Source organism: Miscanthus floridulus, chromosome 3 (assembly GCF_019320115.1).
Source record: "Miscanthus floridulus cultivar M001 chromosome 3, ASM1932011v1, whole genome shotgun sequence".
NCBI lineage: Eukaryota > Viridiplantae > Streptophyta > Magnoliopsida > Poales > Poaceae > Miscanthus > Miscanthus floridulus.
In genome coordinates, this window is record NC_089582.1 from 50,592,881 (window position 1) to 50,664,969 (window position 72,089).

Here is a 72,089-nt window from a genome sequence, read left to right on the forward strand (position 1 = left end):
TTTGTTTCCCAAAAGTTAATGTTGCATTTCCATCTACAAAACTTGTACTTCAATTTTTATTTAAGTACTAAATACAAGTTATGTTTTATTCTTGTTTATAGAAATTGCTTTTCGTGCCAAATAATTAAAACTACTTTTCCTATTTCCTTGCTAGGTTTTCATTAGCACATTAAAGTAAACTAACCTACTATATTTATAGGTCTACCTCTCAGGCCATAATCTCAATGCTTAGCGAGCTCATAACACCAGAGGTGTTACATTATATAGCCTAGAGGGTCCAACGTGAGCCCTTGGATCAAACCAACTTAAGCAACGGCCTAGATGCATCCTCAAAGGTGGTGGGAGACCGATAAACGAAGCTGGCTGACAGGTGGGCCTAGGGGGGCCAGGTGGCCCCACCTATCAGGGGGTGGCCCTCCGCTTCGGTGACGTGGCTTTTGGACCCTTCTAGAGTTTACCATGTAGGTACCATGGCAGAACTCCGTATTTTCCTTTGACGATTAGGTCCTCCTTGGTGGTTTTTTATTAAACCTTGTTGGAAACATAGATTCACCAAAACTCGTGTAATTTATTAGTTTAAACTCCTAAACCTTCATTGGTGATTATATTTATTCCCTTATGCATGTTTAATTGACGGTTTATATTAGTTGTTAACTACCATCAACACCCATAGATCAAACCAAATAGCATGATGCCCACACATTATATCCTAGTGGCGCTTAACTCCCGACTGACTCCATCTGACTCACACTCGTAGCCAGACACAACTCGCTCACGGGGGCTACACCTGTGGGTACATGCCCATGACCTGTGGCGCAGCACTGCTTGCTATCATCCCAGTGACTGACCCCCTTCCAACTCCTTTCAATCACGTCTCTCATCGTAATGAGCTAGTGACCCACACCTCGATTTCCCACTCGCATGGATCTAAAAGGAAACAGGGAAGTCGCTCGAACGTGGCAAAGAGAATGGAGGGAAAGGGATCTTTTGTTGCTCGGTCACTTTCTTCTCACATCATATCAGATCTGCGATCTACCCTCGATGCTTCATCGCTCCTACGATTGCGCACCTTTTAGCCCTACGGGCTAGCCCCCAGGCTACAACATGCACCCACGAGTGTAGGGCTAGGAGGAACGAAGCACATTCCAATTCAAATGAAAAGAAAAGCAAAAGGGTAGTAAAATGGCAAAACAAATGCGCTGACCAAGCAACACCCACACAGAACCCAAACTTGTTCATTACAGAAAGATCGTACCCAAAATGCTAGACAATCACACTAAAAGACCTTCACGCATCGGGAGCCGTGAACTAGAGACGAACGGTGGCAGCCGGCACCTTGCTCGCAATGGCCTCCGCACCTTGAGCAGTGGCACTGCCTATGGCGAGGATGTCGCTCTTGGATCTCCCTAGCACACATCCTCATCCAATGCCATCAAAGTCGACACCACCATAGTGCGAGCCAACTGACGTCAAGGCGACGTGAGCACCCCGATGAACCCCCTCTGAAATTAGGGAATCCATTGGAGATGAGCTTCGTCAAGGCGAGATGCCAGCTAGGCACACCCCCGGCTGGTGTTGAGCACGACATCATAGAGGATCCATCAAGAAGCGGTCATCGTTGCCAGCTGGTTGTCCATCTCTAGCACCTTTTGGTTCGCAATCACCTTCTCTTCCTTGTCTAAGAGCGCCCTCATGCACAACCCTAAAGAAAGACATACCGGTTCACAACCAGGCACAGCAACAGAATGGAGGCGCAATGTAGAGTCAACGAAGACTCACCACCATAGGAGGAGCGCAACCTCTAGCATTCAGCTTCCAGGCGTTGGTGCCCCTGCTAGGCTGCATCCAGAGTAGCGCCAGCCGAGATGAGCTCTGTCTCTTGGGCAGCCATCATGTCCTTGAGGCCGGCCATTTGGGACATTAGAGCCTCGATCTGGGACTGAGCCTGCGCCTCTCGGCATGCCATTTCCTCCCTCGACCTTAGGGAGGTCTCCAACTCCCCGCGCAAACATTTTGCCTCAGCCTCCACCACGTCCAAATGGTCGTGATCGGCGGTACCTCCCACATGCGCTTGATAGGCCAAGCGCAAGAACTAAGATTTCTCCATTGAAATCTCCATCAACTCCTACAGAAAGGAAGGACAATTAGATGATCACAGCAGAAGCGGAGCAGACACGACAGGGTCAGAAGACTAAGAGACTCACCTGCGCCTGGATCACCACTTCATCATCCATCTGACGTTGGGCCTCCATGCCTAGACAGGCGACCACGGCAATCGCATCGCACATCTCAGCCAAGGTCGCCTTGACCCCCTCACGACCCCGTGAGGCAACTTCCCCTGCGGCTCGCTCAGCCATGTCATCCACCACAAATAGCGCCTCGCCAGAGCACGTGATATGAGGCCGCGTGAAGGAGTCCTTGCCTAGGTCGAGCCCCTCCTCGAGGGGCGAGCATAGGGCCGCAATGGAATGGAGCCCGACCATTGTTCTAGGGGCAGCAATGTCTCCCAACAACTTTGGCCACATAGGAAGCCACGCGCCACCCCCCAAAGGTCTTAGGACTGAGGGCCCTAGAAGGGGCTCTCTACACCATAAAGATCAACGAAGATCAGACAACCTAGTAACATCAACAAGCACGGTAAGAAAGAAATCGAAGAATGACATACCTAGTGGAGCGTTCCACAAAAGGTATGATGATCCACCTTTTCACGAGTGACCTAGCAGAAAGGGCCATGGAAGTAGGCACCGATGCCGACACCGCCGGACCAAAGGCCAGTCTCCTCCACACCGTGACCTCCAGCGGACCCTGCATTCCCAGGCTCAGATATCCCCACACAAAGTGCTAGGGACATAGGGCGCTCGACCCCCACATCAGCAAAAAGGTGTTGGAGAAGGTCTTGGTACACTCCCCTAGGCCTCTCCAGGCAAAGGCACCGAACCTCGCTGTTCGCCCTGGTTGCGGCGTCCACCTCCATCGCGCCCTCACTATCTTCCCCCCAGATAGGAGCCTCCAGCCCCGATAGAGAGGGGGCGACAGGAGCCATGCACGAGACATCCTGGCCGCCATCGGTGGTGGTGCAAGGATGCTCCGGGCTCAGCCCCCTCAGTGGTGATGAAGCCACTCGCTTCCGAGTAGAACCTTCCTCGGTCACAACACTCATCGGGTGATTAGAACCGCTCATCCTGGTGCCATCACTAGACCCGCATGAGGCATCGAGGGTGCTTTGAAGGGCCAGCAGGTCCTCACCCTCCCCCTCAGAGCTCCCCTCATTGTCATCATCATCATCATCATTGTCTGACAATGAACCACCATGATTCAGACACTCTATGTGCTTCAACGTCTTCTCTCGCCTGAGATGTTTCCTCTCCCTAGCGATCACCTGCTCCTGAGTGGCGCACTTGGCGCCTCTAGGGCAAGGGAGATCAAAACAAGAGCTCAATGAAGGCATAGGCTATGGAAGCAAAATAGATTAGCGAACAACCTTCAACAAACGAAGGAAAACGAATCTAGGCAACTTACTAGGTTAGGCCGAAAACTCACCGAGAACGCCTCCACCATGCCTTTAGCTATGACAATGGTCCCAGAAGGGACCAATTTCCCTGACCTGCTTCATGACTTCAGAGACCTCGAGCACCTCCATGGTCTCATGGGTCGGGTCTTCAACTCCTGAGTAGTCACACAAGGTCGCCCACTGCTTCAAGGGTTGAACTCACCGCTCGATCATAGTCCATAGGATCGTGATGTCGTCCAATCTAGCCGACACCTGACCCTCGAGGATCTCTAAGATCTTTGTCACCTTTGACAGCCATGTCTTCTCACACCCCCAACTCCACAAGGCTAGTCTCATCGGTGCGACACCGGAGAAAGGAGGGAGGGGAGTGGTGGCATCATCCTGAATGTAGAACCAGTGTCCATGCTAGCCGGAATTCGAGGACTTTAGCGGCAAGCACGGGTAGCTGCAAGAGACCCCCTAGCGCATCTAAAGATTCATCCCACCCATGGTAGCGAGCGCACCGCCATCAGAACCATGCACCTTGCGAGTTTTCACCTCGAAAACCCTTCGAAATAGGTCCTTGCTGGGTGCTATCCCTAGGAAGGCCTCACAAACGATGACGAAGCTCGCCAGCTGTGACACTGCATTGGGAGGAAGGTGTGGCAGCTGGACTTCATACTCATGAAGGAATCCACGAAGGAAGTCGGACGCTGGAACCGTGAATCCATGCTTGTGGAAGTCAGTGAATGACACCACCTCCCTAGGTTGCGGATGAGGCACCATCTCACCGATAGGGGCCCTCCACCAAGCAACCTCCTTCGGTGAAAGGAGACCCTTCACCACAAGGCGTTATAGCTTTGTCTCCATCATCGACAAAGGTATCCATTCTCCCATCTCATGACACAGGCAAAAGAAAAGGCGGAAGCTATGGAGCAGATGGCAACGACGGTGATCCACATGACCTAGAGGTAAAGCTCATGAACTTGACCCCGTTCCTTCTATCTCTCCTTTAGATTATAGGAACGGCGGTAGAAGGCGAGAATAAGGTAATAGATCAGCTCAGATAAAGGGAGCTATTTATGTGGTGGTGACCAGGGAAGCGAACCGCACCCGCATAGATTATGCCCTAATACAAGCCCCACACGCCCTCAGGAAACAAGCTGGCACACCATAAACGTGCAAGGATGCCATTAAGATGTGGAATCCGGGGAGGTCAACCACCCCTAGGATTCGCATGTAGAGCGCCCCATAGTCATCATGACTACAGAACATGCACGCAATCACACACCAAGTAAACGCCGATAAGCCACGACCATGGCAAGGAGGCCTGAAAGCCCCTGAGCCCATGTGCAAGGTCACCGGTCGTGACCATGACCCGACATCATGCTTAGGAAACCCACTCTTGGGTCAGTCCTTAAAAGGGCTCAAGGGCACAAAGGGATAGGGCAGGGAGCAGATTGGCCCCTATGGCTCTAATCGGTGGTGCGAAGCCATACGATCATCTCTCTCTATGTTTGAGTCGTTCGCTTTGAAGTCTCCTGGGTTGACCCCCTCTGAGGGGGAGGCATCTTGCCCCTTGGCCACTATGGAGGCAGTTGGGGACCGATGGGATTGACGGCCAATGATTTATGGGATGTCTCTCGACGAGGCACAGCCAAATTCCACATCAAGTTGGGAGGATATTAGGTCCCGCTCGAATTACCCATCGACCCCGACGAGGCACACCGCTCTGACCATGTGGTTATGGTGGACATGCCTCTCCCCATGTGGGGCGAAACTGAAATTTGCCTATAGCAAGGCACCATGACCCCTCGGGTCATGAGAGTCATCAAGGAAAGAAGAAAGTGGGCACCAATAGCCCCACTATCAGGACGAGGCCTAGCCTCGACCACTTCCTCCCTGAGCCCTGGGTTCTCTACCTTCGAACGGATAGCAACACATCCACCGAGGATCAAAATCCAGATGGCGCCAAGTCGAGACTCCAACCCCCGGTCAAGGAAGGCGTCTTAGAAACCCTGACGCCACCCAAAAAGCACACCTTAAATTTCCACAAAAACACAGGACGATCCAGGGCCAAAAATCTCGAGAAATAACTTGTGATAGCCTCAAATGGTAGGAAGGTCTCCATTTATAGGCTCAGGACAAACTGAGTAGCCTGAACCCCCCGTGCCATGTGGCACACTGCGGTAGGTCACCACCAACATCAAATGCCCACGTAAGATAAGGAAAATCGAGACTCTAACAAAAGCAGGACCAGTACGACATCGATGAAACTACTCGGCCCTACCTAGGTCACAAGCCCCGATACGCAGCACACTGACACAACAAGGCTCAGTAGTCACATACCACATCATTGGGGCATCCTGATAGGGCAAAGCACAATGGCCACCTACCGCATTGAACGCACTTACCCACAAGGGATCGAGTGACGAAGCTCGAATAAGCCATGACTACGAACCCACGCACAACGCACACGCACCTTAGAGCTTTCACGATCACTTCATGATCATAAAAATACTTAGGGGCTACTATTGAGGTTGTGACCCTAGGGTGTCTCAAGGCACCGATTAGTTAACAGGCCAAGCGGCCCACAACATATCATCTAGCGAAAGCCTAAACGACTAAGGCCCAGCTAAGCCAAGTGAACCAGGATGAACACTAAGACCGGGGTCAGCCATGACCCCTCCTTTGTGCCTTAGCCACACGGTGTTGGGAAGGCGCATGACCTCTCCCCCGTCATGACCCCTAGAAAGAATGGGGAGAGGTTGAGCCTAGCCAAGCATGCCTACTCCGATAAGAACAAGCATGCCGCACTGACCCCACAAGGACCGAGGAGACAGCAGTCACCTCGGTCCGGTCAGACACCATCCCTATGCCACGCTGCATAGACAAGACAACAAGGCGATCAATGACCTGAGGACATCCACCAGCTCCTGTACGATGCCCTAGGAAACCAAGATACGATGACGAAGACCACGACAGAGATCACGTCGCACAAGACGGCTGGTGAACCACCATCGTGCCGATAGTGCCACTACAGCCGGCACAGTAGCACCATGCCACGATGTGGCCACAAGACCATGACAACAGCCACGCCTAGATGTACTCCACGAGATGGCATAGCTTACAAGCCAAGTTAGCTAGGCCCTCCCTCAGGCTCATGACCCTTCGATCAGGAGAACCTATTGCTTTGTATTCGCCCTGGCCCCAAACTCTATATAAGGGTAGCCAGGGCACCTATCTCAAGATCATTCTGCATCCTCTACCATTTCACTCTTTCTCCATAGTAGTAAAGCTCCTAGAGCTTCCCTTCAAGTAGCCCACCACCTATCTTTGGTTCCTCTACCTCTTCCACCATTCTTGCACCCCCATTATAAGAACTTCAGAGCATTCAAGCAAGGAACACGAACTCGATCATCTCTGAGACCGAACATAGGGCTCTAGCCTAAACTAGTATAAATCCTCGTGTCTTTTAGATGCTACCATCATCTTCCGAGAGCAGCGTGGCAATTGTATAAATTTACTAGTCCGGTTTACAAAACACCGACAATGACAATCCAGAGATTGAGAAGGAGGAGGAGGCACCTCCAGTTCACCACCCACAGGGAGGTCAGCCAGCATAGAGCATTCACTTTGGTATGCTTGAGGTACTTCACACTCAGGTGCCCCACTATGTTGCTAGAGTAAACTACAAGGCTAAGGGTATGACTGAGAGAGCCAAAGAGCAAAGGAGGATTGATCCTAGGAGTCAACCAGAGAGTTGCCCATATGATCATAGATTTTGCACCATGTTTCAGCTTGACTACTATCATAGTGTAATACTCCCCAGAAACCTAGTTGGGGCTAAGTCTCAGTAGATTGATTGGACACATGTTAGAGAGTTACAGAAGCCTTCTCTTGATATTGCTATTGCTACATGTCAGCGTACAGGTGTGTACTAGCTCATGGAGTTTCAGCATTCCTGGAACTCCAAAGTTATTGCATAGTTCTACGCCACCTTGTTTGTAGAGGAGTCGAGGCGTATGCACTGGATGTTAGAGGGTCAGTGGTACAGTGTTGATTATATAGTCTTCTTAGGGCATCTGGGCATTTTAGAGGAGGAGCTTTAGAGAGACAGGATTCACACTAAGCAGGTATACCTCCTAAGAGGATGGCTTACATGTATAGAGGTGGCTCAGTTGGAAAGGTGAATGGCCTTCATCCCACCTATAGGTACCTAGATAGGATGTTCAAGAAGTCCATTGACTGCAAGGGAGGTGACAAGGGTATGATTGCATATTACTCTAGGAATCTTCTCCATAGGATGGCACTAGATGTAGAGTCATTCAGTATCTTTGACTTCATCTGGTGTGAGATCTAGAGTGTTGGTGAGAGGCCCATCAAGGGCTATGGTTTCAGTCCATACATCATGTATATGATTGAGAAGGTGACCAGGCACCAATTTGAGTATGACAGGCCTCACAAGGTTCTAAAGATTGTAGCTGATTTGCTAGAGGTTGGAGTCCCCCACCTGGTCAAGGGGAGCAGCAGCAGCAGCAGAGGCAGGTGCACCTGAGTGTGGTGCAACAGTAGCAGGAGGAGGTTCACCTCCACCATGTGCTCCTCCATGTTCTTCTTCATGATGTTGTAGACCTCCATCTCCTATTTGCAAGATTTCTAGTGCCATTTTTGGGATGTGCAAGGACAATGAGGTCCGACAGTGGAAGGAGAGAGAGGCTAGGAGGAAGGACACCTGGAATCTCAAGCAGATTTCTCAGAACTTGGAGCTTAGACCTCCTAGGTCTCCTATCTTAGATGGCAACCCCCCTCCAGTGAGACTAAGACTGAGGATCAGAGACAAGTTAGACACGACAGACTGTTTGCTGAGTTTCTTTAGAGGCATGAGTAGCAAGCACCACAGCAGTAGGCTCAGCAGTAGGAGCAGGCACCGGAGCACCCTGACACCTTGTCACTGTAGGCTCGTGTGCCTACTCATGCTCAGCCACATCCTAGTGCAGCAGATGAGTATGCTTCAGACTAATGGAGTGAGCTCACAGGTGGATACAGCTACTATGGGTATGGTGGCTACGATCCTTCTGGTGAGAGTGGTTCTTGTCCAGCTAGTGCTCCACGTTCTGAGGATGAGGATGATGGTGGACAGGATGATGATGACGATGATGAGTGATCTCAGGTGTCAGATACAGCTTGTAGCCCCTTTGTGCTTGGATTGTCAGTTTTGGACCTTTTGTGGTGATAGATAACAAAGAGGGAGAGAGACTTATTAAAGCTTCAGATGTGTTTCATGTGTTATATTTATACCTGGAGATATGTACTGCAGCTGTAGTTAATCATCATTTGAGCTTCATTGATGTATCTTGAGTTTGAGTTGTACCTTGAGTTTGTGATAGACTGTATCATGTGAGAGATGAGACTTGTGCTTCGTGGATGTATCTTTTGAGACTCATGTGACATGATCCTTATCTTGTAATATAATCTATCTTAGTTGTTTGTGGACTTGAGAAAATTTGTGATCAATGCTATGTGTGTGATATACATGTGTTGTATTTATTTTCATAAGGACCCTACATGTTTAGAGTGGATTTGTTTGGTGTGATGCTTTTATTTATTCCTTCCTTGTGTGATATATACTGTCATATGCATCATGGTTTTATTTGGTAACACACACTTGCACCCCACGGATGTAATGATTTAGGGGGAGTCTCCTATGTGTTTTAATATGTGAAATAGACATTTGAGGTCGTTTTGTGAATTCCATTCATAATCACATATTAAGGGGAGCCTCTCATAAATCATTGAATCCAAAAGCTTTAATATTAATATCTTTTTGTAAGCTTTAATCAAGTTGTAATCAATCACCAAAAAGGGGGAGATTGAAAGTGCATCAAGCCCTTTAGTGGGTTTTGGATGATTGAATGACAACATGATTAAAGGTCTAACTCATTTGCTAAGTGTGGACAGGAAATATGTTATCTCACAGGTATTTAATGAAAGCCAAAATGATTTGTTGTTGTAAACAATCTAGTTCAAATACAAGACAACAATGCAAATGTAGTTCATGCAAGGCTTACTCATTGTGGGATTTCTATGGCTTATATGAAAGCAAGCACGTTGAAGAACTTATTAATGAGACATAAGGGATTGCATATGGAATGGTCTCACATACTAAAGCTTGCTACATTAAAAGACATTTATACAAATGATCTAAATGGATGATTCAACACCAAGTGTGACTTTATGGCTTGAGACGGTGAAGGCAGCAAGGAAAGGCTTCGAGGTACTAAACAAGGGTGAAGGACAAGCGACGGCTTGATGGCCGAGGAACCTAGCTAAGGTGAAGAAGGAAGTACCTGCATTAGTCTAGATACTAATGAAACCGTGACGGTCACATTGAAGTGGAGGATCAAATCCTAGGTGAATAAAGGAGTGACTTGATAAATTTGAAGCCAACTCACATTTATTGAATGAAGTCAAGTCACATGCTCAAGATGGCTATGCTCAAGGAGAAAATCATAGGTGACATGATTGACACCCTCACTCGACGAAGTTTTAAAGTTATGGCATTCGGTTCAAAGGATTTCAACTCAAGCGCTTCAATTCCGTTTTCATTAAAACTTGAGTAAATAGGTATGTCGTACTATTAAGAGGGATACATCATGTTGATAGATGATTATCGATAAGTGCTCAAGCCAACCCATGTGATGTTTGAGTGAAAGAGAGACAAAAGAGCTAACTTGTGTTTGCTGTGCCTGGCCCAGACGTGTCTGGTATTTGCTCAGCCACAGTAACCTTCTTGGTGTTCTCGGTTTGGCTCATTGGGAGTTCCGACAAGAGTCGGGAGTTCCGACGCCTCGCAGCTTTACTAACATTGTGACCATTGGGGCTGTACGGCCAATACCGGACGTGTCCGGTATTCGCCAACGGCTACATAATGGCTACCTTTGGAGGGTGCTGACTTCCAGACATGTTTTTAGCCTTGAGAACACTCTCCAACCCTCTCTTAGTGAGTGATTGATTCAAACTTGCAAAATCCATCTTGTGGGTTGAGTGAGATTCAAAATTGAGAGCAAGCCACCCTTGAGCACTTGTACATATTTGCTGATCTCGTGATTTGCATTTGTTACTCTTGGACTCTTCGGTCCTAGACGGCTAGGTGTCGCCGGCGAGCACCCAAGAGCTTGTGGTGTGCCTCGAGAAGTTTGTACCAGTTCAATTCCACTGCCGCAAGGGAAGGAATCAACTAGTGGAAGGAGGAAAAGGAGTTGGAAAAGACTCCGGCTAGAGTGGCCTTCGTGGTCCTCTAGAGCTAACCTTCGCTGGGTCGCTCGCAGCCCCCTCAACAGAGAGTATGACTCGACGGAATCCGAACTTCGGTAAAACAAATACCGTGTCTCGATCTCTCTTTACATTTGGTATTTGTGATCTTGTTGTTTTGCTTGAGCTTGTGAGCAGGTGACCAGTGAGTACCTGCAGCTTGTGAGCAAGGAGGAATCAAACGGAGCAAGTCGGGCCGCTGTCTGTAGAACCCACATATACCGGACGCGTCCGGTATTTGGGGCCAGTGCGAAATTCATTTGTTCTTTGCTCTAATCTTTGTGTTGCAAGCTTGTGGCTCCTAGACCTATTTAGTACTTGTTAGTTACTCAGTGGTTGACTCGTGAGGGGTTCTTTTCTCTGATTTGGAGTTTCCAATTTCGCATTTTAAAGGGTTGAATTTTAGAAATGTCTATTGAAAGCCCCCCCCCCCCCCCCCCCTCTAGGCGGCATCCTCGGTCCTTTCACTATTTCCATTCTAATTGCTGTCGTCGATGGTTGTGTTGAGACACGTTCAGCGATCTTTACGTTACTAGTATAGTGCCCGTGCTAACGCTACGACAACATTCAAATATGCAAATTGAAACAACCAAAAGACAGTTTGGTCTTTCCTACATAAGACTTAGCATTTACAACTTAGTTGGTTACCATTTAGCACTCAACAAGCACGATGCAAATTAACATATGATAAGAAATTCCTTTTTAGTGAAATTGACTTAAATCTCTTCGATGACAAAAAAAATATTTGTTGCACCCGAAACTCTGTCTCCATATCAAATGATTTATCTTCATGAAACAAAGGTTTTTGGCAGGTAGCACAAGTTAGCATGACCCATTTACACAAAACGGAGGCTATTCCATACAGAGTTGATACTGACTATTAGGAACTTTATGCATGCTGATGTTCATTAATGCAAGACTCTTGCACAAAGAAAGATCACAGGCCAGTGTTGTTTATATAAACTAAACAAAGGAAGAAAGCATTAACCATATGCATTAGGCTCATGGATTACAAGATCTTCACTGCTTTCAGAAATAAAAAAAATAAAAAATATATTAAAAGGGCCAAGTGCATGAGAAAATGAAATAAAAAAGATACAACAATCACTTGCCTATACGCGTGGGTTCTGGACATCATCCACTGCTGAAGCTAGTGCAGGTAGCTCAACATGGCCCAACCAACTGTTCCAGATTCTTAATCATCACCTTAGCAGAGCCCTCTGCGATCTGAGAACCTCAGCTGCCATGGATAGAATTGTATTACTGGCGACAAGCGTGACAACAAACTCGATGGCAAGGTGGCGGGTGCCGTCCTCTGGTCCTGGGGCCTCGGCAATCTGCAGCATGGAGGCGACCACGTCGGGCAGCTGGCAGCGCAAGAACGGCTCTGTGCCAGCGAGGTCTATCATCATCTCCAAAGCCTAATTTCATTGAGCAAACTTTTACATTCACAAATTATTTTCTCAGTCGCCTACTGACAAGTAGATAGCTTTTAATTAACTGAGAACGGCCCAAAAAGAATATCTGAACTTGCTGGTTCTAAAATGTCCAAGAAAGGCAAGCTCATTATACGATGACAACACCATCCGTTGCAAGATAAGCACATTTTAGATAAATCAGTTCAAGAAAAAGCAGAAAATAAAGGAACAAGGAGCTAGAGCTAGCGTAATCAACAGCCAAATGTAGTATCATCAACTAATATTCTCATCAGTGCAATTTGTAGGACGATTCAAAGATTCCAAATATAATATTAGCATCTGTAATTCTATATACTGGAAGCCACTAAGAACAGAAATCTCACAGCCTTTGGTCATGCATCAGCAGAAGCAATGATTGAATGGAATCAGCAGAAGTAATGCCTCTAGGCTCCAGCAGAAGTCATGCATCAGGGGCAGTTTTTTTTTGTGTGTGCATATGGTTAAAAGAATTTGATCAAATTAACAACTATCTAAACCCACAATAATGCAAACTAAAGTCGATGGATCATTGTTGCATACAATATACATCAAGGTCTCTCAAGCGTGGCACGTTCTGCGGCTAAAATTGATGACAAGCACACTCTTTAGAGACTAATGCAGAGTTGTTCTTTGGTCCACTCGCTTGCTCTCACGATAATGGATAATCTGAACTGCGAACACAAAGATAATTTTTTTATTCACTAATCTTGCTTTCTTTGCGGGCTGACTGGTAAACTGGTAGAAGGAATAGGGGACAGTGGCTAGTGGGGCATAAACACAAATACCTAACGTGCAGGCCGGGCATGGTGGATCACCTTGCGCCTTGGCCTAGAGGCAGCTGCAGAGCTGCTCGCCTGCACTCCTAGATCGTGACCACACAGTGTATATAAGGGATCGAATCGAAATATCGAATAGTACAGCCGTCTCGTTTCTTGTCTTCACGCACGCGGCACACCAAGCCACCTCGACGGCTAGACGTACCTCCGAGCATGTCCGGCGGCGGTGGCGGCCGCGCCCGCATCTATGGGCCGACGAAACTTGAGAACGACTTCTACACTTTGAAAAAGAAAGAAGAGATCGAGCCAGTTCTTGCCAAGATCGAGACGATCTGCCGCCGGGCGAAGCATGACCGTGAATAGTACAGACAGAACAAACTTCTTGGTTGCTTTTCATGTAGAAGAAGAATGGTGCGTGGCTCATGAAACCCCCATGATCTAAAGCTCGTGGGGAAACAGTTGAAGGAAATCATCATCTCTGCTCCAGGATCCATCCAACGATCCATGCTATGTACTACAGTGCACTAGTACAGTATATTGCATTGCTACCGGCCTTCGAGGTGCGTGATGGTTAGCTCGCTGTTGCCGCAGGTGATCTCTCGCGCGTCCACGGCGAGAGCCGCGGCGGCGGCCGCCGGCCAAATGTTTGGGGCCGCCGCGTGGGCGTGGCTCATGGGCGTGCACACCACGGGCCTTTGCGGCTGCGATGGCGCTACCTGCTGCGACAGCATGGGGATGACGTTCGCCATGGGCGGCCGCTGGGTCGGGCACTCCTGCACGCAGAGCAGCGCGACCTGGACGCACGTCGCCGCCTTCGCCAGCTCGGCTCCCGTGCAGTCGCTGCGAATTGCTGGGTCGATGAGGTCATGGCTCCGCCCTGCTTCCCAGAGCCCCCATGCCTGATGATCGTCGTCACGTCAGAGTAATTCAATCTGAATTGACTGAATATACACTTATATGTCAAGTTTCTGAAATGGATGATCGATGCTTACATATGCTATGAGATTGAAACTTCGGTGGTTCTTGCTGCCGCTGACGATCTCCAGCAGCAGGACGCCGAAGCTGTACACGTCCTGCATGAAGGACACCGTGCCGTCCATGGCGTATTCCGGTGCCATGTACCCACTGTTGTGTCATCGTCGCGCCAAAGCATGCAAACGCACGGTGGTCAGTAGTTTCTCACGGTGGAAATTCTGCCAACACCCAGTGCAGTGAGCGAGAGAGAGAGAGAGAGAGTCCATCGTCTCTTCTTACTATGTGCCGATGATTGTCCTGGTGATGGTTTCTTGGCGATCGGCGCTGCCGCTGAAGAGCCTGGCGATGCCGAAGTCGGAGATCTTTGCGACCATGTCGGCGTCGAGGAGCACGTTCGCGGCCTTGAGGTCCCGGTGGATGATGTTGAGCCATGAGTCCTGGTGAAGGTAGAGGACTCCCCTGGCGATGCCGAGGATGATGTCCAGCCTCGTCTTCCACCGCAGCGACGCACGCCGCCTCTCATCTGCACGTACGCAATGCAAGGCCGCCGTTCACCGGGTTCAGTTACTGCTCCTATTTGGCACACACAAGTACAGCAATGCAGTTAAATATATATAGGATCGGAGTACCAAAAATGAAGGCGTCCAAGCTCTTGTTGCTCATGTACTCGTAGACTAGCATCCTCTCTCGGCAGTGGACGCAGCAGCCCAGAAGGCGGACCAGGTTGCGGTGCTGCAGCTTGGAGATCAGGACCACCTCGTTTATGAACTCATTCAGGCCTTGCACGCTGTTCGTGTTCTCCGCTGACAGCTTCTTCACAGCAACCTGTTGGCCGTCCGGCAATTGGCCCTGAATCATATATAGTCCAAGAGGGAATTCCTTCTGAGCCATTATAAAATATTACAATTCCACTACCGGAAACGGTAGGATTGCCGAGTGCCTTACGGTTTGCCGAGTGTATTCCATCAGGCACTCAGCAAACGCAACGTTTACCGTGTGTTTTTAATAAAACACTCGGCAAACATATATCACTCGGCAAACTAAAACTTTGCCGTGTGCCTAATGTAAAACACTCGGTAAAATACACATTTGCCGTGTGCCAAATATAAAACACTCGGCAAACTATAAAAAACTCTCGGCAACAATGGACACTCGGCAACCTGGAGTCACGTGCGCTGGGCGTGCAGCGACCATCTGACGGCCGTCGGGTGCGCCGTCCTATAGTTAGAACTTTACCGAGTGTCCGTTAGAGACACTCGGCAAAGGCAAACTATGCCGTGTGTTTTTTATTGACACTCGGCAAACTAATTAGTTTGCCGTGTGTTTTTTGTTGACACTCGGCAAACTAATAAGTTTGCCGAGTGTTTTTTGTTTACACTCGGCAAACACAAACTATGCCGTGTGTTTTTTTTGTTTACACTCGGCAAACTAATTTGTTTGCCCCAAAATGAATAATTTTTTTTTCTCTCCAAACTTTTTCTACTCTCCACATACATCATTTGGTACTACATGTTAAAATTTGATATATTTCTCCATCTATTTGCTATATTTAATTAATTTATTGCAGTTAGAGGAATTTTTTGGTTTAAGTCAAATTTGAACTGAAAGTTATACAAATAATGGAATAAATTCAGTGGAGAAATCATATTCATGTTATTGAATTCATTTTGGGGCCTTACTAGGGAAATGAAAAGAATTTTCGAACATTTTATTCAGGAAACACGCCCACGAATGTGTGGTCGGATGGTTTTTAAATTCTAAAAAAAAGCAAACGAAGTCTGAAAATGACGAGATTTGTCAAGATCTCCTGGTATCATACGTGGAGACTATGAAAACAAATTGAGAAGGTTTCACACAATTTGTCACGTAAGACCTTTACAAACAGAAGCATCTCCGTATAATAATCGTAGCGTTTCGAAGGATCCGATAAGATTTGGAGTCAAAATGACGGTCAAATCGGGGTTTGACTTCAAAACTTTTTGTATGGGCAATAGACAACATAGGTTCGTTCATGTCAAATTTTAGTAATTTTTCAGATCAGTTTGATAATTTTAATTTATTAACTGCAATTATAGAATTTTAATTATATATATTGAATTTGAGCTATAACTGCATAAAATAATGGATTAATATTCGTAGAAAAATCAAATATGCATTGTTGAGTGAATTTGACAAGGTATTTTTAAATTACATCGTAACAAATTTAGTAGAACACGCTATGAAGATGGAGGACGGTGGAGCATGAAATACCGATTTATTTCGCCGAGTGTTTTGTACCTGACACTCGGTGAAAAGAACAGTTGCCGAGTGTCATATAAGGGACACTCGGCAACTTTGTCGACCGGCCCCACTGCACAGCATCGGGAATATTAAAAAAAATAATGCCGAGTGCCCTAGATCTGGGCACACGACAAAATATAGATTTATTTTGCCGAGTGTTGTGTACCTGACACTCGGTGAAAAGAAGAGTTGCCGAGTGTCATATAAAGGACACTCGGTAACTTCGTCGACCGGCCCCACTGCACAGTATCGGCCCGTAATGAAACATTAAAAAAAATAATGCCGAGTGCTCCAGATCTTGGCACTCGGCATATGCGTTCATATACCCCCGCCCCACCGCGCCTGACCCTTCACACACACGCCGCACCGCACACCGCCACCCGCCGCCGCCTCCCCACCCCACCGCGCCCCGCCCCCGGCGCTTGTCGCCCCCAGCGCCGCCCGCCCTCGGTGCCCCGCGCCGCCACCGGCGGCGCCCGCCCCCGGAGCGTCCCACCCCCAGCGCCGCCCGCCCTCGGCGCCCCGCCCTGCCCCGCCCACGGCGGCGTCCGCCCCCGGTGCTTGTCGCCCCCAGCGCTGCCCGCCCTCGGTGCCCCGCCCCGCCACCGGCGCCTCCCGCCCCCGGAGCCCCGCCCCTCCCCCGGGGCGTCCCGCCACCGGCACCGCCCGCCCCGGTAAGATTTTCTAAATGCGCCACCAAGGATTTAACAATATTTAGTTTAGCTTTGGATTGATAACTGCATTCCTTCGCTTCCATAACTATTTGGAGATTAGGGATAGAACAGAGACGAACATTTTTCTGTGACGAACATTTTTCTAGTTTAAGCATCTTGATGAACATTTTTCTGTGACTTTGTGTCTGTTCTTTTGTTACTATAAGTAGGGTTACCCTGCATCACTGTAGATCCCTAGTTTGAGCCCTTTCCCATGCACATAGTCTGCCAAGGCCGTTACTCCTGATGGGAATGTTGACGCATTTGCAGCCAGGTTGCTCTGTAGAAATGTAGAAAGCTAGATTACTACTAGTTCTTTTGGTACTCTGCATATATGATTGTACCGCCATTTACTCACCTGGGAATCCCTGTCATAGGCTGCCCAGTAATCATCTGCAGTTTCACAAATGTTGAGTTCTCTGGAAGTTTCAACTGGGCAAAAGAACAGCAGGGTCATTAGGAAATTACATTTTGTTGAGTGTTTGGTAACTAGAGAACGATGAAAAATTACTTTGATCAATGGTGCACATGTACGGTGTTTTCCTTTCCCATCTTTCTCATGCTGCTGGGGGTTGTCTGAATAGTTTTTTTGTTAAAAAAAATTAATGTACTCAATCCATCCCAAATTGTAAGACGTTTGACTTTTTTTGACACCAAGTTTGACCACTCGTCTTATAATTTGGGATGGAGGGAGTAGCTAGTACGGCACAACAAGAAGGGTGGTTTAGTTTTTTTACTGTGCTGATTGCTTAAGGTAGAAACATCTTGAAACTTGCCGGTGGGGAGGGCCGAGGGCGAGGGCCACATTGTTCTTTGTTCACCCATACTGTATGCTTCTGATGGTCCTAGCTAGCTATATGACCATGACTTATGAATTTTCCCTTTCCAACATACACAAAGCACACGATGAGAGAGAGAGATTGGGCCTCAATTTGACCCAGGAGGAATCTGATATAGCCAATGGTCTCTTGGAGTACAGACGCCGTGTCAGTCTGTAAAAAAGAGGCACGTGTGTCAGGGAAATGCTTTAGTTGGACACAACCCCTCGAGTGAAAGCAGGAGCAAAACAAGTTAAAGTAGATGCTTGGCAACAACTATAGACAACTGCAACACAGCATGCATCGTCACCTGTATGTATATATTACCCATCTATCTACTGTGGACCGGATCGGAGCGAGGAAACACATGCACTCAGATCCGCGACGACTGATCTACCGTATCTTTCTTTTTCTAGCCTGCCCTAATACTAGTCACAAGCTGCTGCTGGCTCTGTACATATATAATCAATCGATCCATGTTATGTTGTGCATATTTTTTTGTTCTAACCTTGCCAAACGGGGAAACAATCTGGTGAAGAGCAGTTATTCTATCACCCAATCTCTCCTTCCTCACCTGCAACAAACCATAAGTGGTCACAGTCATAAGTAAGTTAATAAGTGAATAGGATGCATGTAATTATTCCTAACAATGGTATAAGCTATCACTATTATATCATATGTCATGAAAAGAAGAATAGTACTATTGCCTTCAGTTTGTTTCAGTTAATGGAAGATAGAATGCACCCTCACCAAGAGATCTTATTGACAGCATAGCCCCGCCCCATTGAAGAGGTTATACGCACCAAAGCAGCCAACCACTTTTTCTTTTCTTCTAGTATCTACTAACCTTAGTTTCATTTCTCACCACTGACCAAGGTGGATAGATTCATGAACCGGACCATCCTGCTTCATTTCACAAATGAATGAGATACTGTATGGGAGAACAAAAAAAGAAAACATGCAACGTGAAAGACGCAGAGTGTCTGATGGTTCAAACTAAAAAGAAAACAGAACCCTGGGATGAACTGGGGAGAAAAAAAAGGAAGGAAGAGGGTAAAAGAAGCAAAGGTAAAGTTAAAAAGGGCACTGATATAGCAGAAGCCGATTCTGGAGTGGGCAGTGGAGTGTGTACTGCTGCTCAGCTGCAGCAGGTGAGGCATGCAGTGCAGTGCAGCCGTGCAGGTGAGGAAAGGAAACGAAAAAGAAATTCCCCGCGAATCGCGCGGGCTTCTGCGCAGGATGGACGGACACCTTCAACAGCTATTGTTTCTTTCTTCCCTGCTACTGGATGTTGGGTTTGGAAAACCGTTATTGGGTGTCTGATTTGTTAATGTTGAATTTGACAGATTTATCTATGTATTGTCTGTGTCTCATAACGTCTCATAATTTGGAGACTTTCCATGCCAATGATTGCCATTCTTTTAATGATCTCGCTATATACTTATTGACCCGATGCATTTGGCTCTCTATTATCTTCAACTTGCAGGTTTTTGCCGCCGCTCCCTGCCCCACCCTGCCGTCTGGTTCCACCTTGCCCTCCCGCCACCTCACAACTTGCCGTCGTTTTGCAAGGTATAAGATGTGTATGTGGTTGTCGGCCATCGTGCCGTTTGTTGCCGAGTGTATGTGGTTGTCGGCCATCGTGCCGTTTTATTTGTTGTAGGTTTTGAAAACCTCCACGTGCAGGGGAGGTGCTGCCAAAATTTAGATTTGACACTATTATGTTCCTTTTATTGCAGGAGAGGCTATTGCAACGTCCTCGATTCGTCACTTTGCAGGACAGCAAGGTGAGGCATAAAAGACCATTCTTTCCGTATCATGTTCGTATATTACGTAACCTAGTTAGGCGTCTCCCGTTCAAAAGAGATACGGTTGGAAATATGCAGAACTTTGCATATCTATAACTGTATCTGTTTCGAATTGTCCACGTTTTTTTGGACAGCCCAAGGATGTGTAGATGCTGTTAGTTTTCATGCTCTACTCCGATCCGTGATAGAGTTTCGGCAGCATCTCTCTGTTGTTCTCCGGATACACAATCTCCCTTTCAGGACGTGTATTTGGAGAACAGCCGGGAGGTGCTGCCGAAATTCTGTCTCGGATATGAGTAGAGCATGGAAACTAACCCCATCTATACATCTTCGGGTGGGATTAGGACCTATCTTCACCTATTAGATAGTATAGGAACGTGTAGATGCAACGTGATTTTTTATATTACTCACTGATATGCTAGAGGATGGATGACCGTGAGTGGATGTACACGGGCCGCTATAGTCATAGTTCGTGGACCGAAGAATGGATTGACAAGACCGATGCTTTCTTGGAACGGGCATTTGTAAGGGTTAAAGGAGCTAGTGTCACTTGGTGTCCCTGCAGCAAATGTGCAAACACGCGTCGGCAAACCAAGCTGGTCATGGGTAAACATCTTTGCAAGAATGGATTTACGGCAGGCTATACCAGGTGGATCTACCATGATGAAGCCGGTCATGGAGAGACGAGGTCGTGAGACAACGCATCGAGGAATATGATGGGGATGCCGGGGTAGGAGACATGTTAAATGACTATCATGAAGCACACTTCGATGAAGGACGTAGGGAGGAGGAGCCAGAGGCTACCGCAAAGGCGTATTACGACATGTTGTCTGCGGCACAGCAACCCCTTCACGGGTATTCCAAGGTTTCTCAACTGGATGCCATTGCACGCCTAATGGCCGTGAAGTCCCAGTTTAGCTTGAGTCGAGACGCCTTCGATGTTATGCTCACAGTTATTGGCAGCCTGCTCCCGGATGGTCACATCTTGCCAAAGAGCATGTATGAGGCACAGAAACTCCTTCGTGCACTTAAGATGCCATACGAGCAGATACATGCTTGTCCGAAGGGGTGCATCTTATTTAGGAAAGAGTACGCGAAAGAAAAGTACTGTGTGAAGTGCGAATCGTCTAGGTTCCTGGAGGTAGACTCTGGTGATGGTCAGAAGAGGTAGCTCGCAATCCCCGTGAAGATCCTATGGTACCTTCCTTTCATACCGAGGATCCAACGGCTTTACATGACTGAGGAATCCGCGAAACAGATGACATGGCATAAAAATGGACGTCGATACAATCCTGAGAAGATGGTACACCCATCCGATGGTGAAGCCTGGACAAGGTTTGATGAGATTCATCATGAGAAAGCTGTAGAGGCTCGTAATGTACGTGTTGCGCTGGTAACAGATGTGTTCAATCCTTATGGAATGGTGGCTGCCCCGTACACCTGTTGGCCCATGTTCGTTATCCCCCTCAATCTCCCCCCTGGCGTCCTCTTTCAACGACAGAACATATTTTTGTCGTTGATAATTCCAGAACACTCGGGGAATAATATGAGTGTGTACATGGAGCCTCTGATTGATGATTTGCTCCGTGCTTGGGAGGTAGGGGTATGGACATACGACCGAGCTACAAAGACAAACTTCAAGATGCATGTTTTGTACCAGTACTCCCTGCATGACTTGCCAGCATATGGGATTTTCTGCTGCTGGTGTGTTCACGGGAGGTTCCCATGCCCGGTATGCAAGGCTTCTCTGATGTTCATTTGGTTGATGAAGGGTGGCAAGTATTCTTCGTTCGACAAACATCGACAATTCCTCCCTCCTAACAATCCATTTAGACTAGACATCAAGAACTTTACAAAAGGTGTCGTCGTTAAAGACCCTAAACCGCAGATGATGACAGGAGCCGCGGTTCGTGCTCAGTTAGACGCTCTCGAGGTCAATAAACAAGAAGGTGGTTTTGTGGGATATGGCGAGCAACATGCCTGGACTCAGAAGTCGTGCTTGTGGAACCTCCCCTATTTTGATGATCTTCTTCTTCCACATAACATTGATGTAATGCACACTGAAAAGAATATCGCTGAGGCAATTTTTGGTACAATCATGGACATTCCTGATAAGACAAAGGATAACGTTAAGGCTAGAGTGGATCAAGCGAGGTTATGCGATAGACCAAAGCTGGACATGGCGCCTCCCAAAGCTGGCAAGTCATGGAGAAAGCCTAAGGCCGATTTCATCCTGACGAGGGCCCAAAGGAGGGAGGTACTAGAATGGTTCCAAACATTAATGTTCCCTGATGGGTATGCGGCGAATCTGAAGAGGGGGTGAACTTAGCTACTATGCGAGTCAACGGGCTCAAGAGTCATGATTACCACATATGGCTTGAGCGCCTACTTCCGGTGATGGTTCGAGGCTATGTCCCTGAGCATGTCTGGCAGGTGCTAGTGGAGTTGAGCAATTTCTTCCGCCAGCTTTGTGCCAAGGAGTTATCACGTACAGTGGTTGCAGAAATGGAAAAAATGGCGCATGTGTTGCTCTGTAAGTTGGAGAAGGTTTTTCCACCCGGCTTCTTCAATCCGATGCAGCATATGATTCTACACCTCCCGTATGAAGCACGAATGGGGGGGCCTGTGCAGGGCCGTTGGTGCTATTCAATTGAGAGATGTCAAAAGGTTCTTCGAACTAAATATAAAAACAAATGCAAAATTGAAGCATCCATTGCAGAGGCATACATTATGGAGGAGGTTTCAAACTTCACAACAAAATACTATGCTGACAACCTTCTTAGCGTGCATAATCCACCCCCTCGTTACAATACCGGCGAAGATGAATCGAGCCTTAGCATTTTCCGAGGGCAACTCGGAAGTGCAAGTGGTTCGACCACCAAGATCTTGAAACATGAAGAGTGGCGCGCTATCATGCTGTATGTGTTGATCAACCTATCCAAAGTGGAGCCATACATGCTGTAAGTTCTCAGCAAACTTGTTCTCAAGTAGTCACTATTATGTGTCCAACTCCCATGTTTCTCGTTGGTACAGGGAATTTCATCGTCAATTCTGGCGTGAATCAAGGGAACCTACCCCGCAGGAAGCTGAGACCCTTCTCAGAGAGGGTGCGGGAAATGGAATGCCTGATTTCATTTCTTGGTTCAAACAGAAGGTATAGTCTAATTTAGCTCGTACTTAGTTTGACATTACAAGATGCTTGTACATGCGAATAATATAACGAACCATCCTGCTTGAACTTGCAGGGCCAAACTGATGCGTCTATGAGTGCCGAGTTGAGACAGGTTGCCGATGGCTGTGCCTATAGGGTCAAGTCCTTTACCGGTTATGATGTGAATGGCTATCGCTTTCACACAACAAGCCACGAGCAGAGTCGGCCCAATCGAAGAACCACAAATACCGGAGTTTTTATGCCGGGCATTGATGGGGTCGAGTACTACGGAAGACTTGAAGAAATATACGAACTCACATTTCAGGGTTGCAAACCTCTTAATCCCGTCATATTCAAATGACATTGGTTTGATCCATCAGTAGTGAGACGGACCCCTAATCTTGGGCTAGTCGAAATTCGACAATCATCCGTCTTACCAGGAGATGATGTCTATATTGTGGCTCAACAGGCCACGCAAGTTTATTATCTCTCATACCCATGCCAAACCGACGACCGTCTTAAGGGTTGGGATGTTGTGTACAAGGTATCGCCACATGGTAAACTACCTGTACCAAACAATGAGGATTACAACATAGACCCCAACACATATGACGGAGAGTTCTTCCAAGAAGATGGGCTCGAAGGGAGTTTTGAGATAGACTTAACCGAAGCGATCAGAATGGAAGTAGACAATGAAAGGGTTGCTGATGAGGATGCTGGAGACGAGGTTCAGAATGTGAAGGACTTAGAATTACTTCAGTGATTACATTTAGGCAATGACAGTGATGACGACATTCCCGATCATGATTCTATCGACACGCGTGATAGTGATGATGAGACTTATGATCTAGCTAATCCCGATCATGATGATTATTTCTAATACATGTATGAGCCGTACTAATTTATTTATTATTTGTCATAACTTTCTAAGTATGTTTTGTTTATCTGTGCTGATTGGTTTACTCTTTTTAATTGCAGGTGATTGAACAATGGTGGGCGGTACGAGGAAGATCGCGGCGCTTTACGGAAAGAGCGGAGCTTCAGGGTCAGCTTCAGGGAGGGGTCGAGGCAAGGGTGGAGGGCAGGGTAAAGGGAGGGGTAAAGGGAAGGGTAAAGGGGCGAGGCCCCTGTCGCCTACAGCTCCCTCGTCGTCGTCTGAGGAGCTACCTTCTGCACATGCCTCTGCTGACGAGGAGGAGCTACCTTCCGCGCACGCCTCTGCTGACGAGGAGGAGGTACAGGAGGAGCAGGAGCAGGTGGAGGAGGCACTGGGTTCCGAGGTCTAGTTGCGAGGTCCCTCGACCCTCCCGAGGCGACCGATACCTCTTGAGAGACGCCCGATGGTTCGACCCTCTGGGAAAAAGTAAGTAACTTTAGATGTTCTCAATAATTTTTCATTTCATATGTTGAAAATTACAATGGAAACTAATAATTTATCTTAATCAATTGGGCAGGGGTTGCATTAAGGTCAGTGGGGGTGATCACAACCGCAAGGTCAACGGCATCCTTGGCCTTTTGTGCAGGCAAAACTTTCCTGGCTTAGTGCAGTTCCGCGAAGAGCTGCAGTCGGCCTACACGTGGGACCACTACGTCGCCGCCCTCGACGCCGCTGATCGTGACGGCAGGGTATTCCCCAACAAGGCGGAGCGGGTGAAGGGCGAGCTGTGGGTAAGTATTCCTCACGCTACATTGCTCAATACATTACATTCACTTGACATTCTTGAAGTAATGACTGTATACATCGCGTCTATATGCAGGACTTCTACAGATGCCAGGAGGGGTACGAGGCCAAGGCGGCCTCCATCTGTGAAGAAGCCGCCAAGAAGCTCATGAAGGACATGCACTACGAGGCGCGCGTTCAGGCCATCATCGACTACTATGCTCATTACAGACGGATGAAGGTTAAAAAAGAAGAGGCAAGAACAATGAACCTAACCAAGGAACAATTCTTGCAGGTACATATAGAACATTAATACCTACTTTTTATGAGATTAATTACGCTTAATTTCATTTTTTTCATATGTCATACACTTGATCACGTAGGTGCCTCCGTACTGGTGCGCCCAGCATGCCCAGTGCTGGGAATACATGGTGGACAAGTGGGTGGAGCCCGGGTGGGTGGAGACGCACAATGCTTGCCGGGACCGGCGTTTGCTGATGCCACGTGCATCACACCATCAAGGCAGCCTGAGCCTCGACGAATACAGGGAAAAATGGGTACGCGAATTCATTTCTTTATTCTAACGCTCAATTCTGCATAATTTCTAATCATTTTGCATTTTTGCCGCATTCGTCGTCACATGAGGGCTAGCCTTGCTCCCAGTTCAAGGCATGGGTTCTGTCCAAAAAGGGCAAGGCAACGGAAAACATCGACTTCAACCCGGAGGACCCGCCCGAGGCGTACAACGATCCCAGCATCCACAGCCGCTTCAGTGACTACACGACGATGGTAAGGCTAGTTCATGGGCCACAGTTCGATCCGAGCACCGAGGATCTTGATGGAGAAATCGTGATGAGGGTGGGAGGAGGCAAGAAGCATGGCCGGTACTGGATTGGCGACAGTACACTCGACACGGCCTCTACTCCCACTCTCTCCCAGATCCGAGCAAGGAGCACGAGCTCGAGCCCGGCGATACGCCCACGGCCAACCACTACGCAGTTTCAGATGTAGACTCTCCAGGTTATTTCTTATTTATTCATCGTTCGTTGATTGTTACGTACTTCAGCTTTGTATTGTAACATTGTGATGAAATGTTATAGGCCTGGGTGGAAGCAGAAATGAAGCAACGGGAGAAGATGGAAGCGAGGATGGCGGAGATGGAGGCGAAGATGGCGGCCGAGCGGCAGACGATGCAGAGGATGGAGGAAGAAAATCGGTTGAGGATGGACCAAATGTTCCAATACATGCAGAATTTTGCATCGAGTATGGGTCAAGCTTTGCCACTGCCACCGGTGCTATTCCCTCCACCTCAGCCACCCACAACTACTCCTGTGAGTCACTTGACACCTTATGTTAGATCTATTTATTATTATTTTTTTATACCAAGATATTAGATGGATCTGAAATTTACCATGCTGCACATCAAAATCGTACGATGTATGCCACTATTAAAATTAATTTGCCTATTTAATTTGATGCTATATGATCAATGGTTATAACGAAGCTATACATGGACATAGATTACTAAAATAGCAAACAGGCATGAATTTTAGCTTAATAGCTAACAGCTAGCAAGCAACCACTGGGGAAGTTTAAGTACTGGGACCAATTTAAAGAACTGTACGTCAACTGTGTGGAGAGAATCAGAGAATTGTGACTGTGAGATTCAGATAAAAAAAAAACTCTTCCAGAGCTCAACTGGGGAAGTTTAAGTACTGGGACTACATGTCTTTTGTCCCTGCTCAATACTAGGGATCCTAGTTGCTAGGTTACATGCATATGCATGTAAGTCCAGGGTCAACAAAACTGGGACTACTTGTCTTTTATTATTATTCACCATGCTGCACATCAAAATTTCAAATGCACGAGCAGAAATTTATATATCACAACCAACAAAATTGGTGGAAAAAAAATACTGTGCTTCAACTAGAACTAGAATGTATAATGCAGTCTTGGGCCATAAAGTGGGTTAGAGGCCTAAATGATGCAATGAATCTTCTTGGGTGAAGAAAGCAGAGGCAAGTGGTGAAAGGAAGTGTTTGTTGCTTGCTTACTCTTCTTGTCGGCTTATGACCTATGATCAGGAGGTCCCTGCTCTAACCTTGCTACATAACACTAGTTAATTAGGAGTAGTCACCATTAACAGTGCCTTGTCAGACACTCACACTAGTACCTGGAATCCTGCACACGCCAGCTATGAAAATATATACTGCCAACTGTACTCCATGCAAGAGGTCCCTGATGGTTTATTGTGATAAACCATCATCCTATAAATTCATAGCTGATGTCCTGGTTGTGTGGCTCAATTTGTGCCACTGTAGTCATGGTGATATGCCACTGTACTCATGGCCTCAACTCAAGGTGTCAAATGCTTGCAGTGGTCCATATAAATTCATAATATCTGTTTGCTGATGTCCTGGTTGTGTGGCTTACTGTGGGGCAGATGGTACTGCTGTGTACTTCCAGGTGAACTTTCTAGTTGGTATACATCATGGACATCATTTCTTGTGGTTCTGAGTTGCAGTGCTCTAAACAACTACTCAACTTGCTGTAGCTTAATTCGAGATTCTGGGATAAGTAGCCCGGGTGTAACCGTGTTCCTTATTTCCTCTCTGGATCATTATAAGAGGAAGGAGAAAATTATTAAGATTGGCAGCAGGCTGCAATTAAACGTCTCCATTACCAAATGTTCCTGTGGTGACAAAAAACAAAAAGTGTTCAAAACCATGCCAAAATCTAGTTCAGGCACTCGCTACAAGCGATGTCACTGGGCTGCTGACATTTTCAGCTCAACTCCCCCACAGGAAACAGTGACGCTGTAAATCTAGAACTTTGTGATGATCAAGATGATGGATGCAGCGAAGGCGATCAACGAGGTTGTTTGTGGGCTTGTGGCTAGGACTTGCAGTTCGGATCTGTCGGAGCCGCGCGCCGCCAGATTTAGTGGACAAGCCCAGTAGTGGCCCAGTATTTTAAAATGTCATCTACGCACAAAATAAAAATGTCCGAAATGTCCAAAACTCCAGGGCTGTCAGTCTGGATGTCCAGTACTAGTACAGTACGTGTATTTATTTCATTGACCATTCTGAATGCTCGCCGTCGTCAGCCGGTTACAGCGAGCAGTTTTGCTTTGACGGTCACTCGGCCCTGCAGCCCTGGAGTTTGCTGCTGTTGCTCGTATCATTAAATTAAAAATTTTAACCCGTGCTCACCTCCTGTGTTAATCTATTATCATTTTCCTACAACTTAAAAAGGAAGCTAACACTATTTCAAATACTTCTCTTTTGTGCAGAATTAATCAGCGGCATCAAATAATCAGTCTCAAGACCCGGATTTGTCGCAAAGGTTCCACGGGCCATCCGCAGTGATTATATTTCCATTTGTGGCTTATTGTGACTTAGTTGTGACTTGTGAAATATAATTGTGACTTTGTCGCAGAGGTTCCATGGTTTATTGTAAATTGTGATGATGGTTGATTGTGACTTGTGATGATGGTTTATTGTGAATTATGATGATGGTTTATTATGCGTGTGACATATAATTGTGCATGTGATGATGTGTTTATTTTGAATTGTGATGGTTTATTGTGAATTGAGAGGGGTCCGTTACACATGACAGATTAGAAAAAAAGTGGGGGTCTTAGTCGCTTTGCCGAGTGTAACACTCGGCAAACAGAAGAGTTGCTGAGTGTCAAGGCAAAACACTCGGCGAAGAGACCATTTTCTATCATTCTGGGAACCCTTTATGCCGAGTGTTTTGGATTTGACGAGTGTATTCCAATGGACACTCGGCAAAGTGACCATAAAATATGACCGTTGCTCGCTTGTTTGCCGAGTGTTTTTATCGTGGCACTCGGCAAAGTTTACTCACTTTGCCGAGTGTTTTATTCCTGACACTCGGTAACCGTGAAGAACTTTGCCGAGTGTTTTATTCGTGGCACTCGGCAATCTTGAGAAAGTTTGCCGAGTGTTTTCTTCGTGACACTCGGCAAACTTGAGAAACTTTGCCGAGTGTTTTTTTCGTCGGGCACTCGGCGAAATCGACGTCGCCGTTCCATCCCGTCAAAATTTTTTTGCCGAGAGTTTATTTTTGCCGAGTGTGGATAAACACTCAGCAAACTGTTTGTCGAGTGCCCGACAGAAAACACTCGGCAAACCACTGTTTACCGACAAATCAATGCCGTGTGCTGGATGCCGAGTGTAACACTCGGCAAACTATTTGCCGAGTGTTTTTAGGCCTTTACCGAGTGCCTCTGGCACTCGGCAAATATACTGTGTCCCGCAGTGTTCCTTGTAAGTCATTGAAAAAGTTTAGCGAACTTTAGCGCCACCGTTCTATTTTTTTTTCCTCCATGACACTGCCGTCAGATTAGGCTCTAACGGTGTCAAACTGTACGTGTGAAAAGTCAAAAATACCTTTATATCTAAATATGTCATTAATTTTTTTAGCATCTTAACGACTTCAAATGAAAAAACTCAAAACTAAAAAGTTGTATATCTCATCGAGATCTATAATTTTCATATAAAAATTATGTTCATTTAATACCACAAAAAAATATGATTTTTCTAAGATATATTAATCATATCAAATCATATTTTTTACGGAATTAAATGAAGATAATTTTTATATGAAAATTATAGATCTCAACGAGATCTACAACTTTCTAGTTTTGAGTTTTTCCATTTAAAGTCGTTAAGATACTAAAAAAATTAATGACATATTTAGACCTAAGGGTATTTTTCGACTTTTCACACCTGCAATTTGACACGGTTATAACCCAATCTGACGGCAGTGGCATAGAGGGCAGAAAAAAAGTTGGAGCAGTAACGCTGAAGTCTGCCGAACTTTTTCAGTAAGTCACAGAAAATTACGATCTTTTTAATGGCTCACAAGGAATTCCCTCATAATCCAATCAGACATTTGGGCATATACAGCCTGTTCGTTTGTTGGTTTCAGTCAGGGCTTATCAGCCAACTAATAGTGTTTTTCTCTTACAACAAACCAACATCAGTCGAGCTTATCAGTCCAGAAACCAACCAGCGAACAGGCCGATAGTATATACGTACAAACAACAAACATATTCTGGCGTTGTCTTCAAACCTCAATATGTGATTTCTACTCCGATCCTATATAGTACCTTGTAAACTACGCCGAATCCGCCTCGCCCAATCACATTCAGCCTGTTCGGCTGGGATTATTCCCTCGTAAATGATTGTAAATTTCTAGTCGAAACAATATTTTTCTCTCATACCAAACCAACCAGCAGTACTTCTCCAGGATCCAACAACTGCAGAACCCGTTGGTGGCTGTTCGAATGGTCCCCAGAGGGTACGTGGGGCATTCACTGCTGCTCATCATAAGCTCGATTGCCTCATCAACCATGGTAACTGCAAATAAATAAATGGAGAGTTCGTTTACGAGGAAGCAACGAAGCATATATGCTTGCTCTTTGTCATCAGCAAATAAATAAATGGAGAGTTCGTTTATGAGGAAGCAACGAAGCATATATGCTTGCTCTTGGAGAGTTCGTTTATGAGGAAGCAACGAAGCATACATGCTTGCTCTTTGTCATCAGCAAATAAATAAATGGAGAGTTCGTTTATGAGGAAGCAACGAAGCATATATGCTTGCTCTTTGTCATCAGACAAGATGCTTGTTGCTTAGAATAAATCACAAAATAAGTAAAACTAACCTTTCTTACTGCTGCGCTGCATTTTTCTCCAAATGACAAAGGCAAGAGATAGAAGCAGCAACGCGAAGCCGACGATCACCAGCGTGATGACAGCCGCAAACTTCTTCCGGGTGTTCTTGGTAGCGTCTGAAGGCACATATGCGGTGCGGGGTGCATTGTACGTCAGAGAGACAGTGAGGTGACTGACTGCTTCAGTCTAGCAATTTCTTAGAGTTCAAGGTACTCAGCCAGCTACGACGACGGAATGAGGGCGATGGACTGATCACCGATGGCATTGTTCAGACTTTTCAGTCATCAGTCACGCGTGCATATATTCGATCAATCTATATTTCTATGACGACGGAAGACCGAAGACTTAATTAATGCGATTAGAGAGAGTGAACAAAACACAGAGCATCCATCCTCTCGTCGCAGCTGGCGAAGAATGACTTGGACTTGAATTGAAGGTCTAGGCAGTGCCTGAAAACGTCTTGCAATTGCAACGACAATGTTCTACAAGGAAATTGAGTGAGTATTTGACCAACGAAAATTCGAATGTCCCTGAACCAAATGGGAGATGCCGTACGACTGTATCTCCTTCATTCCCTAGAATCATACGTATTATATATGCGACCAACAGATTGTTCATGATTATGTTTTTTTTAGATATAAAGAGTTCATGATTATGTATTATATACATATATACTATTGAGTAGAGTAGATGAACTACCAACCTGATCCTGAGCGACACTATGTATAGGGCGTATAGTAGGAGTGTATTTTGTTAGGACGATCTCCACCGGTTGGCCCAACGGTCAATTGGGCTCTTGATTCGCACACTGATCGGGAGCATTCAGCCGTTTCTAACTAACTGATGGGCCCCTGTCGCGCAGCGCAATAAATAGGAGGTGGGGGCTGGGGCTCAAGACATGAGGTTCACCGTAGCCGCCAGCGTCCCACCATGTCCAAACCCTAGTCTGATCGTGAGGGTGCGCTGTAAGCGACAGGAAGCTCAATCGCCTTCGCCGCCCCCAATGGACCGCGCCACCACTACGATGTTACCTCTACTCCGACACTAGAGGCGCATTCACTATAACACAACATACTTTTGCCGACACTTTCTATTGTAGGCAAAGGGCACCTTTGCCGACAGATAACCTCCCGTGAAAAGTTTTGCCGACAGTTTAGAAACAGTCGCGCTAGAAGCCGTCGGCGAAACTTTTGCCAACAGTTAACAGAATCCCCGACACTTTATGTGTAGGCAAACGGTCTACCTACGCCGACAGTTGAAACCTTTGCCGACAGTTAACCCTTTGTCGACAGTTAAGACCTACGCCGACAGTTAAGACCTTTCCCGACAGTTTGTATGTTGGCCAAACCATTTCCAAGGTATTTTACAAACCATACCCTGCAAAAAAAAACTATCGGCAAAACTGCATAGATATAATTACAATTAAAATAATTTGACAAATCCACTTTTGCTCATATAGAAGGCATCACATTGAACAAATTCATTTGATTTTTGTATAAATAATATATTAGATCTTCGATACATACACCAACTTGATATATATATATATATATATATATATATATATATATATATATATATATATATATATATATATATATATATATATATTAATTGGTTATGACTAAAGCTAAGAGATCAATAGATCAGGACTTGGGCACAAAAGTGGCATTCAACAGTTCCATGTCTTTGTCCTACACGATAGTAGGTGCAAATAAAAGAACAAAATTATAATTCATGTCGTCCTGCAATAATTCTCGGACACTTGTTGCCACTCCAAAATACTTGAACAACAGCTTCGTGCACATATGGTTGCTGCCACTCCAAAATACTTGAACACCAGCTTCATGCACATATGGTTGTTGTCACTTTATAGAACATGTAACAGCTTTTTGATCGAACCTCAAAAGGTTGCCAATCCAAAATACTTGAACACCACATAGTACCTAACATGAAAAAAAATATGAAATATCAGTGTAATGTGCTCTGTACATTAACTCTTGCAACATTGATCTATTTCAGCCAATCATAGAACATCATTTTTCATTTATATTGGAGACGCAAATACACGAGGTCTTGTGGGGCAGCTTGTTTTCTGAAAGAACGCCAAAACTGAAATGCAGCATCTATGCATGAGTTCCCTTGATTATTTTATGTTCAACTATACGATACAGAAACAAATGAGGCTCTTCACTCCATCCCTTGCTATTTTCAGCATTCCTGAGGAATAACCCAACACCATTTTCTCCTAATATGAAATGCACAGTATGCAAAATTCCAAAATAATTAGAATATTTAGAACCAGAGGAAACTGAGAACCATCTACAAATTGCAAAGCTTCGTTCCGAAAGCTTATCTTCCTCTGAAATATTTTATATGTTGTGTGTAAACTTAAGTATATTAAGCCAGCATGCATCTCCTATGAACCAAGTAATCTGATGCGATATTTTAACTTGAAGTAAAGCATTCGTCGTGATCTACCCAAAAGCACACATGATAAGGACTGCATGTTCTATGGAAGACTAAAATATGGTAGAGTGAAATTTTATGTTAATCCACCCACATGATATGATCTCCAGGGAATAGGTTTCATCAATCATTAATATGGGATTGGAGACTAGAGCACTAGGAGATTTTCTCACACATCATCTATTTAGACTGAAAATGTATGAGACTTCCCTGGAACCCTGAAACTTGGCTAAGTTTTGCCAAAGCTATATTGCTAAAGAAGGTTATGTACTCTTGTCACACAACAAGTGGCTCTGGTGTGCAAACCTTGAACTACCAATTGTTTGGCGGTAGGATTTGTATAATCTTTTGAATGGCTACAGATTAAGAATAACCTCTGAATCCGCAGCTAGAAAAAAAAAATTCAGCAGTAGAGCTACCACTAGAAATTCAACGATAACAAAGCAAGCAACGTGCAGGCCCAAACTTGCATTCTGAAAGTCTGGGTACTCACGAAATCTAGGCATAGCATTTAAGAGTACAAGACACAGATTTTCATTACCATAAGGCTTGCTAACCATGCTCTAGGTGAGTAGGTGACATACACCGCAAAACTATAGAAGTGTTAGATGTTGACATGAAGAAGGATGCAACCAAATTATCAGTTAGCTGATAGGACACAGGAGAGTATCAAAGAAAAGAAGATAACTCTCTTCAGAGATTTACAACAATGATAATTTATATTTAGAACTAAATACTAGCCAATATGCATGCCCCATGCTTTGTGGTAAACTATCTGTAGGGCACATTTTCTGTAGAATAATAGAAGATGTGGCAAAAAGAGAAACACAAACATCCATGCAACATATATTTCAGATCAGCATTTGAGTTGTAAAGATAAATGCATGGTTCATAAATTCATACAGGCGATTACATGTATAATTACAAGCACCAGTTATCATTTAACCAAAGAAATTAAAAAGCTAAGAGATGCTTCAACACAGACGATAATCTAGGTTACACTAAATATTGAATTACAAGCATCTTTCATCACCTGGTAATCCAGATTTTTGAAGACATAGCTACATGGCTTTGTTGATATACAGTGTACTTCCTGATGGATTTAGAAAGCCTGCTGAAACCTAAAAAACATGATGTGAGCATTCAGTTCCAATAACACTAATAAGAAATAAACATACCAATTCTCTAAGTTCATTACCTAGCAATCAGAAATGATCACAGTGCAAGTAGCTAATAACATAACAAAGGTCAATAAGAGCAGCTTGTATAGTTAAGCTTGCTATCTCCTTAAGCTCAGTATGCCGAAATATTGACAACACTTGTTTAAACACCACTAACAAGTGAGCAGCTGAATGATACAGTATGACAAATAATCAGGAAAATATGTATTCTAGTGCACATAATTAGAACTGTATGATACTTGTATCTAAAACTGTATGATAAATAATCAGGAAAATAATCTAGATGGCTCAAAGGAACAGCATATCTGCATGACCAAGACATATTTCATGGAGTGAGAAAAACTGTAAAGTGAAACTAGTTGTTTGGTCATCTTCATCTCTATATAGAACAAGACAAGGTTGCAGTAAGGGCCAACCACTCTAGTACTCTACAAAGGTATATCAACAGCTTCTGAAATCAACATTGCCAAACAGCCAACCACTCTGCAATAAGTTAAAAATTAACAGATCCTGTGCACAGAAATTAACACACACACATTTTGATTTGAGTATAGATGTTCCTCCTAACACACACATCGTTAGTGTTCATAAAAAGATAATAATTAGTCACCAATTCCCTATTGCCCAGACGTATACACAGAAGACTCAAATTCACCACAATTAAACATGAATAGTTTCTTGAATCTTGATAGTCAAAGCAAATATGAATAGTTTCTGCTCATCACAAAATTGAATTTAAACATTAGTAACTTCTAGAAAATGAGTATGTTGAACATTAGTATAGTTGAGCAAGATGGAGAAGAAATATACATGCATATGAATTGAGTATAGATGTTCCTCCTAACCTTCAAAGATTTTTCTAATTCTGGTTTTCTACCCAGACTTTTTAGTAGTTTATACATATAAAATCTTAGATACAAATTGAAGTAGAAATCAGTTAATAATTAGATACAAATGAAAACAGAAATTAAAAAGAATGGAATCTAACCTTCTTTCTCTATTTTCTTTGAATGGGATCTCCGTGTTCTTGTTGTTTTCCGTGGCAATGATTGTGGCCACATCACTGCTGAAACTGGCGTCTGACTTCCTACCTCCTGTCCAGTGTGTCCATGCATGAGCAAGGTAGAGAAGTCAATCCAATTGGATTAACAACAAAAGCATGTCCAGTAGAGCAAACTAATTCTTCAATTCCCTCTGCTTATATACTTCAATTGCAAGAAAATAAGAACGCTATAGACAGTAGGGTAGCATCATGAACGGGAGGAGTACTGAAGGGGAACCGTGACGCCTAAGAGGGGGTGAATTAGGCAACTTAAAATTCTAACTCCTAAACTATGGCCTCTTTTTCTAACTTTAGCAAAACCTATGTAAAAGATAAACTATCTAAATGTGCAACTACGGTTTTGCTAGTGTGTTGCTATCTCTACCGCAAAAGGAGTAAAGCAATCAATGTAAATGCAGAAGCAAAAGAGCAAGGTAGAGATATGCAAACTCTCGTCGACGACTCCGGTATTTTTACCGAGGTATCGAGAAGCGCGCAAGCTTCCCCCTAGTCCTCGTTGGAGCCCCTCGCAAGGGCCAAGCTCCCGGTCAGGTAACTCCATGGATAGCCTCGGACCTTCCCCACGTGCAAGTGGGTCTCCGATGTGCCTTCCGACAAGCCTGTCCTGGATGCTCCCCGCCGTCTTCACTATCAAGCTTTTGGCCAAAACGCCGCGGGCCTTGTTCCCTTTGGTACATGATGGCGGCCATACCACAAATACGGTTGGTGTGATCTCGCAAGACTACAAGCCCCTCCGATGTACAACAATGGTGCGCGCAAGCACCGAGTGGTAAGAGGTATGCTAACCTCACTAAACACTAGGCCTAAACCTAGAGCAAGTGCATAAGCGGTGGTCTAATCAACCTAAGCACTTCGCAAAGCACCTACGCTAATCACCTAATTAAACACTAAGCACTATACAAGTGGAGAGCACTAAAGTGGTGCATCAACACCCTTGGTATGTTTCCTCAGCTCCACTATTGCCAAATGGCCGGTTGGGGTTGTATTTATAAGCCCCACTGAGAAAGTAGCCGTTGGGGACGAAATACCGCTTTTCTGCTACTGACCAGATGCTGGAGTCGTCCTGATCGGACGCGTCCGGTCGTCTCGACCGTTGAAACTGTGAACAACTAATCAGACGCTGCCAGCGTCCGGTCACATACCATTGGACGCATCCAGTCGTAAGTTCGCCGCTCTAGAACCTCTTTGTACTCGATCAGACACTGCTGTCCTACGTCCGGTCGGTTTGCCGCTAGCGTCTGGTCCAGCGTTTGGTCACTTCAGCTGTTGCCGAGCCAATGATCGGAGCGTCCGGTCGCTTTTCATCAGTGTCCGGTCCAGCGTCCGGTCACTTCTGTGAGCTCGTTTCTTCGCGATCTTGCGTGCGGCTTGGTTTCTAACTTCGTGCTTTTACTTTGCTTGATATCTTGGGTCTTCTCTTGTGCTCCTAAGGTCTTGCTTGTGGTGTTGATCATCGAATCATCACGTCGCCTTTGTTCAAGTCACGTCTTGCATCCTATTGAACTAGAAAACAATCACTTACAAATTCATTAGTCCAATTTAGTTGTGTTGGTCATCAAACATCAAAATCCAAAGTAAATTGGCCTAGGGTCTATTTTCCTTACAATCTCCCACTTTTTGGTGATTGATGACAACACGACCAAAGCAAGCAAATAATAAAATTTTGAAATTTAAAAACTACCTACTTGCTAGGATGCAATGCAAGGGGCAAGATTATATGATGCTAAAAGATACTACTTGTAAGTCTACATAAAAACTCATCTTGCCCTTGCAAATGTCCCCATGTGGTATTATGGATTTAAGCCTTGCTTCCTACAAATTCTCCCCATTACATAGGCTAATCCATAATCCACTATCCTCCCTTTCTCGGACCATTACTACAAATTAATGCTTGCTTTTGGTCCTCTAAATTCTCCTCCTTTGGAATCAAACACCAAAAAGGAAGACATTAGTAGCACAAGGGAGGGTCAAACTTTGTGATCCTTTGTGAGAGTCATTTTCGGAGGTGATATCTAGGAGAGATTATCTACAATTTGAACTTTGGCACATATTAGATGAACAATTGTAAGACAAGCTATGTGCCATGCTCCTAAACAATTTTAAACCATGTAGGTTTGCTCCAAGGGTTAAGAATGAAACCGAGCAAGCCTACCATATAAAATACCTAGTGTATGCATGACCAAATATAAGAGAATGCAAATGCAAACCTAGGCATGAGGAGTAACTAGATGCTAAAAGATTCCAATTGTAGGAAAATTTAAATCTAATACCAATTGAAGTAAATTGAATCTAGTTACCTAACATGGGAAGGAGAATTTGGGTTCATAGTATTCACTAACCCACTTGGCAAGTATTTTGTCCATCATGATGCACCCCATGAAATGCACCCATACTTTATCAAGTCTCCAAATTCCCCGAAGTCCATTGGACTTCACACTTCTCTTTCGGGATCCAAACCTTCTTGGTGCTCTTCATGTTGGAAATGATTTCCTTTGGTACCCAAAAGCGTTTAACCCCATTATTCGCTTGCTTGTTCACCTTGATTGCCACCACCTTGTCATTTTTCTTTTTCTTTAACAAGTATGGTGTGGAGGCCTTCTTGTCCACCTTGTTGGTGTAGGTGTTGGAGAGCTTGCTTGTTTGCTTCTTCTCTTTCTTCTTTGCTCCTCCCCTATTTTTTACCTTGCACTCATAGGACTTGTGAACTTCCTTGTGGCACATGTAACAAACCATGGTTTGTCCTTCATCAAGCTTCTTCACTCCCTTGACGGTGTTATCTTGATGAAGTTGGGCTTGCTTCACCTTGCCTTTCACTTGAGTCGTCCTTGGTGAGGCGAGCTACTTCTTGCTTGAGTTGTTCATTCTCCTTTGCAACCTCTTGTGTGCATGTATCTACAACAACTTTCTCAACACAAACTTGGTTGCACAAAGGTGAGTCTAAACATAAATCATTACAAAAAGTAGAGGCATCCTTTTTAGATATGTTAAAGATAGAACTTTTCTTTTTAGATGCCTTGGTGGGGGTTGTAATAACGGCTTCAAGCTTAGCAACTTTATTAGTTAGCTCATCACAATGTTTGCACATGGTTTCCATTTTAGCAAGCAAACTTTTATAAGCATCTTGTGAGCTAGCTAATTTTTCTTTTAATTTTTCATTTTTCTTTACAAGTTGTTCATCGTTGATTGTGCATGCATTAGTTGTTGCACTAGCCTTAAGTTGCTCAATTTTAGTAGATAGTTCAACATTGAGGTTAGCAAAGTTCTCATATTGTTCAAGCAAAGTTTTGTATGCTTCTTGTGAACTACCTAGCTTTTCTTTTAATTTTTTGAGCTTCTTTTGTTGACTAGTGCAAACTTTAGCATAATTAAGAATTTATTGCACAATTTCATCATAAGAAGGCATTTCATCATCACTGTCACTCTCACTAGAGGATGAGCTTTCGTTACCTTGTGCCATAAGGCACATAAGAGAAGAGCTTGATGATGAGTGCTTGCGCCCTCGCCTCTTGTGATGATGTTCTTCTTCACTTGAAGAATCATCCCATGACCTTATTGATGTGAGGGCTTGGTTCTTGAATGCCTTCTTCTTTGTCTTGGGTGTGGGCTTGTTTGGACAAACTTCCACAGAGTACCCCAACTCGCCACATCCATAGCATCCTCTCTTTCTTTGCTCATTCATTAATTGGTAAATATGAGATCTTGGATTTGAATGGGCACACCCTTGACATTGAGCCGTTGGATCATCTTCTCCACCTTGTTGATTAGTTTGATTGATTCTTCATCAAGGTCGGAGGTGGAGGAGGAAGATTGATCATCTTCACTTGAATCTTCATTATCATCATCGTCCTCATCTTCTTCTTCATCTTCACTTGAGGAGCTTGAGCTTGAGCTTGTCTCAACTTGCTTGCCCTTCATCTTCTTTTTCTCGCTACATGCGAGAGCTTTGCCTTTCCTCGATGAAGAGGCTTCGTCTTGACCCATCTTAAGTGACATTTCAAATGCCACTATCTTGCCAATGACTATGCCTGGGGTCATGGTGCTCAAGTTCTCCATGTTGTGAAGGATGGTGATGATACTTGCATATTTCTTTTGTGGTAGCATGGAGATGATCTTCCTTACGATGTCCGCATCATCTAGCTTTGTTAATCCTATTGAATGGAGCTCATTGATAATTAGATTCAAACGAGAATACACATCATGAACAAGCTCATCATCATTCATTGTAAAGGAATCACAATTTTGTTTAGCTAGATAATGTTTTTGCTCACGGACATTAGATGTGCCGTCATGGAGCTCTTGGAGTTTTAACCAAATTTCATGTGCCGTATTTAAAGTGAACACTTGGTTAAACACATCCATGCTAAAAGATTCAAACAAGTAATTCTTAGCTCTAGCATTGAAATGTATTTCCTTTTCTTCACTATTTGTGGGTTTATCGGGATTCTTAATGGGTTTCATCCCATCATGAGTGACTCTCCAAACTCCTAAATCAACTGCCTCAAGATAGCAAGCCATTCTAGCTTTATAATAGGGAAAGTTAGTGCCGTCAAAGTGTGGAGGCCTAGAGGTATCCATCCCAACCACTCTAAATGGCGTCGGCTCAACGGCGGTTAAGCCAAAGGTCCAAATTGAGCCAACTGGCTCTGATACCAATTGAAGGGGAACCATGACGCCTAAGAGGGGGGTGAATTAGGCAACTTAAAATTCTAACTCCTAAACTATGGCCTCTTTTTCTAACCTTAGCAAAACCTATGTAAAAGATAAACTATCTAAATGTGCAACTATGGTTTTGCAAGTGTGTTGCTATCAGCAATCAATGTAAATGCGGAAGCCAAAGAGCAAGATAGAGATATGCAAACTCCCGTCGACGACTCTGGTACTTTTACCGAGGTATCGAGAAGCGCGCAAGCTTCCCCCTAGTCCTCGTTGGAGCCCCTCGCAAGGGCCAAGCTCCCGGTCGGGTAACTCTGTGGATAGCCTTAGGCCTTCCCCACGTGCAAGTGGGTCTTCGACGTGCCTTCCGGCAAGGCTCTCCTGGATGCTCCCTGCCGTCTTCACTATCAAGCTTCTGGTCGAAACGTCGCGGGCCTTGTTCCCTCCGGTACATGGTGGCGGCCACACCACAAACGCGGTTGGTGTAATCTCGCAAGACTACAAGCCCCTCTGATGTACAACAATGGTGCATGCAAGCACCAAGTGGTAAGAGGTATGCTAACCTCACTAAACACTACACCTAAACCTAGAGCAAGTGCATAAGCGGTGGTCTAATCAACCTAAGCACTTTGCAAAGCACCTATCTAATCACCTAATTAAACACTAAGCACTATGCAAGTGGAGATCACTAAAATGGTGTATCAACACCCTTGGTATGTTTCCTCAGCTCCACTATTGCCAAATGGCTGGTTGGGGGTTGTGTTTATAAGCCCCACTGAGAAAGTAGTCATTGGGGACGAAATACCGCTTTTCTGCTACTGACCGGACGCTGGAGTCATCCTGATTGGACACGTCCGGTCGTCCCGACCATTGACTCTGTGAACAACTGATCAAACATTGCCAGCGTTCGATCACATGCCACCGGACGCGTCCGGTCGCAAGTTCACCGCTCTGGAACCTCTCTGTACTCGATCGGACGCTACTGTCCTACGTTCGGTCGGTTCACCACCAGCGTCCGGTCCAGCGACCGGTCACTTTTGCTATTGCCGAGCCTTTAATCGAAGCATCCAGTTGCTTTTCGTCAGCGTCCGGTCGCTTCTGTGAGCTCGTTTCTTTGCGATCCTGCGTGCGGCTTGGTTCCTATCTTCGTGCTTGGACTTTACTTGATATCTTGGGTCTTCTCTTGTGCTCCTAAGGTCTTGCTTGTGGTGTTGATCATTGGATCATCATGTCGCCTTTGTCCAAGTCACGTCTTGCATCCTATTGAACTACAAAACAATCACTTGCAAATTCATTAGTCCAATTTAGTTGTGTTGGTCATCAAACACCAAAATCCAAAGTAAATGGTCCTAGGGTCCATTTTCCTTACAAGTACAAACCACTTCTCTATGGCACTCTGCAATGCTTGTCGCCAACTAGATTTTGTAGTTGGTGGAGGTAGCGTCAGGACCAGAGTGGCCTCCTTCTTGGAGCATAAATCGAGTGGCAGTGGCCCTCCTTTCCAAGAGCATGGAGAGGACAAGGAGCGCCGCCGCTGCTGTGGTGAGCCCCACCCTCCTAATCATCGCCCCTCGAGCACCACACAACTACACACATGTAAAAAAGAAATCGTGATTAAGAAGACAGTAGATCGAGGGATGGAAAATGGAGATCGAGAGAAGTGGAAGAGAAGCTGACCAAATCGACTGAGAGGACGGGAGTGTTGGGGAGGTGGTCAACCGTGTTCAAACATGAAAGCCGGCGGGGACCGGGAGGCTGGATCCATGCGCCCTTCCCCGGAGATGCAACTGTAGTCGGCGGATCCATGCGCCCCTCCTCGATGGGTGGCCCACGACCGCAGCTTTCTTCACCATCGTGGTAGGGGTTGGCATGGGGGCGGCTGGTAGGGGCTGGCATGGTTAGGGTTCCCATGGGTAGCGACGAGCGCTAGGGTGGGAGCCAGCGCGGCGGCGAGCGCTGGAGTGGGAGGCAGCAGCGGTGAGCCCTAGCGTGGGAGGCAAAGACGGCGGTGGTGGGCGCTAGCACGGGTCGTGGTGCAGTAGGCTGGATATGCGCGAGTGGTTGGATTGGGTTTCACTTTGCACGGACTAAAGATTTCGCTCTAAAAACTTTCTTACTCCTACCCGTGCATCTTTCGTGAAAAGAATCTAGAGCCGAAGTATAATTTAGGCAAGATCGTATACGCTTTCGCTGACACTTACATAGTTGGCTTGTTTAGCCTACGCTGACACTTTATTTGTTTAAAAACATTTGCCAATAGTTTGATTGTCCCAAGAGAAACACCAACAGTTAATCTGTAGCCATACAACATCATTGCCGACACTTTACATGACTTTAAAAGGTTGTACAATTACCAACACATAGTGTGTAGTTGAAATCAACCATTTGCCAACAGATAACTGTAGGCAAATGTGTGTCATGGTGTAGTGATTACGCCATGCCATGGCAAGGTACATCATTAAGTTTCTCATCTAAGTTATGTTTTTACCCACTGATCTACACCTAGATGGTCCAAGACTTCTATCAATGGTATCAGATCCAAGTTAGATTGTAGATCTAGCCCAGGGTAGTATCAGTTTTCAGCATTTAGAAGGAGATGAACGAATCAAGTCGAATCAGGTTGAAACCCCAACCCTAGCCCAAACCCAAAGTGAGAAAAGAAAGAGGGTCGGTAGGACATTCCTTTCCCACCAGCTGGCCGCCACCGCCTGGCGTTGGATGGCACCGTGCGGGAAGTACAAGCCGAGCCACCGCACGGCGCTGCTTCGCCGGTGCACGAGCCAGGGCTCAGGGCACCACCTCATGGCTGCTCGATGGTGGCGCGCTCACCCTCGGGCGAGCGCGTGCCAGAGGAGAGGCCTCGTAGCGGCGCTGTCGTCCTCCTTCGGCCCTGGGCCACCTCTCGAGATCTCACTTGCTCTGTGTAGGGATAGAATAGAAGGGAGTAGGAGCGAGAAAAGAAGAAGAGAAAGAGGAGCCAGACTTGCTTCGATGGCTGTCTTCCTCACCATCGTCGACGGCCACCATGGCTAGTTCGAGTCTAGGGTAGAAAGGTGAACAAAAATTAGAAGGAGGTAATTCAAATCGGATCAAACTCCAACCCAAAACCCTAACCCTAACCCTAGAAGAATGGACGGAAAGGGGAAGGACCAACCCGGTTTTCTCACCACCGTCACCACTGCCATCGTGCAGGAAGAAGCCCCGCAGTCGCCTCATTGGCACGCGGGGAGATAGCCGAGCCACGCTCGTCGCCATGCGCGCGAGCCCCGGCCGAGGGCACCGTCATAGGACCGCTTGATGGCGGTACGCTTACCCACTGGGGAGCACGCGCTCTGACAAGGGGACCCGTGATGGCGTCAGAATGATCTAGAGTTTAGGACAAGTCCTACCGCAGCGCGTGTGGGGGATTAGGGCATCGTCGCCTAGACCGCTCGACGACGGCGCACTCAGCCTAGGCCGAGCACATGCACCGGCGAGGGGACCGGCGGCGGTGCCACTGCACTGCCTTTTCTCTTCCGGCTGCGGCGAGGAGAGGAAAGGCAGGGAGAACCAAATGAGGTTAGGGTTCAGGAGCCGTGGCCGCGGACGCCATTTTGAACCGCCGAGGAGCGCGGACAGCCGTCGAATCACGATGAATGGACGGCGTTCGCTGGATCGGATTTGGCCTAGGCGGGCGAGAGAAATCCCGGCCCAGGCCTAGGTTGCGGCCTGGGCACGGGGGAGCGAGGGCGCGAGCGGACGCCGTGGGCCAATTTTGCTGCTGGGCCACGACAGTGCGCAGCGCGCGAGCGGTTTCGGCCCAATTGCACAGTACCGATTAGAATTAGTTTATTCATTTTCAGAAGTAAATTTTGATGATTTTTTATCTAGTTTAAATCTCTGTAAAAATTTGAACCAACGGGATAATTTTTTCAAAGAGTATTTGAGTACTGTAAAATGCTTCTAAAAAGTAGATAAAGAATTTTTTTCATGTTTCCGCTGCAAAGTTTAATTCTGATTATCTTCTAATTAAATTCGAACCAACGGGAGAATTTAATTTGAAGAGCAGTTACTTTTATTAAATTATGATTAAGTTTATCCTCTAATTAAATTGGAACCAACAGAAAAAATTAAATTAGAGGAGTAGTCTGTTTTGTTTAAGTTAGATTATGGTATTGTCATTTTCTGACCAACATTGATTATGATAATATTATAACGAGTTCAAGGTTGAGGTTTAAATCTCTGATAAATTTTACACCAACGTGGTTAATTTTTCAGAGAGTAGATAAGGACCAAGAAATGCTCCTGAACTAAAAGATTGTATTTTATTATCAAGTTTTCGCTGCAATGATGTTGATTATCTTCTAATTAAATTCGAACTAATAGAAGAATTTAATTTTGAAGAGTAGTTATATGTATTTCAAGTTGATTTATGAGTTTTATACATTAATTCTATTTTCTGTCCAACGGTGACGTAGAATTGATGTAGAAGCATTTTGTTTATTTAACAGACGAGATCACTCGGCTGCATGCCAATGGGCTACAATGCTGGGGTACGTGAATGAAAAGGCTTAAGTTAAGCCAGTTCAGGACTGTTAACTAATTTTCTGATCAAATTGGAACCAACAGAAAGATTTAATTGGAAAATGAAGTATAAGTGAATGTTTTAGTCGTCATGACTAAGTTTTTGTTACAGTAAATTGTGTATAGATTTATCCCGCACGGGGAGAAGTTTTGGCATAGTACTTATGCTAGTAGATCCTGCATGGCGGAAGAAGTATTGTGATGATTCACATGTTTTGTATCTTGCATAGTGAGAGAAGTTTGGGTAGCTCTTATGTTGTCCTAGTATTCACCGTGGCACAATAGAAATGCATCGTCATAGTCAATACTAGCCAAAAGATAAGAAAAGATGCAATCGTGACTTGTAAAAGTACCGCTAATAAAAGACCTCGTTGAGTTCTTGAAGTGAAATAAGGAAAGTGTACTCCTAAACGGATCAAGAAATAACTTTGTTTACATGACATAATCATGTGAATAAAGTAAGTTATAAGTGTCTCCTCGTTCACAGATTTTCTGAATAGCTCTTGAAATTATGGCAGTAAAGTTCATGCCATATTTTGAGGGGGAGAATATTAAGATCAATTAAGAAAAATACTCTTCATTAAGAGTGAGATAAAGATTAATTAAGATGAATGCGACCGTTGGAGGAGTACAACGGTCACAACAATGATATCCCTAAGCAGAGAAATAACTAAATTTTTGGACCTTTTAAAGTTTCAACAGGAAGATAGTGTAGTCAGCCTCAAAGATGTTAAGGTGATGCTTAAAGCGCCATATGAGGTTTTAACAGATTAAACCTAAAATAAGATATTTGAAGATACACTATCTTTAGAAAAGATGGGAAGATCTAGGGGAGCATGGTATGTAGAGGTATATAGAGACCTAAGACTTAAAGAAAAGAGGGACTGCGTGCCCACTCCAGTGACTCAGAAGCAATAAGTTTCTCAATACCTATTGAGGTTGTATGACTAATACAATACCTATTGTTAGCTCTTCGAAGAAGATGAATAACGTAAATAAGGATCTTGTAATACAGGAGCCTGTAGAATCAATTGCCTCCTAGTAATGAAGAGAAACAACAGTCCCATATGAAAGTGCCAGTAGCTGAGGTCCTAGAAGGTCTCAAAGAATTAGTAAACTATTTTTCTGATGTTTATGAAGTCTATGTTAGTAAAGAAATTCAAATAGAGGGTGATCCCACCTCATTTGAAGAAGCCATGAGAAGCGTTTACTCGTTTAAATGGCAAGAAGCTATGGAAGTTGAAATGAATTTGATGAATACCAACGATGTTTGGGACTTAGAAGAAATTCCTAATGGAGCCAAAACAGCAGGTTGTAAATGGGTCTACAAGACAAAATGTGACTCCAAAGGAAATGTAGAAAGATATAAAGCATGACTTTTAGCAAAATGCTTCATGCAAAGAGAATAAATAGATTACGATGAGAGTTTTCTCTCCAGTCACATGCAAGAATTCTTTTAGAATCATAATGGTATTATTGGCATATTACGATTTAGAGTTATATCAGATGGATGTAAAGACGACATCCTCAACGGGGATTTATATGAAAATATTTACATGACACAGCCCAAAGGTTTTATCATGGAAGAAAAAGAACATATAGGATGCCGCCTGTAGAAATCCATTTATAGGTTAAAACAAGTCTCTAGACAGTAGTATTTGAAGTTGATGAAATAATAAGAAAGTTTGGGTTTAAAGAAAATGAGAAGGACAATAGCGTTTATGCAAAGTTCTAGAATAAAAAAATCTTTTTCCACATCCTATGTATAGATGACATCCTACTCACTAGTAGTAATATTAATCTGTCATTGGAGAAGAAGAAGTTTTATCCTCAAGTTTCAATGTGAATGATCTTGATGAAGCGTCATTGGTTCTAGGAATCGAAATTCATCGAGATAGAAGAAAAATAGTGTATTAGGACTATCGCAAAGGCATACTTAGAAAAGATTCTAAAGAAATAAAATATGCATACGAGTAAACCTACACCTGCTCCTATAGTCAAGAGTAATAGTTTTGGGAACTTTAAGTGTTCTAGGAACCGATATGAGATCAATCAAATGAACATGGTTCCATATGCTTCAGCTGTTGGAAGCTTGATGAGTGTACAAGTATAAGTAAGAACTTACCCTGACGTAGTTTACGTATCCAGGATATTTTGGTAGAAGTCTAGTCCAGATATAGATCACTGGAATGGAGTTGAGAATGTCTTGCAATTTTGCAAAGTATCATAGGCCTCATGCTGAGTAAGAAAGAACAAGTACTCTCAAATAGTTGAGGATACAAATGTTAAGTCTTGACGAGATGTGTAGTGAAATCCATAGTAGTTGTTAATACTCGCAGTTGAAGTATTATTGTGGAAAAGCTCCAAAGAAACAGTTGTGGTGTCATCAATGATGCATACCATAGTATAGCTTGTCATGAGGCTTCAGGAACAGGCAAAAGATGGTTAAGGGAATCTGTACCCGGATTTAACAATGGTAGACAACAACAATAACCATTTAAAGTAAGTTAACTCCTAAGACAACAGGTCAAGTGTGCTGCCAAATACATTGACACTTAGTTATATGTTGTAAAGGAGAAATCTAGAATCATTTTGAAAGCATTGAGCATATAATTACCAAGCAAGTACTTGCGAATCCGCTTACCAAAGGCTAACCACCCAGTGCGTTCAGAGAACACACAGTCGACATGGGTTTATGGGAAAACCTATGATTTCTGGATACTAAGGGCCTAGTTGAAAATCTATTTTAAAACAGAGAGGTGCATTGTAGTTGTTTAATCTAGTGGCAACTGACCGTGACGATGAGGCATGCTCTATGCACTGATCTGTGATGGAATGGGAAAAAAGATAAAGTAAGTTGAGTTTAAGTCATAAGGTGAGATCAAGGGGGAGAATGTTAGGATGATCTCCACCGGTTGGCCCAACGACCAATTGGGTCTTTGATCCGGGTCTTGATCGGGGGCGCTTAGCCGGTTCTAACTGGCTAATGGGTCCTTGTCGCGCAGCACAATAAATAGGAGGTGGGGGTTGGGGCTCGAGACACGAGGTTCACCACAGCCGCCAGCGCCCCACCATATCCTAACCCTAGTCCGATCGTGAGGGTGCGCTGTAAGCGACGGGAAGCTCAATCGCCTTCGCCGCCGCGACTAGACCGCGCCACCACTACGATGCTACCTCTACTCCGACACTAGAGGCGCGTCACGCCGCGCCATGGCGAGGTACATCATCGTTTCTCGTCTAAGTTATGTTTTTACCCACTGGTCTACGCCTAGATGGTCCAAGACTTCTGTCATATTTTACCGGCTTGGAATAAGAACGAGGAGAAGCAAAGTCAAACAAGAGCTTAAAAAACATCACCTCCACTTGCAACACTCACTTATACTATATGATCTCTTTGACATCAGTAATTGACAATTATAGTTACGGAGATATCCGCAGCTAACATATACTCTATTTTAGACCTCACGGAGAGCTGGAACTGTGATGTCATTTAAATGAAAACGGTTCTTGGTCGGTCGGAAATTTAAATGAAAACGAGGAGTTGGAGTTGTATACGCCTACAAAATATTAGGGATGAAAATGGTAGGTAGCAATATCATTTAAATGAAAATGGTTCTTGGTCAGTGGGACTTTTTTTTCTGTATTTGTCACTTTAACAACAAGCTATTTAGTGTACCAATTGCAATTAAGGCTCCAAAAGAAATTAGAAAACTCAATTTTTGTATATATGTCAAAATGCTCGGAAATGGTCATAAACAATAACGACCACTTCTACAAAAAAAAATGAGCTCTGGTAAAAGGAATTTACCATTTTCATTCCCATGCCAACTAATAAACCTTACCGTTGCGGAAAGCAGGCAAAATTACCAAAACTCTTTTTTTTCAAATTGAATTATGTCTCGAAGCTCTGTTGTAATCTTCCTCATTTTTTCCTTCACTTTCTTTGTTTCTTAAACCTCTCTGTAAATCTCTTTGTTTTTTCTTTTAATAAAGTTCAGTAGGGGTGTACCCCTCCTGTGTTGCTTCATTTGTTTTTTTATATAAAATTTAATTTGTGCATCTACTCTGCTAGAAGTCAATTGATTTAGCTCGAGTTTGAATGACAACACAATCGATTTCTAGTGAATCAAATCATGACGAAGCAGCAGGGAATGAATTCAGGCATACCTAGTTCAGACGATGCAAGCCTGGCATAGAGGTCCTGCCCGCCGTCGACGAACCGCGTGTCCATGAGGTCGTCGAACCACTGGATGCACCCGCTCCCGCCCCCGCGGATGTCCGCCGCCGAGTACGCCGTGCAGGAGCAGTTAGCCAGGCACCTGCGCGCGCACTGCTCGAGGGTGGCGCCGGCGTCCACGGCGCAGCTGTGCGTGTCCGGCAGCTTGACGCCGCGCAGGAGGTAGAACCCGACCCCGCCGCCGGCGCCTCCGGCGCACTGGAGCGGCGTCCTCCGGGCGCACCCGCCGGACGTGTTCCGCATGTACCACTCCGCCGCCGACCTCGGCGCGAACCCCCTGACGCAGCTGCACGGCGTGGCGTCGACCACGTTGCAGACGCCGAACGCGCCGCACCTGCCGTAGCTGTCGCACTGGCCCCGCGGCCCCGACCAGAAGTTGCTCCACGACCCGGAGGCGGCGTCCCACACCATGCGCTGCATCACGCCGGACTCGTTCAGGAGCACCCGCGACATGGGCGACCCGTCGCGGTCGCGGAACATGTACGAGACCTCGTCGGCGGTGTCCGTGAACTGGAACTCGAACATGTCCCCGAAGGTGGTCATCTCTGGGATGCCGCTGAACCGCACGCCGTTCCACGGGCCCGTCCGGTACGTCTTGCGGCCGTGGCTCCAGACGTGCAGCTCCGGCGAGCCACCCGTGTCCATGACGTAGCGGAAGTCGCCGGGCGACGGGTCGTCGGCGCTGCGCCACGACCAGAGGGACCAGTCGGCGCCGGTCCTCAAGTTCTTCCCGACCCGCATCTCCGGGAGGAACGTGCATGACTGGAGCGCGAACATCAGTTTGCTTCAGTAAAGAAGGCTATGGTACTGTAGAACCTTCTTCACTTTTACATAGAGCATCTCCATGGCTCTATGGTCCAGAACTTGAGTCGTAGTGCAAGCTAAAACTACCAAGCAACTAAGTGTTGACTTGCTGACATGGTTTAATGGTTTAACTACAGGGCACGGCAGCTAAAAATGTTCGATGAAACGATACCGAGTTGTCTACTACACGTCAACACTTCTTGTTGCCATTTGCCAAGTTGCCGCTTTGTTGTTCTATATGGGAGGCACCCATGGTCAGAAGTCAGAACCCCTGCTGAACATTTAAGCATGTTTACAGAGTTAATTATTAACAGGTGATCTGAGCATTTTGCACTTGCATTATTACGCGTAAGGGGTTGTTATGTGCTATATATATTGGTTTTGGATGCTTCAATGCTTCAGTCAAAGGCGGAGGATATATACTCCCTCGTTCCAAAACGTTGGTTATTTTGATTTTATTCCAAGTCAAATAAACTATTTTAAACTATGATCATGCTTATATAGAAAATGACAGCAACATTTACAGTATTACAGTATTAAATTAGTTTTATCAAATCCACCAAGAAATATGTCTTGCTATTGCATTTTATGGTATTGTATAATTTTTTCTATAAGTTTGGTTAAATATTTAGAGAAGTTTAATTTATAACAAAATTAAAGATGTCCTATATCAAATTTAGTATTGTTGTCATTCGGTTTTCAAGCATAAAACTGAGTAACATCACCGGTGTAGCGCTCCTCCAGCCTCAAGAGCCGCTTGATACAAACTAATGTACATGCTTTGTTTGTACCAATCACACTGCTGTCAGCTGATGCACATCATCAGCGCATACGTGTTGCATGCTACTGAAACTCAAAAGGGAGTATACATAACTAACTTCATTATTTTACGTGTTCTGCTAGCTAGAATTATTTTGTGAGTGACACACAACATGCACATAATAAAAACTATATATCCGATCTGATTGGGCGAAAGTTCCATGATTTTGGTATTTGTAACTAAGCTTCTGTGAACCCGACAGCAAGAAGTTCTAGTCTTGACGACTTGACCATTTGGTGCTGGAAGTTCCAGGAAGCTGAAGCTACGCTATCACCAGCATATAAAATTTTGGGTTGCTTACTTAGAACAATTATTACTCTCTCCTGCTGATGAACCCATTTATTAGTTTCTCGTCCGAGTTTGGTATCAGCAACCTTAATGTACTTGATGAACCAAAATTCATGCCTGGAGATACCAAAAAAAAGAAGAAGCAACAATCACCTGTACAAATGAGAAATAGCAACATATGCCTAGAAAAGGGCCTCATGCATGGTCAATGTACCAAGTTTTTTTTAGTTCAAATTTGAATTCTATATGGCGAACATGATGGGTTCGTGTTAAAAGACCGTTCTCATTTGAGTCCAAAGTCCAACATTGGACCTTACAGATCAAATCGCTAGCTGAGCTGAAAGATGCAATTTTAGTACTTTTGATTTTCTTTTCATGATGGTACAAAATTGGAGTTCAAAGTCTCCAGCTTCCCTAGTGAAACACCAGAAGTGTCGTGGCTTTTCCACAAATCATGGGCGCTAACCCAAACGGACATGAGAAATGGCCTACTCCCTCCATCCCTGAAAAAAATTATATTTCTAGCGTTGTTTTAAGTCATTTTTTAAAATTTTAACCAAATTTCTAGAAAAAATCCGTCAAAATTTATGACATCAAATGAGTAGCATTAGATGATGTTCATAATGTGCTTATTTTATATCATAGATGCCGTTACTCTTTTTTATAAAGTTAGTAAAAAAAATTAAGATAGTTTCACTTGCACGGATTCTATGAATTGGTAATAATTTATTGAAAAATATACGAATAATTTTAATCATTATTATCAGAGAAAAGGGAGATTAATTGATACAAAAGAGAAGACATATATTGAAAGTTCAAGCAGACCTTGCTTTGCGTCATTTCGACGATATAGAATGTAGTTTGCTTATAATAGTAACAATCAAAATTTTATTACATGTTTTGCATGTAACATAAAAAACATTGTTACTTTTTTTATCGGAAAATATTGTTAATTTTAAAGTGAAGGGAGTTGCACCATGCTCTAGCTCTCTGCTTCTTTTTGTCTGTATACGAGGGGAAACAAGGCTATATATATGTATTAGCCATATGTGAATAACACAATAAGCTTTAGAAATTAGGAGACGTAAGATGGGTTATGACGATATTAAATTAATATACAATAGCATTATGCTTGCAGCTTCACACATAACCATAAAGACATGCATTGCTTTGTTTTCTCCACTATTATGTCAGATAAAACTCGCACGTTCCACAGTCTAATTAGCCGTCCTAGCTCAGTGGTAGAGCGCGTGGCTTTTAACCACGTGGTCGTGGGTTCGATCCCCACGGACGGCGTCTTTTGTCAGATCTGCTGATATAAACTTCTCATTTTATTTTTATTCTTATTTTTGTCATTTTTTTCAGCTTTCAAATGTTTCTGTCATCTTGTGAACTTTTTAACTCGAACTAGCACAGGTCGCAATGTTGTAATACCGCTCCTGTATTTCGAATGGTTGTAGAGACTCATGTACATCGTTGTATGATTATAAATCAAACCAAGTTTGGATAAACTTTGTTTTTGAGCTATCCATAGTTCGGAGGGTCAATATTTTATAGATTGACATACTTCTTCCTCTATTCCAAATTACAAGACATTTTAGCTCTTTTAATTGTATATCAGTTTTTTGGATGGAGAGAGTACACGAGAAAATTAGTTTGAGCACCAAACATTACGAGTTTAAACTTACCTGGAAATCCGACAGTTTAGTGGGTCATACACTAATGCGACAAGGTTCGTTCAATGTTGAGCAGTTTCTTATCCTGTTAACAGTTTGTTTTGATCTCTCCATTTTTGGATGATTTTCTTTATTTTTTAGTGGCTCAAAGCTTGCTCTTTAGAGCTGAAATTTCTGATTTGGAAAAGGCAGCTTGCTTCTCTGGAGTGGAAGCACAAGCTGACACCATTACCCAGGGAAAAAAGTCCTGCTCATGTGCTAATACAAGAGTTAATTAGTTGTTCTTTTCTTGGTGACCCTATAAACAATTGATGGGAGCGCCATGTTATTGTCCTTTTTGACTCTATTATTGTTCTGTTATTCTTTATGATTTGATATGTAAGGCTCCATCTGATTCTGCAGTACACAAATATTTATATATGTTTTTTAATAAAAAAAATGCAGTGCAATGAGGAAATACACCAGGTCGTGGGTTCGAAGCAGCCTCTCCGCAGATTTGCGGGGAGAAGGCTTGCTTCGGTTTTTCCCTTCCCCAGACCCCACTCATGTGGGAGCCTCCGGCACTGGATCTGCCCTTGCCCAATGGGGAAAGAAGTTGTTGATATGTCTACTGAAGAATCAAATTGTGCAGGCCCCGTTCGGCTTGCTGAATCTTGGCTGAAACTGGCTGAAAAAATATTGTTTTGGCTGAATTGTTGTGAGAGGAAAACACTGTTCTGACTAAAAAAACAAATCGAACAAGTCGAATATGGGATAAGCCGAACGGGGGCTAGTTATACGTCCACTTAACGGAAATGCTGGTCATGAGGAAGTTGTGAGTGCAGCCATGATGAAGATTCTTCAGGAAGGCACGAGAACCCTTATGCTATGAACTCACATATGGACAGCAACGGCCAGGAAGATGTGTCTGTAAACCCAGACCTGCTCAAGCTGATTCATGAGCAGGAGTCTTCTGTCAGCAATTCACCAGCAAAGCCTGCAGTAGCTAGACAGCAAGGTGTATGTCTAACACAAGGGTCTAGCCATACTCAGTGGCGGATGCACGATGCGGGATAAGGGGGGGCTAAAACAATGGAGATGTTGATTTGCATGAAGATTTAATGGTGAAATTAAGCTTTTGCTACAGTGATTAGTGGTGAAATCAAGCCATTAGGGGGGGCTGGAGCCCCCCCAGCCCCCCCCCCCCCCCTTTGGATCCGCCCCTGGCCATACTGTCCCTGAGCCATGCACTGTTGCACCTGAAAGAAGAACATCTGGAGCAGGAAGTTGTGTTCCAATTCCTCATCCCACCAGCAGCGGGGAAAAACATTTGGATAAAAGTAGCTCCTGACCAAGAATCATGACAAAGAAGGTTTGGTAGCCATCTGTACCCTCCTTTGAACTGTACCCTTTAGGCTTCATCTACTTCTCTTTGTTTCTCAGACAGTCTTATATTTGCCTTATGCTGTTGTCGGCGCAAAAACGTGTCGATGCGCCTGGCACACAGCAAGCCAGAAGGATCAGCTTGATGGAACAAGGCTGGAGATCCGCTTGACTTCAACACAGGGCTAGCCGATCCTACGAATTCCCGAAGGCGTGCCAATCAATTTGACCTGTAATTGACAAGGAGAGAAAGTTTATCAGTAATTTAAGGTGCAACATGCCGGTTTTTGCCCAGACAGTTTCAAGTGTGCCGCTTCGGGAGCAGCCAGACTGAGAAATCAACTAAACAGCCGATACACGAAGAAATCAGCTATTAAGGACGGTAAAGCTCGTGGGTTGCAATTGATTTTATGATGACAAGTACAATGCACGAAGATGTAAGTAAAATCATCAGCTAGATGGATATTACCAGTGTAACGCATTGAGCCAATGAATCTAACGAGAAAGGATATAACATGCGAACAAATCGATTGTCCAGTACAAATGGATCTACAAACGCTCTGAATCTAATCTGTTACTATCAACAGTGAGGTTCGACCGGATCGATGCAGCTATGATGATAATAACAAACTAAAACCGAAGAATCCATAAAACCGTCTATACATTGATAGGTTTTCTGAAAGACATGCTATATGTGTGAAAGCACAAACGAATCGGCTGAAATAGCCGATTCAGGTAAAAAAATGGATTATAGCATGTAAACAATCGACTATTTAACATGGATAGACCTATAAATTATAAATTAGATTCGTAAGTTATTCTGCTGCATCAATTCCTTAGATTTTCTTCATAATTTCATATTCATTGCTCTGGTGCTGCATCAATAGCTCCAGTTTTGTGTTTTTACTTTGTATAGGTTGCTTTTCTTTGGGTGCCATGACACTAAAGTCAAGGTTAGGGGGATCCTTATCCAATTTTGTTCCTTTGTGTTCCTGATTCTTTTATATACCTCACATTAACATATTGTATCTTGATATTTTGTGCAAGGAAAATATGCTTGAAACAACATGATTCCTGGGTTTCCAAATGCATATGACATTATTATCCTTGTGTCTGGCCATAATTGAAAATTTCAATTTTCTGGACACATAATTGTCTCTTTGCATTTGATTCTCGCAAAACAAATGATTGCCGTTTTCATCGACTTGGTTAGAAGAAATGTAAAAATTTTCTCACTGAACAAACTTGTAATGTTCCTACTCCAATAATGACATAAATCACCAAAAGGAGCATAAATTGTATATACAATCAGTTTAAAAATAGGTTTCTTACATTAATTTATACTTGTAACCTGTTGATTAAATTAATGGAAAGCTGTATAAGCCTGCCTGCTTTTAGCATGTACTAGTGCGAGCCTTCATTTTTTTTTATTTTTTATTTTTTTTGCCTTTTCTTTTGCAGGTGCCTCCACTCATGCCAAGTCACCAAAGTTGACATGGAGAAAGAGCTGCAGTGACACCCCTCATACACCAGAGGGAGGAAATGGCAGTGCAGTATGCTGCCGGTTGTATTGACACAGCATTGGGAACTCCAAAGATGCTAGCAGCAAGGCACAATGTTCTCCAAAGAGCGCTTCAAAGACTGGATCAGCAACTAAATCCAGGGAAGACCTGAAGGCTTCCATGAAGAAAGTGGGACAGCCAAGCGCCGCGAACTTCGCTTTAAAACCTAACTCATGAGGCTTTCACTCCCATGCCATTTTTCATTTTAATTTATACCTCACATCACCAAAAAGATGGCCTCATGCCCTGACAACAGTGTGTTTGTTGCTGGATTATTTTTGCATTGTCCTTGTAAGAACCTGGCTACCAAAGACCATGCGCTGTTCCGTCTTGTAAATGTGTTAGAATGTTTTGTATGGGGTAACCGGGTCAGTCCTGTGAGAACCAAGCGGGCAGCCAGATGAGCTGTTTGAGTGACATATTGTCATTGTGTGGCGGCATTCGCAGATCCTATGTATTGTATCTGAGCTGTAACTTACTGTGGGCATTGGCAAAGCGATTCTGATTGTTGTCGCAAAATTTGGTCAGGTCATGTTTCAATCAGGTATCCTTATGAATTGGAAACTGGGCTTTGTTTTATTTTTCTGTCCGAAACTTGAAACAGGAGTATGTTAACTTTCCGAAAAGAACACAGGGGCGTCACCAGTTCTGCAAACATGACTAATTTGTTGAATTAGCGATACTTTCTGGCAACATTATTCAGTTACATGACTACCAGTAAATCCATCAGAAATCCACCACCATGATATCTACAGCCGTCAAAGGCAGCTGCAGTTCACTCGAACTGGTGTAAGCTGTAGAAGAACACTGAACTTGGAAACACAAGTTTTCAACGCGAGAAAAAGGGCATGATTTGCGCACTTGGTGTAAGGTAGTGACCTCCAAGTTTGCACGATTTGGTTGGCAAAGATCTGCCTTTCTGCAAATTGACTCTGTAAGCTGCCGTATTTTCTCCCATGTTTCTTCTGATGTGAGCTATTCGTGCAAATGGCTTACCATACATGCATGCTACCGACGACAGGAGCAGCCATCGCATGTGCTCACTTTGGAGTTGGGACTATTGGTTGCTAGTGTTGTATGCCAGAAACCACGGGGTGGTGATGCGTCTGAAAATGCTCGATGTAGATTGCGCTATGGAGGAAACAGGAAAGCCACACCGGAAAAAAAGCAGAGCAGCTATCTTGAGTGGTCAAGCGAGAACTCTGACAGAGTGGAGTACATTGCTAATAAATCACCACGGAAAAAAAAAACACCATTCCAAAAAGAGGCACCAAAATTAAGAAGCATTCTGAGTAGCACTACTACTGGGAGAAAATTCCTAGCAACTGCGGACATATTTAGTTTACAACAGCTTGATGTCAGTAAACGTGATCTTACTCTAGGTTCCAAGAAAACTAAAGCAAGCCCAAAGGAGCAAGTAAAAATGAATGAAGGGAATAGTTACCGACAACTCAGAGACAGCAAGCCACTGTCAGTAAAAGGCTAACAAGCGAGTTAGGCTAGGCACTCGCCGTTATGCTGTCGTGCACGCTTGGTCGATGGTTATCCAGCCTTTGCCTCCAATTAGGTTGTGGTTTGACATTTGCTTCACTTGCCACGCGTGCTAAACTCACAGAGATGATACGGGATTTCTGGTGGGGTGTGGAAAAAGATAAGAGGCAGATGGCTTGGTTAGCATGAGACAAGATAATTCTGAAAAAATGTTGGGGTGACCTTGGTTTCAAAGATTCTCGGCTGATGGTTTTACGACTAATAAGCCGGCTGATATTATTTGGTTGTGACAGAAAAATACTGTATTATGTCTGATAAACCGGGCTGATAAGAAGTGATCAGGGGGTAAGGCTCTTCAACCAGGCCTTGCTTGGGTAGCAAGCCTGGAGACTCATCGTTGTCCCAAACAGTCTTTGTGCCAGGATTTTAAAGGCTAGGTCCTACCCGAGAGGGCACTTAGTCGACACGGCATTCTGCACCAACCCGTCCCAAACTGACTTGGCAAGCCATAAAAGCCCGGCCTGGATTTGCTAAAGAAAGGTATTAATATTATTTGGCGAGTCAGTGACGGCAATCAAATTTGCATTTGGAGAGACCCTTGGATCCTAGGGGCGGATACATACAGAGTAACTACGCTGTGAGGAAGGAATGGTTAGCCGATTTGTTTGTTGGGATAAAAGGATAAAAAACAATGCACAATTAATCTCTCGTCTTGTGATGAATCATGAGGAGAACATCTAAGATCAGATCAGTAGTAGAAATTAACAACCACATGCATAATAGGCATGGCGATTTACATGGATAAGCTTCTTAACGTGAAGAGTAAAAACCACAGGACCAACCGTCCACTCAAAGCTTCCACTATGATCAACAATGGATACAAGGAGTCTTTTCTAGAGCATCTAGAAGATTACACCCTCTCAAATCTGGTGCTCTACTCAACCAATTCTCAAACTAACTTGATAAATCGAAGTACTCTAAGCAGTGTTTTCCTAAACGGTAAACGGTCTTTACACGGTCGCCCTTCGTTTAGCATTTAGGCTATTTACACGGTATTTAAACGAAGTTAAACGGTTTTATACTTTAAAAAAATACATATAATTATATATGTGCATGTAAAAAATCAAGTATTCTAGCATTTATACATATTTATCCGAGTAAAAATCAATTATTTTGATATGTATGTATATTTATTTATGCATGTGAAAAGAACCAAATATAGATATTTATGCATGTAACATATCAAGTGTACATATTTATAAATATAATAAACTTAAGTATACAAATTTATTCATACAAAACTGAACTAGATTTACCTCGTGTTCGTCTAAACAAGCCCATTTAATACTGTTTATCTCCGTTCCGTTTAGGCCGTGTAGACTGTTTTTTGACTATTTAAATGGTCAACCGTTTAATTTTCGTTTACCCCCTAAACAAAACAGTTTACCACCATTTACCGTTTAGTGGCCATTTAGGCGAACACTAACTCTAAGTGACGAACGAGTTCACCAAGTGATAAGGAACGTCTTTGAGGGTGGCCCGATCTTCACGACAGTAGGTCATGAATCAAAGTTAACATGCTGCGAACAGCGGGATAACTAACTTTATACCTGACAAAGGTTGGATGCGACCAAGCGACGAGGAGAGAGGCACCAAAACCGCAAAGACTTTGACTCAATCTCCGAACGACCACAGAACCACAATCCGGAACTAATTCACACAAAACGGTGCAGCCGTACTGGAAACTGTAGAGCACGAACTAGGAGAACCCAGAGGGATCACTTCACAAGTCCAAGAAGAACAAAGGTTTGAGTAAGGCACTCGACAGCTCGGCTACAATATCATGTAGTTTATCAAGTCATCAAAAAGGTTCCTAATAGCTTAGAGGCAGGGGATATTTATACTAGGAACAACCCTCCTAGTTAGGTGTGAAAACAAAATGGAGTTTCTGAAGATAGGAAATGTGAAAGGTCCCCTCGAGATGGATTCCGAAGTGGTCTTCTCATAACTATTGGCCTCCAGAGCAGTGTCCACTAATCTGACCATAACTCCTTATTGGGAAGTCCAAATGACGAACTGTTTGTTGGGTGTGAAAGTAGACTCGAAGAGCTTTCCAGCCATGTGTAGCATGCACCACGAAACTTTGTAGATTGTTACAGTTTTACATGGGAAGTTGTACCAAATTCTATCCCTGGCAGACTATTGACCTTCTGCGTCACTTTTTCCTGGGTCCGGTCGTCCGTCCATGTTACTTGTCGTCCATGTTACTTGTCATCCACGTTACTTTTTTCTGGGTCTGGTCGTCCATCCGTGTTACTTTTCCGATGGAGCTATTTTATAGCACCGTGTCTTGAGCCTTCGGCCATGTGCCTTCCACGTCTTCATGTGTAAACCTAAGCATCATCAAGATAGGACATTTAGGTAGTATAATATTCTTAGAAGTGTTAAAATTACAATCAGTTAGGAATGAATTCACCTGCTCTTGTAGTTTCTTGGCATGGCTTCTTGTAAGTCGCCCTTGATTTGTATCCTTTGGACTTGAGCTAGCGTGCACGGCTGGGATGTCCTCATCATCCTCCCCCTCTTGAAAAGGAGTCGTCCTCGACTCTTCCAATCGAAAGAATGGAGATAGATCGGCAACATTGAAACTTGTACTCACAGCATAAGTACTTGGAAGATCAATTTCATATGCGTTGTCATTGATCTTGCGAAGCACTTTGAATGGATCGTTGGCTCGAGGCTACAACTTGCACTTGCGTTGTTCAGGAAAGAGATCCTTGTGCAAATGCACCCAAACCAAGTCTCCTGGTTCAAATAACATCTTCTTGTGACCCTTGTTGGTGCGCTTCTCATACATCTTGGTCATCTTTTCAATGTTTGCTCTAGCTCGATCATGAAGCTTCTTGACAAATTTAGCTTGTCTGCTTGCATCAAAGTTCATACGTTCCTGCATAGGCAAAGGCAAAAGATCGATGGGAGTAGCAGGTTTGAAACCATATACAATTTTGAATGGACAAAATTTTGTGGTCGAGTGTACCACCCTGTTGTATGCAAATTCTATATTTGGCAAGCTTTCTTCCCATAATTTCATATTCTTCTTTAGGACAGCTCGCAGCAATGTTGACAGTGTGCGGTTCACAACTTCGGTTTGCCCATCAGTTTGAGGGATGACACGTTGTGGAGAATAGCAGCCTCATTCCAAGTTTTTCCCACAAGGTCTTTTAAAAGTAGCTCAAAAACTTGGTGTCATGATCAGACACAATGGTGCGTGGCACTCCATGTAGATGCACAATTTCCCTAAAAAATAATTTAGCTACATGTGAAGCATCATCGCTCTTATGGCAAGGCGTAAAGTGTGTCATTTTGCTAAAATGATCTACCACAACAAAGATTGAATCCCTCCCCCTCTTGGTTTGAGGTAAACCAAGAACAAAGTCCATAGAGATATCCTTCTAAGGTACACTAGGAATAGGTAGAGGAGTGTATAAACCATGAGGGTTCAAATGGGACTTAGCTTTGTGGCAGGTTTCACAGCAAAGAACATGCTTCTCCATGTCTCTTCTCATCTTAGGACAAAAGAAGTGATTAGCGAGTACTTGATCTATTTTCTTGGGACCAAAGTGGCCCATAAGTCCACCCGCATGAGCTTCCTGCATAAACAAAATGCGAACAGAACAATCTGGAATGCAGAGTTTATTAGCTCGAAACAAAAACCCATCATGTAAATGGAATTTTTCCCATCCCTTGCCACCACAACACTTGGAATATGGCTCAGCAAAATATGAATTAGTAGCATATAAATCTTTTATACTTTCCAAACCAAGAATTTTAGAATCAAGTTGTGAAAGCAAAGTATGACATCGAGACAAAGCATCAGCTACAACATTATCCTTCCCTTTCTTGTACTTGACAATGTATGGAAAAGATTCAATGAATTCACTCCATTTTGCATGTCTTCGATTCAGTTTTAGTTGTCTTTTAAGGTGTTTCAAAGATTCATGGTCTGAATGTATCACAAATTCTTTAGGTAAAAGGTAGTGTTGCCAAGTTTCCAAACTCCGTACAAGAGCATATAATTCTTTATCATAAACTGAATAATTCAGAGTTGGACCACTTAGCTTTTCACTGAAGTATGCAATTGGCCTCCTTTCTTGCATGAGCACACCTCCAATCCCTACACCACTAGCATCACATTCAATTTCAAATGTCTTACCTAAATCTGGGAGTGCAAGGAGTGGGGTTGTTGTTAACTTCATTTTCAACTCTACAAATGCCTTCTCTTTTGCTTCTCCACATTTAAAAGGCACTTCTTTCTTTATCAACTCATTGATTGTAGCAGCAATGGTGCTGAAATCTTTCACAAATCGTCGGTAGAAACCAGCAAGTCCGAGGAAGCTTCGAACTTGGCTCACATTTTGTGGAGGTACCCACTCATGAATAGCTTTGATTTTTTTCCTCATCCACCTCCACACCTTGGCTTGAAACAACAAAGCCAAGAAAGACTACCTTGTTGGTGCAAAATGTGCACTTGTCAAGGTTAGTATACAATTTTTGCTCACGTAGGATAGCAAGCACACTTCGGATATGCTCAATATGTTCATCAAGGGACTTGCTGTAAATTAATATATCATCAAAGTAAACCACAACAAACTTGCCAATGAAAGCTCTAAGCACATGATTCATCAATCTCATGAAGGTACTAGATGCATTAGTCAATCCAAAAGGCATTACCAACCATTCATACAACCCAAATTTAGTTTTAAAAGCTATTTTACACTCATCCGCTTCTCGCATTCTTATTTGGTGATAACCACTTCTCAAGTCAATTTTTTGTGAAAATGATAGCACCACTAAGTTCATCAAGCATGTCATCAAGTCTAGGAATGGGATGTCTATATCTTATTGTGATGTTATTAATAGCTCGGCAATCAACACACATTCTCCATGAACCATCTTTCTTGGGAACTAAAAGAATAGGAACAACACAAGGTGAAAGACTTTCTTGCACATACTCTTTTTTGATCAATTCTTCCACTTGTTGCTGAATTTCCTTTGTTTCCTCCGGGTTGGTGCGGTATGCAGCTTGATTTGGAAGTGAAGCACCGGGAACAAGGTCAATTTGATGTTCGATCCCTCTCTTAGGTGGCATCCCCGGTGGTACTTCATCCAAAAATACATCCTCATACTCCTGCAACACATTAAAAACAACACTTGGCAAAGTAGAGGATAAATCGTTAGTAGAAAGAAATTTTTCCTTGTACAGGAGTACAAAGAACATGGCATTGGGTTCACTCAATTCTTTTAAATTCCCCTTCCTAGCCATCACAAGTAATCCCTCTTTTCCCGTTGTCTTGGTTCTTTGCGGCTGTGGGGTTTTATTTGGCTTTGGAATCACTCCCTAACTATATTTGTGGGTCACTCGCAAGTGGTTCTCTCTCTCGCTATTTTCTTTTTTGATCATCCTTCAAAATCTCCTCTGGTGTCAAAGGAAGCAAAGAAATTTCCTCTCCTTTGTACATGAAACCTAGCTTGTTGGTTCTACCAAAAATCTGAACATCACGATCATATAACCATGGTCTTCCTAGCAGCAGTTGGCATGCTTGCATAGGTACCACATCACACTCCACATGATCATTATACCTCCCAATAGAGAAAGGAACTGTCACAACTTGGTTCACACGTAGCGTGCCACAATCATTAAGCCATTGCATCTTGTATGGGTTAGGATGGCGCCTATGTTTTAGCCCCAATCTATCAACTAACTCCTGACTTGCAATATTGTTGCAGCTGCCATTGTCAACAATAATTCTACACAACTTGTCTTTGATCATGCCTTGAGTATGGAAGAGATTGTGTCGCTACCCGTTCTCTTCTTTCAAAGTAGTAACACTAAGCACTCGAAGAGAAATAAAGCAATTATTATCACCTTCATCGGGTTGGATCTCATTCTCATTAGTTTCAAGCTCTTCATCATATCTCGGACCATCTTCCTCGGGATCACTTTCAGATTCCCATTCACCATGCTCATTCACAATCATGGTCCTCCTATTTGGACATTGGGCAGCAACATGTCCACGACCATGGCACTTGTGGCACACAATTTCTCTGCTACGTGTAGAGGAAGTAGCGACTGAAGCAACAGTTGGGGCTGCTATACTTGCAGCAGGCCGTTGTTGATTTGCAGGAGATGACGCTGTAGAAACCGCCATCTTCGAAGGAGCAATGGATGGAGAGTGTCTAGCTACAGCACCTTGGGACTAACCCCAACCAAAAGAAGTACCGGACTGCTGCTTGCACCATGGAGCTGCAATGGAATGGTTTGCAGAAGATCTTTCACGTGTCTCTTGCTGAATTTTTCTCTCAGTGCGCATAGCTTGATCAACAAGGTCTTGCAAAGTATGATATGGAAACATCTCAACAAATCCAAGAATTTCTTCATTGAGACCACCCAAAAATCTTGCCATTTTTTACTTCGGATCTTCTCTAATTCCAGCCCGCACTAACAACAACTCCATCTCCTTATAATACTCATCAACTGATCTTTTTCCTTGCTTCAACATTTGCAACCTACTACGAAGGTCATGCTGATAGCTTGAGGGTACAAATTGCCTTCTCATCACTTGCTTCATCTCTTCCCATGTGTTGATATGTTCACGACCCAACACAAGTTGATTCTCTTGTATTTGATTCCACCAAGTGAGAGCATAACCAGAGAACTCAACTGAAGCAAGATTGACACGCCTCTGATCAGAGAGATTATGCACTCTAAAAATTTGATCACACTGCTCAACCCACTCAAGATATGCATTTGCATCTTCTCTTCCAGTAAATTTTGGGATACTCAACTTGACACGAGCAATGCTGTCCGGATCATCCCTATTATGACGACCACGATGATGCTCCCTATCTTCATGATCAACACGCTGGCAACGATCTCGGCGCCGCTCAAACAGCCCATCATTTGCAAAGCGATTTTCATTCATTAGATCCCTCTGCATGATCAAAATCATCAAATTCTTCATCGACAAAACGCACACGGTGGTCACGACCACGCCTGTGAGCTCGTCCTCCATCCCGACCATGATGTCTAGCCCGTCTACCACCACCATGACCATCTCTGAAATAGTCATGTCCCGCATCAGAATTTTCTCCACCAGATTCATCATGTTGATGCCGAGGAGCCCTTCATCTGTCTCTAGGCATGCGTGCATCTACCATTCTCTCCATGGCCTCCAAGAGCGAGTCTGCCATTTGGCGCAACTCAGCTCATGCAATAGGGGGTTCTTCTTCTCCACGACGACCACCATGAATACTCGAATTGGATCCTGACATGTTAGCACTTATGCAAGAAAAGTGGAATAGGTAAATTTGTGGAATCACACAACCTTTCCTCTTACTTACCAATGCTCTTGCTTGTTCTCAAGGACAAGGAATGTGCTAGTGTAGCAGTTCAACGGAAGTGATTGAGAGGTCACAAGGTGTCGGTGCAGAAAGTGACCAACACATAAATATTTGTAGTTTTGCTGTACGTTGTGATCGGAGGTGGCCTAGCACTCAATGATATAGGATTTATACTGGTTCAGGCAACCTGTCCTACGTCCAGTTTGAGTCGGTCGGTGACTTTATTCCTAAGCCCATGTGCTTGAAGTTTGCAGTGGGGTTACAAACGAGAAGGAGAAAGATAGGGGGTACAAGAGGTCCGGTCGGACTTTGGTCAGAGGGGCCGACAGTGATGGGAGCTCTGCTATGTGCTATGTGTTCGAGTGTGTGCTTGAGGTTTGAACTTGGTGGTTCTATTGTTGTGTACTAGTGAACTTGATCGATCTGAATCAACTATCCTTTCGGGAGAGAGCGCATCTCCTTTTATAGATGAAGGAGATGGCCATACAAGTGAGAGGGAGAGAGTATGTATGCTGCTAAATCTTGCTGCCCACGCCGATGGGTACAAGATGATGGTAGGCGTCCATAATACTGTATGTCAGATGCATGTGGGAGGTTGCATCGTCTTCTTCAAGTATGGCAGATGTCGGTGCCTGCCACACTATTGATACCCAGAGGAATGTAAGGGGTTTTACCATGTTTGCCCGGTACGGTAAATGCCGGCGCCCACAACACTGTCGACGCCTCAGAGGCACGTGGGGGAGCCTTACCGTATTTGTCTGGTATGGGAGTTGATGGCGCCCATAACACTGTAGGAGAAAATGTCGACGCCTACAACACTGCTTGGGTTCTGTCATGTCAGGGACATCGTAGGGTACTGTCCTACAGGTGTATAGGGTACGGTCCTCGGTATTGTGGTTGACTTGAGTGCGCTGCCTTACTTTCTTCATCTGTTTCCTAGTCCTTACCGAGCGGGCGTCCCCGGTCAGTTAGTCCCAGTCGGCTCTGATTGCGCTAGTCGGAGAGGAGCTGTTAGTAGGGGTTCGGCGCATTCCTGGTCGGAGAAGCGGGTTATAGTCGGAAGTGGTGTTTGGCCAAGCCTTCCTTTCGGAGAGGCCGTTTGGAGGCGGGCTAGAGACCAAAGCGAGCGCTCCGGTCAGTGAGGTGGGCCAGAGTTAGAAGCGGGCGCCATTCCTCCTCGGCCAGGCCTTTTGGTCGGAGATTGGATCGTCCTTCTAACCTATCGTCTAGGTATTTGGGCTAGCCCATGAGTTGTGTGTTGCTCGTAACATTGTCTGTTGGGCCGAGTCTTTGTTTGGAAAGCCGGTCCATGAGGGACCCCGGGTTTATGAACCGACAGAAGCCCCCGAGCCCCTAGGTGATTCGGGTAGAATCATCTGGGGGATTTTTGTCTCGACGGCGAGTGTAGCCCTTGAGCCCCCAAGTGATTCGGACAGAATCGTTTGGGGGGTTTTTTGTGTTGCCAGTGGAGGAAGTTTTGTTTTGTCAGCGGGTGCGTGCGAGTGCACCCACGGGTGTAGCCCCCAAGCCCCCGGGTGATTCGGGTGGAATTGCCTAGGGGGGTTTGTCAGCGGGCGTGTGTGCGTGTATTTTAGTCGAGACAGAGTCATCAACCAAGGTGCCATGCATAGCCGAGGTGGTTAGTTTAGGGATTGGGCAAGATGGACTCACGGATCCTGGCGTCAGTGCAGCCTACGTAGCCGAGGTAGTTAGTTTAGAGATCGGGCGAGACGGACTCGCGGATCCTAGCGTTGGTGCAGCCCGCGTAGCCGAGGCAGTTAGTTTAGGGATTGGGCGAGATGGACTCGTGGATCCTGGCATTGGTGCAGCCCACGCAGCTGAGGTTGTTAGTTTAGGGATCGAGCGAGATGGACTCACGGATCCTAGCATCAGTGCAGCCCGCGCAGCCGAGGCAGTTAGTTTAGGGATCGGGCGAGACAGACTCAGAGATCCTGGCATCGGTGTAGCCTGCATAGCTAAGGCAGTTTAGTTTAGGGATCGGGCGAGGCGGACTCATGGATCCTAGCATCAATGCAGCCCGCGTAGCTGAGGTAGTTAGTTTAGGGTATCTTGAGCCCCTCAGCCCGTTTGGGCTTGGTAGGGGTCGGTTTGAGTTTGGTGCGTTACCCTGTCCTCGGTTTCTCACAATCAGATGGGCTGAGCTTTGTCGCTTGCCTCGATCGCTTGGGCTCAAGTGACGTGCTCGGTGAGCTTGCTAATGGGTATGATCGAGTGGAATCTGGGTCCATCATTCATGATGGGGTTGGCATAGCCCTCTTATGACATTCCACTGCTCCTTTACTTGTAACCCGGTAGATGCCTGGGTCATTTCAGAGACCAACCCGGGCGCCCTGCTGGCCTCCCCTCGATGGAGATTCTATGGGTTTGGCAGAGGCTTAGGATCGAACGAGAAGATTGAGATGACCCTATCCGCTTCAGGGCAGACTGGGCGAGGGTCGCACGGGGCTCATCTGCGCTCTCTCCCCTGGCTCTTTTTGACGCGAGGCAGCCTCGAGCCCTTTGTGGGCCGGCCTTCGAACCCTGGTCAGTCATTGCTCATGTTGAATGAGGCAACTACTGCTTAATGATGCAACACGGAGCGTTGTGATGCATTTAGCTGCATGTGCGATGCCTTAGTTCCTGAGCCCTCGGGTGATTCGAGCCCAAATCGTCCGGGGGCATGGGCGTATGGAATGAATGATTATATAAAGAAATAGTGGGGGTTGGTAATGTTACCTTGATAACTCGAGTGGTGGGGTTTGAAGAGCTACAATCAGAAATGTTCGACCGGGATCCATGCTCGTTGTTTGTGACGGAGTCGGCATGGCCCACATGGGGTGTCCCTTTGTTTCTTACTTGTCTCTCGGTGTTTTCCTGAGCCGTTCGATTTGACTTAGGAAGTCCGATGGTCTCTCCTGGCGGAGATCCCATTGTTTGGGTCTTTCCAAGTCCCACCTGGGAGGGCAGAGGGCCGCCTACGCGTGGTGGCACTTTGGTTCTTGTGCCCGATGTGCGGTAGTGGTGGGCCATACCCAGGCCACGTCCCATCTGACCAGGCACTGTTCCGTTGGGCAGGGAGCATCCCATCGGTCTGGGTGCATCCCATCGTATCCCATCCGCATTGAATGGGGAAGGGAGAGGGTTTTTTGCCCCTGTTGTTTTGCCTTTCCCCAATTGGTGCGCCTTCCCCAACTGTTGCGCCCTTTTTCCTAAGTAGGAGAAGGGAGAAGGGTTTTGCCCTATTCCTTCGCCTATTCCTCATCTGCCACCTCTTCTCATCTTCCTTCTTGCCGAGAGCGTTTGAGAGCCGCGATAGTTCCTAGGAGAGAAAAGGGGAGAGCGAGGGAGAGGAGAAAACTCACAGTTTCATTCGTAAACCTAGAGCAAAATGTCGAGCTAGAGCTCATCTGTTGTGAGGGAGTTGGTGCTAGAAGCCTTCATCGTGAAGGGGTTCCTGCCACCGAAGGAGGTGGCGCACTGGAGGGTTCCTGGGAGGGAGGATTTCCTGCAACCTTGGCCCAGCGAGGTGGTTTCCTTCCTCGCCTTCCATGAGCATGGGTTAGGATACCCCGTACACTAGTTCTTGTGCAAGCTCCTCAATGAGTGGAGTCTGGAGCTACAGCACCTCAATCCAACTAGGGTGCTGCATATCACCAGCTTCATCACCGTCTGTGAGGCCTTCCTTGGGATGGAGCCGCATGCGGACTTCTTCCGGCAGCTATTCTCTGGGCAAACTTTGTTGGTGGGGAATCTGCCCAAGGCCGCGTGGTGGGGGGCTTCGCCCTGTAGAAGAAACCGAGCATCGGGGGCTCATATCCCACGTACATCCCCTATGACTCCAACCAGAGGCGGCACGAGGAGTGGTTCTATATTAGGAACCTGGTGGAGGCATCGTTCTCGGTGTTCACCGGCGGAAGGCCAGAGAGGCAGGAAAGTTGGTCGTGGGGCCCTTCCCGTCGGGAGAAGAAGAAGGTGGAGATCATCAAGGCGGAGCTCCAGAAGCTCGTGCGGTATGGCCTTGACGGGGTATGGGTGTTCCACACCCTCTACCGCCATCGGGTTGCTCCGTTGGCGGAGAGGGCATGGCTGATGTGGAAGTATGGTGGCCCGATGGACCCCAATCGTGCGTCACCAGAGGAGCTACCGAACGATGAGGTTTGGAGTCGCCTCGACCGGGTGCTGCAGCTGAAGCCCAAAGAGAAGGTCGATGGAAAGCCCGAACCTCTCAACGTCTCGGTGGTATCCAAACTGGTATGCTCCCTCTCTTTACTCTATGTTCTTTTCCCCTTTGCTTTCCTGCTTTTTCATTTTGAGTCGCCTATTTTGTAGGGACTTGAAGCTTACAAGTCCCGGCCGCACCTTCCGAAGGGCATAGCTCAGCAGGCCACCCAGAAGGAGACGGCGGATGCCAAGAAGAAGAAGAAGAAGCCAAGGAGACTCGGTGAAAGTATGAGAAGGAGAAGGAGATCGCCCAGTGTATGAAGGCCAGGGAAAATAGGAGCGATGTCGAGTTAGAGCTTGAGTCAGAGGGCCCCATAGAGGTGGGGGATGACATTATTTTCTTCAAGGGAGAGGAAAGTCGGGAGGTCATTATGACCTCGGCAGAGCATCATGATCCTATGGCCATGTCCGCTGGCGGTGAGTAGGAGGTAGAGAGGCACAGCGATGTTCCTGCACCGAGGAAGCGCACTATGAGCACGGACGTCGTTGGCGAACAGGAGGCAAAGCGGATGGGGTCACCACGCCTTTCGGTGGCATCGCCGGTCTCATCCCCGCCTGTCGTGGGTGCGGCCGAGCAAGCCAGGCGGTTAGAGGAGTGGGCTTGCACCCGTGTGTCACTGGGGCCGGTGCCAGCACACGACTCACAGTGGGAGGATGCCCCGCCTACTACTCCGGTTGGCGTGCCCTGAGCCAAAAGTCGTGGTGACTCGCGGGCCGGGCAGGAGCCGGTTAGGTTGACTCTGCCCCCGGCTAAAGTGAAGGGGCATGGGTCATAGCCTAGGAGCGATCCTCACCCTACAGGCCCATCGACGTCGGGTCTTGGTTTTAGAGTCGTACCGCTTACATCCCGGTATGTCTTTCTTTGTTTCTTTTCAATCTTATTGTTGAGTCTTTTTGGAGTATGACTAACCTGTACTTTTTGACAGCGACCGAATGCTGATAGGGTTGAGCATCGTCCCAACTCCTGTTCAGGAGGTTTGGAGGCCCACCTTGTAGTGCGCTGCGGCGAGCGGCGGGGAGAGCAGGGTGGTGGCAGCGAGTCCTTCCCTTCTGAGGGTGGTGCTCCTCGGGTCAATTGCTAGTACGGCGGTAGCAGTGGCAACGGTGTTGGTGGCGATCCCGGTGGTGATGGCGAAGGCTATGTTGGAGGTGTCCCTCGCGCCCCCTCCTCCACCGGCTACGGCAGAAGAGGAGAGGGAGACTGGGCTTCCTGCCTTGCCTTCCTGGTCAGCACTGGCGGTGTCGAGGGGAGATGTGGCCAGGATAGAGCCAGAATGCTTGTCAGTGGCCCGTGAGACCGAGGTGGTGGAGATCACCTCCGACGATGAAGCAGATGATGAGGTGGAGCCATCGGTGCTGTCGCGGGAGCTGGTGGTTGTCCGGTCGAAGGCTGGGCCCTCCAGCGAGCTAGAGGAGACCGACCTAGAGTGGCCCTGCCTTGAGGACCCATCTAAGGTTCAGTTCATCCTTCGAGATTCGTAGGAGTGTCAGCTCTGGGACATCCTTGGGGGAGAGGACTTGCCATAGAGTCTGATCTTGCCAAGCTATCGGTGAAGCTTGAGGATGCCTAGGAGCGGGTTAAGTCCGTCCTGTGGTTGGTCAAGGTCGACCTACGCCATGCTGCAGAGGTGAGTTTTCCATGCTTGTCCTTGACCCCTTGGTCTCTCGTTGGTTGCCCCAGCATGCTTACTTCTCATTTTTATAGGGTCTGCAGGAGATGTCGTGCCGCAAGTCCCGTTTCCTCCAGATGGAGCATGCCCGGATGGCCGAGTTTGAGCGCCAGCTTTAGTCCGCTCGCCGTGAGTCCTAGGATCGGGCGGCGGAGGCAACCGAGGCACGGGTGGTGGAGGAGCTCACGGTGGAGTGGGCGACCACCGCCGATCGGGGGCTTGAGGCGACGAAGGCCTACTAGGCGGAGATCGAGGCGACACTGTGGAAGTTCCTGGCAGACACCGAGGCAGCACTCTAAGGTACCCTGGAGACCTTGGAGGCAAAGCGGAGCGCCCTGGCATCGGAGCAGAAGGCCTGATCGGAGGCTGACCATAAAGTGCTCATGGTCCGAGGCCAGGTGATGGGGACGGAGAAGGCGAACGCCTGGCTACGCAAGCAGGTGACTCAGCAGGTGGAGGGACTCTCCATCCTCGAGACCACCTGCCTTGGTAAGTACCTTTTCTGCTCTCGATGTGTTGGTTTCTTTCTTTAGCCTGCTTCTGAGTCTGTAGCCCTTCTTCTAGAGCTGGGTGGAAAGGTGGAGTCATTGGAGCGGGGCCTAGAGACGGTCAAGGTGGCGACTGGCCGGAATGCGGAGGCGCTAGCCAAGTCCCTTGAAGAGCGACATGTTCTCGAGGGGGAACTTGACCAGATATGCAATGTTGCCTAGCTCATAGTCTCAGAGGCCTTCGGGTCGGCGCCAAGTACTAGTGCACCCGCCATCCGGCTAGCGGAGGTTACGAATGAGGTCTAGGCCCTCATCACCCATGGGTTGTTCTATGGAGCGTCGGGGGTGTAGACTTCGGTGGTGATGTACCACCTGGACCTGGACTTCGCCACCATCTACAGTGGGTATGCCGATGACTATAGCACGGAGGACATCTAGTCACTCGGGGAGAGCTTGCTGCCACACGCAAAGTTGTTGGCCGAGCAAGTCTTCGCGTAGCGGGCAATGGATGCTCGCCGTGAGGACATGGCTAGAAGCGTGCATCGGGAGGACGTCGCCCTACCTATGGATGGCGTGGAGCCTGGGTCAGAAGTGGACGTCACCCCACCTTTGACCGAGCCGAATGTTGCCTAGTTGGTGGACGAGTAGCCCCTTCCCTCGCTAGTCGAGCCAGTGGTCGATGCCGCCGCGGAGCCATAGTAGAAGTAGTAGAAATACTTTAGCAATTGTTAGAAGATAATGCCATGGGGGAGCCCCCTATGTAAAGTGTTTTTGTGTATTTATGAATACAGTAACTTTATTTTTGTGATGGAACTACTCCGTTCGGGGAAGCTTGTTCCGTCCGTTCCTTATTTTTACCTTAGCATAACTTTGTTTTTTATTCTCTTCTTTTTTGCACCTACCCATTGGCACCGTAGGCTACAACCTTAAGAGCCTGGGCGTGGCCCACGAGGCTAAGTTGCTCGTAACCATAGGTAGAGGCGGGGCGCGATCGATCAGAATATTTTAAGCAAAGTTACGTAAGGAAATTGAAGGAATGGACTGCCCTTTCATTTGGGGAAAATGTATTTATCATGTGAAAGTAAAAAGAGGGGTGACATTGCATCCCCATGGGGCCCCCAAGCAACTCGAGCCAAAAGTGTTCGGGTCAGGGCACTTTACAGGAGCGAACGTTAAGTAAAAAATGATAAGACTAAATTTTAGAGGAAGAAACGACATAGTTGTTCGCTGTTCCAAGTGTTGGTGAGAATGTTGCCATTGTCGTCCTTCAGTCGGTAAGCGTCCAGTCGGATCACCTCAGTCGCCGTATAGGGAACTTCAGTCATCCGGATCCTTGCCTGCTATGCCCCCTTTCTTGGCCGCTGCTTCTTCGCCTTTTTCTTCCTTTGGCCCGCTGGCCTATCGCAGAAGGCGCTTGAGGATCTCGCAGTTCTTGTAGAGGTGTTTGACAGGGTAGGTGTGGTTGGTGCACAGGCTCTCCATGAGCTCATTGAAGTAGTCCAGAAGGCCCTGCTAGGGCTGCTTGCCCGTGTGATCAGCCGTGGCGACCAACGCAGAGTTGGCCTGTCGGTGGTGATCTTTTCTGTTCTTTTTTCCCCTCTACGTGGAGGGACCCTCATCCTGATCCTCGTGCTTGGCCTTGCCTTTGCCTCGGCCTCCATTGAAGCACTGCAGGAATGGTGCTCTTGGGATGCGTCGGCTAAAGGCCCGTGGTCTCGGGCCATCTGGGCTAGGACTCTGGTCGTCAGGCTAGCGACCACACCTGTGGTGTGTTTCACCACTCCTTGCGACAGTTCAACCGGGGTCTGTGTCGCCTGCCATCACTACCACTTGATGGACATCATCATCATGCCGAGACCAATGCCAGTTGCTGATGACGCTACAAGCATCTTGGTTTGGCCCGAGCTGCTCGCGTACAGGCGGTCGATGTGGAGCGGGCGCCAGGTCAAACCAAGACATAGATGCAGCCTCATGTGCCATGCTCGGTGGCTGTAGC

At 45.5% G+C, this 72,089-nt stretch overlaps 1 protein-coding gene, 1 long non-coding RNA gene and 1 other non-coding gene across 3 annotated transcripts; 2 read left to right on the forward strand and 1 right to left on the reverse strand.

Annotated features, from left to right (window-relative positions):
• Positions 1-13,582: 13,582 nt before the first annotated feature.
• Positions 13,583-49,087, reverse strand: LOC136543731 (receptor-like serine/threonine-protein kinase SD1-8). Its single transcript, XM_066536103.1, has 8 exons — positions 48,241-49,087; positions 30,135-30,260; positions 29,712-29,829; positions 29,580-29,622; positions 14,642-14,861; positions 14,292-14,535; positions 14,030-14,162; positions 13,583-13,936 (listed from the first exon to the last, which is right to left on the reverse strand). The coding sequence occupies exons 1-8, from the start codon at positions 49,085-49,087 to the stop codon at positions 13,583-13,585; spliced, it is 2,085 nt and encodes a 694-aa protein (XP_066392200.1).
• LOC136545697 (uncharacterized) lies at positions 19,385-23,938 on the forward strand. Its single transcript, XR_010781133.1, has 3 exons — positions 19,385-19,445; positions 19,563-19,610; positions 23,761-23,938. It is a non-coding gene; the product is annotated as an uncharacterized lncRNA (long non-coding RNA).
• Positions 49,088-51,446: 2,359 nt separating the features above from the next.
• TRNAK-UUU (transfer RNA lysine (anticodon UUU)) lies at positions 51,447-51,518 on the forward strand. Its single transcript has one exon. It is a non-coding gene; the product is annotated as a tRNA-Lys (tRNA).
• The last annotated feature ends 20,571 nt before the right edge of the window (positions 51,519-72,089 follow it).

Excerpts from the sequence above, each read along its gene's own strand:
- LOC136543731 (XM_066536103.1), bottom strand. The coding sequence starts at position 49,087 with ATGTTCGCGCTCCAGTCATGCACGTTCCTCCCGGAGATGCGGGTCGGG. Across the intron at positions 14,862-29,579 it reads GATTCGGCGTAGTTTACAAG|GGCCAATTGCCGGACGGCCA; the intron begins GTACTATATAGG and ends TATATGATTCAG. Across the intron at positions 14,163-14,291 it reads AGGACAATCATCGGCACATA|TGGGTACATGGCACCGGAAT; the intron begins GTAAGAAGAGAC and ends ATGACACAACAG.